The sequence below is a fragment of the Adiantum capillus-veneris genome, chromosome 24 (assembly GCF_014529385.1).
Source record: "Adiantum capillus-veneris isolate H3 chromosome 24, ASM1452938v2, whole genome shotgun sequence".
Lineage (NCBI taxonomy): Eukaryota > Viridiplantae > Streptophyta > Polypodiopsida > Polypodiales > Pteridaceae > Adiantum > Adiantum capillus-veneris.
In genome coordinates, this window is record NC_140954.1 from 62,078,816 (window position 1) to 62,150,904 (window position 72,089).

Consider the following 72,089-nt stretch of genomic DNA (forward strand, 5'->3'; position numbering starts at 1 on the left):
TTCCCAGCTTTGATAGAACTCCAGATTATTAGTTTTGACCACCCAAAAACCTTGGCTAAGGTATAAAAGCCAATTTTTATAAGTTTTAGATAATGAAATACAGAGCGTGAGCTAACAGCGCTCACTCCTCTCCTTCTCACACTTCCTACTCCCTCCTCGGTTGTCACATTGCACTCGCATTTGTTGCATTGCAACCACAGGTAAGAGCTCTACGCATTGACGTAAGCAGTTCACAGTAATTCGTAGCTTTTGGCATCGCCGACCCGCGGCTTAATTTCATCATAACTAGGAATTTACACTTTCAAATAAAAAACTAATCATAGGCGGGGTATTGGGGCATCATTGCTAAGCATTTAGATGCATTCTGGGTCGAAAACGATTAGGTCAAAAATCCACTGCTGTTAATTATCGCGATTTTGGAACTTGACCTAAAGTGGGATTTGAGACCATAAGCATGTGTGCTTAGGTCTTATAAACATGTCCTAGAAGTTTTGTTATGTTTGGATGTCATTTGATGCTATAACGGATGTGATTTGTTTGACGATGAGCGATTGGCTTTTGGTGATTCAATCACTTGAGTGTAGCTTGAGTTAGATGCAAGTTGTTAGTTGTTTCCGAGAGATTGACACCCTCTTGTAGCCTCTATGCACTAGTCGAGCCGGTTCATCCCATGGATTGACAATTTAATCGTGGTTCTCGCTAATACTGCAATAAGATAGGATGGTGAGGTCAGACACGCGTCCCACATTGATCTACTTCCATGACATAGGCTTTTAGTAGATTCAAGAATCGTTAGATTAGTTATTTCACTTTGGTCATCCGTTTGTGGATGATAGGCCAAAAGAGAAATTTAATCTACTTCCTAGATTCTCAAAGAGACCCTTCGAGAAATTATTGGTTATTTAGGATCTATGTCTAACATTATGGATGTTGGAAACTCATGATACTTGAAAATTTGAGATTTGAAGAGGGTTGCCATTTCATGTGCCTTAATAGTCTTTTTGACAGGCATAGAGTGTGTTTTCTTGCTAAGCCTATCGACTAAAACAATCCAAGCTGCTTCCCTCGGTCAAATTTCAACTTTTGGCATACCACGCATTTTGAAACATACTCTTGTATGTTTACTTTTCATGGTAGACCAACAGAAATACATTTCTACTCCTCGAAGAGTAAATTAGGGAATCCCTCTTTCCCCGCATAAGGAGAAGCATGGGATTCATATACAACTTTCTTATTGTATGGTTGAGTAACACATAGCCTATTGCCGTTTAGAAGATAATCATCCTCCAAGGTATATGCATCGACCACTTCATTGTGCTTGCCATCAATGTGAGCAATATGAAATTTAAATCGCAACAGAAAATTTTCCCACCTCATTTGTTTGTTGGAGAGCTTGATTTGCATCATGAAGTTCTTGAGGCTTTGCAATCCATTCGTAGGACGAATAGAGTCGCCAAGAGATAGTGTTTCCACATGTCTAGGGCATATAGAACATCTAGTAGCTCTTTTTCGTATTTGCCCAATACTCGCTTATCGGAGTTGAGTCTTTGACTCTCATATGCTATGTCATGCCCTTCTTGAAGCAAAATAGCTCCAATGCAATCACCACAAGCATCACATTGGACCTCAAATGGCTTTGGGAGATCTAGTAGTGTGAACATAAGTTGAGAAATAAGCTTCTCAAAAGCTTCTTGCACTAAACAATCCATGAATACTTAACGTTCTTTTTCGTTAAGTCGTGCAATGGGCCTGCTATTAGCGAGAATTTTTCTATGAAGCATCTATAAAGCTTTGTACCTCCTATAGATTTCTTCGATTAGGCCATCCTTTTATTACCTCTAACTTTGTTGTATCCATATTGGATCCATATCCATGTGCCCCTTGAGAAAGGGGTGCCCTTTGGGTGAGTGGGAGGTTAAGTCAAAGATTCCCCTAACTTTGGGGCTTTCCCCCTCCTTTGTAGAGTCTCTTTTTGACTCAAGCCCCCCAAGCACCTTACCCCCCCCCCCCCCCCAACGCATGGGAAGCTTCTCAAGAACCTTACTCATCAAGCATGACAAAGACCTCAAGCACCTTAGCGAGCAAGCACGACAAGCACCTCAAGCATCTTAATCATCAAGCATGACAAGCACCTCAAGCACCTTAGTTAGCAAAAAGCACGACAAGTACCTCAAGCTTGGGCTGGGTTCCCACCTCAAGCAGAGCCCTAGCTTGCCTAAGGTCTAAGGACTTTTAACACTAACCTTTGGAGGTCTTTACTGAAGCTAACCCTAAGGTCTTTAAGCTCCACTAGATGCACATTGCTCTTTGATAGACTATCTCCTTTTGGACCCCTATTCAGATGTAACCATCTCTCCTCTTGGTCCCCTGCTGAGATAAGTCAAGAAGTACTTATTGCACATTGCTCTTTGGTTGACCATCTTCTTTTGGACCCCTATTGAGATGCAACCATCTCTTCTTTTGGTCCCCTGTTGAGATAGGTCTAGAAGCACATGTCTCTATTCTAACTCTTGTTCTCGTTTATTCTCCCACATTAAATGATTAGTTTAATCATTTGGGTTAGCTAGCTATTAGATTTTATGACATTGTCTCTCTCTTGAAATCATAGTCATCCTCGACTATGAAGTAGAGAAGATAAAGCCTAGTCACTAGTCCATGTTTCTTAGCAGGTACAGGGTCCCTTTTTACCCTACGACATCATTCCAAAATGGATGACTAATCCATTTGGTGCTCGAAGACCTAGCTACTGCAAGCATGTCTGCTCTTTAGTCCATATCATACTTCCAAAGTAGAGTGACAAGTTCTACTTGGTGTTTGGGAGACGTCGTCACCACAAACATGATCCTAAGCATGCATACTTCCTAAATTTTGTGCACAATAAAGAAAGAATGAGTTCTAAGACAAAAACATTGTTCATTTAAAATGCTTACTCTAAGGCATCATTGTAAGCATTGACAAGGTTCATATTATCCTTAAGCTAAGTTCCTTGCATCCACCTAGCATTTTAAAAGGATAATTCTTAAACTTAATAAGATATCGTCGGATAATCTTACTATTTCTTAATACCTTGTCTTCATAGGATGGATTTAGATTGAAGTACTTTTTCTTGATCTTCAATTTTTGGAGGGTCTGCAACTATTGCTTCTTTTGGTGGCACTCCTTTGTAAGGCTTAATTAGGCTCCCATGGAAAATATTATGCATGAGCCAATGGTTGGGCAACTTTAATTGATAAGCCATCTCATTGATTGGATTCAGAATTTAAAAAGGACCCTAGTATCTTTTTGCTAGTTTAGCATAATACTCTTGGTGGCCCGTAGGATTCTTGTGCGTAGTATGCCTTAAATGAGCCTTGAGAAACTTTAGCAAGACCCAATCATTTTCCTTAAAGGGTACGACTCTTCTGTGCTTATTAGCAGCAGCCCTTTTTGCCTTTGCTCTCAGATGGATATAAACTCTTTAATATTTGGAAAAGATTCTTGTGAGTCTCGACTATATTCATCAGCAGCAAAGATCTTCCCATGTACTTTAAGGGACTTTTGGATCTTCCCTGTTTAACCTTGAAAGGTGCTTTCCCCATAGAAGTATGTAAAATATCATTGTATGCATACTCTATAAGAGGTAGGTACTTCTCTCATTGAGAACTTTGATATACTTCCATGACATAGTCTTTTAATAGATTCAAGAATCGTTAGATTAGTTATTTCACTTTGGTCATCCATTTGTGGATGATAGGCCGAAAGAGAAATTTAATCTACTTCTTAGATTCTCAAAGAGACCCTTCTAGAAATTACTGGTTATTCTAGGATCTATGTCCGACATTATGTATGTTGGCAACCCATGATACTCGAAAATTTGAGAGTTGAAAAGGGTTGCCATTTGATGTGCCTTAATAGTTTTTTTGATAGGCATAGAGTGTGTTTTCTTGCTAAGCCTGTCGACTGAATTACTCCAAGTTGCTTCCCTTGGTCAAATTTCAACTTTTGGCATACCACGCATTTTGAAACATACTCTTGTATGTTTACTTTTCATGGTAGACCAACATAAATAAATTTCTACTCCTCGAAGAGATTTAGCCTTGTCCTTTCGTGAAAGTGCATCGACCACTTGAATGTGCTTGCCAGCAATGTGAGCAATATGAAAGAAATTGTGAAAGAAATTTTGCCCACCTCATTTGTTCGTTGGAGAGCTTGGTTTGCATCATGAAGTTCTTGAGGCTTTGTGATCCATTTGTAGGATGAATGGAGTCCCAAAATGATAGTGTTTCCACATGTCTAGGGAATAATATAGAACAACTAGTAGCTCTTTTTTGTATTTGCCCAATACTCGCTTATTGGAGTTGAGTCTTTGACTCTCATATGCTATGGAATGCCCTTCTTGAAGCAAAATAGCTCCAAGGCAATCACCACAAGCATCAAATTGGACCTCAAATGGCTTTGAGAGATCTAGTAGTGTGAGCACAAGTTGAGAGATAAGCTTCTCAAAACCTTCTTGGACTTTTGCAGTCCATGAATACTTAACGTTCTTTTTTGTTAGGTCATGTAATGGGCCTGCTATTAGCGAGAATTTTTCTATGAAGCATCTATAGTATGCACACATACCTATAAAGCCACGTACCTCCTGTAGATTCCTTGGATTAGGCCATTCTTTTATTACCTCTTAAAGGCTTTTCAAAAAGACCATAAATGCTTTTAAGTGTGGGGAGCAAGGACATGGTTATCGTTCTTGCCCCAAAAGAAAGAAATGTACACAATGACATTCTTATAGCTTCCATGGTTGAAGCTCCAAAAGAGGATACTCCTTGCAAAGGTTCATTCCTCTCCTATGCTTGGGGAAAATTAAGGGAGCATGATGCCCTTATTCTCTTTGATACTGGCTCTACTCACAACTTCATATCAATGGAGTTGGCATTCAAGCTTTTGAGATGGGAGATACTGTAACTACCAATGCAGCTTTCAAGGGACAGCAAGCCTCCGTTACTCCCTTGATTGGGATGTTGAGGCTTCATGTCCAAAGCTATGTCGACAAAGAATACTTTTTTTTATCTATCTTCTCCAACATGAGGATGTTATCCTAGGGGCACCATGGTTCAACCGCATGGCTGCCAACATGAAGTTCCCTGAAAGGAGAATTTATTTCACCTACAGGGAAAAGAGCATGTACATAGATGCTAATGAGTCGGGGAACACCATATCCCTGGTAAATATGCTTGTTTTTTATAAGTCAATGAAAAGCTCTATTTTTTGCGTATATGATTTTTGTTAGAGAATCTGTAAATGATTCTAATGTTTTCACAAGTAGCAATAAAGGGAATCAAGAGGAATTACAGTTGTCTAATTTCCTAAATGGATTCCAAGATGTTTTCATTGATGACATCCCTAGTGAGCTACCTCCAAAACGAGGGGATGATGACCATGCAACATAGCTTCTACTAGGAAGCTCACCGCCTAATAAACCTCCTTATTGAGCTTCACAAGCTCAACAAGAGGAGATCATGAGGAAAGTGCATGGTGGAAAAGGGATGGTGAGGCCTAGCTCCTCTCCATTCTATTCATCAGTACTTTTAGTGCAAAAGAAAGATGGCACATATCACATGTGTGTCGACTATAGAGCACTAAATAGGATCACTATTAAAAAAAAAGATTTCCCGTGCCGCCGCGGTAGAAGGTCTATTTGATAAGTTACAAGTTTTGGCCTAACAAATGCTCTAGCCGCATTCAAACTCACGATGGACAAAAATCTTCAGGCCACTCAAATTCTCTTGAGGAGTACAAGTGACACCTCCAAGTAATCTTCCAAGTTGTGAGAGAGAATTATCTTTTCATTAATCAAAAGAAAAGTGAATTTTTCCTACAAGAGAACCAATATTTAGGTCACGTCATCTCTCAAGATGGTATCCGTATGCATCCATCAAAGTTGGAGGCAATAAAAGCATGGCCTAATCCAAGGAATCTACATGAGCTAAAAAGTTTTATATGGTATGTGTGCATACTATATACGCTTCATAGCATAATTTTCTTAAATAACAGGACAATTACATGACTTAACAAAGAAGAACGTTAATTATTCATGGACGGCTAAGGAGAAAAATTCTTTTGAAAACCTCAAAGAGAAGCTTACCTCTCAACCAGTCCTTATGCTTTTGGATCTCTCAAAGCCATTTGAGGTCCAATGTGATGCTTGTGGTGATTGCCTTAGAGCTATTTTGCTTCAAGAAGGGCATGCCATAGCATATGAGAGTCAAAGACTCAACTCCGATAAGCGAGTATTGGGCAAATACAAAAAAGAGCTACTAGATGTTCTATATGCCATAGACATGTGGAAACACTATCTCTTGGGGACTCCATTCATCCTACGAATGAATGACAAAGCCTCAAGAACTTCATGACGCAAACCAAGTTCTCGACAAACAAATGAGGTGGGCAAATTTTCTTTCGCAATTTAAATTTCATATATGCTCACATTGTTGGCAAGCACAATCAAGTGGTCGATGCACTTTCACAACGGTCAAGGGTAAATGTGGTGTCTATAGCAACTCAGAATTATCTATCTTTTATGATAGATGAGTATGTTACTGACTAAGACTTTAAGTACGTAACTACAGCCTTTGCATTAGAGAAGATAAAAAAACCATTCACCTTTGAAGGATGGTTATCTTCTAAATAGAAATAGGCTATGTGTTAGTCACCCATACAATAAGAAAGTCATGTATGAATCCCATGCTTCTCCTTATGCGGGGCAAAAAGGGATTCCATTATCTACTCTTTGAGGAGTAGAAATGTATTTCTACTGGTCACCATGAAAAGTAAACATACAAGAGTATGTTTCAAAATGCGTGTTATACCAAAAATTGAAATTTGATCGAGGGAAGCAACTTGGATTGTTTCAGTCGACAGGCTTAGCAAGAAAACACACTCTATACCTGTCAAAAAGACTATTAAGGCACATCAAACGACGACCCTCTTTAGATCTCAAATTTTCAAGTATCATGGCTTTCCAACACCCATAAAGTCGGACAAAGATCGTAGAATGACCAGTAATTTTTAGAAGGGTCTCTTTAAGAATCCAGGAAGTAGACTAAATTTCTCTTTCGGCCTAAAATCCACAAACTGATGATCAAAGTTTAAGTTATCTAATGATTCTTGAATCTATTAAAAGTGTATGTCATGGAAGTAGATCAAAGTTCTCAATGAGAGAAGTACCTACCTCTTATAGAGCATGGGTAAAATGACATTGTACATACTTTTATGGGAAAAGCACTTTTTGGGGTTAAAGAGGGAAGATCAAAAAGTCCCTTACTACTTAAAGTACATGGGAAGATCTTCGCTGCTGATGAATATAGCCAAGACTCACAAGAATCTTTTCCAAAGATTAAAGAGGTTATATCCATCTCAAAGCAAATGCAAAAAGGGATGTTGCTAATAAGCACAGAAGGGCTTTAGCCTTTAAGAAAAATGATTGGGTCTTGCTTAAGTTTTTCAAGGCTCGTCTAAGGCATACTACGGGCAAGAATCCTACGGGCCACCAAGAGTATTATGCTAAACTAGCAAAAAGATAGTACGGTCCTTTTAAAATTCTAAAGCCAATATATGAGATGGCTTATCAATTAAAGTTGCCTAACCATTGGCTCATTCACAACGTTAACCATGTGAGCCTACTCAAGCCTTACAAAGAAGAGCCACAAAAAGAACCAATAATTGAGGACCTGTCAGAGATTGAGGATCAAGAAGAGGTGTTGCAACCCAAATCGATTCTTGGACACGAAGACAAGGTACTAAGAAACAGTAAAATTATCCAATGATATCTTGTTAAGTTTAAGAATTATCCTTTTGAAGATGCTAGATGGATCCAAGGAACCTAGCTTAAGGATAATATGAACCTTGTCAATGCTCACAATGCTAAACTAGAGTAAGCAAATGAAAATGCAATTTAAATGAACAATGTTTTTGTCTTATAAGACTCATTCTCTTTCTTTTATTGTGCACAAAATTTAAGAAGTATACATGCTTAGGATCATGTTTGTGGTGATGACGTCTCCCAAACACCAAGTAGAAGTTGTCACTCTACTTTGGAAGTATGATGTGGACTAAAGAGCAGACATGCTTGGCGCAGCTAAGTCTCCCGCGCACCAAATGGATTAGTCATCCATTCTGGAATGATGTCGTAGGGTAAAAAATGTCATAAAAAATATATCTAACTTTACCAAATGATTTTCTCGTATTAAACTGATCATTTAATATGGGAAGATAAAAAGGGAACAAGAGTTAGGATATAGATATGTGCTTCTAGATCTATCTCAACAAGGGACCAAAAGGAGAAATGGTTGCATCTCAATAAGGGTCCAAAATGAGACGATCTACCAAAGAGCAATCTGCAATAAGTTCTTCTAGATTTACCTCAACGAGAAATGGTTACATCTCAATAGGGTCCAAAGGGAGGTAGTCTATCAAAGAGCATTGTCTATCTAATGGAGCTTAAAAGACCTTAGGGTTAGCTTCATTAAAGACCTCCAAAAGTTAGTGTTAAAAAGTCCTTTGACCTAAGGCAAGCTAGGGCTAACCTTGAGGTAGGAATCCTAACCAAGCATGAGATGCTAAGATGCTTAAAGTGGTTGTGGGAACCTTGCCCAAAGCTTGAGGTGATTTTTATGCTTAAATGACTAAAGTTCTTGAAGTGTTCAATTCAAAGATAAACTCTTCAAGAGGCATAAAATGTTTCCATGTTTGATTGACTAAGTGCTTGAAGTATTCAATTCAAACCAAATGACTTAATAAGCATAAAAGACACCCGTTCAAATGATCCTCCACATGTAACCCTCACGATGTGCTTGAATCCTATTGGATAGGTTTTAAAGGGGTCCAATGAGAATTTAGATACATAAAAATAAATAATTAAGTTCTTCCTCTCAAAGAGAAAAAAGAGGACACATGTCCAAATGAAATAATTAAATAATACGAGAGAGAGAGAGATGTGGACCAAGCATGAGAGGGGGGTATACTCTCTCACACACATATACACACACATTCTCTCATTGTGTGGAGTGCAAAGTGCAAGAGCTCCATCTCCTTCTCCAAGCTTGTTGAGAAGTGGAGAGCCTACACCAACACTCTTGGCTATGGAATGCAAATCCAACCAAGAGCCATGTTTCAATGCTTAAGCTTGACATCTTCTTCATCTTCATTACTATGCTATTATGCTATGCTAAGCAAGAAGAGTGCGGATAAGTGAGTAACTATTTCTTTCTCCTATAAATGATTCTTCTTCCTCTTCCCTACCCTCATTCCCCGCTAGCTCTCTCCACCTTCGAAGGTGTTTGAGGCCTTGGGACTGAGGCTTGGGATAGTTTATGCTTTTTGCAAAGTTTATGTTATGCTCGTGATGCATGAAGCTTTCCATCTTCATAGCATCACCAAGGTCACAAGGAACACAAAGATTGTATTGTACCAAGTCTCTCTTGATGGGAGAATCTATAATACAAATGCCTTTTGGAGGGGGGACCGGCTCCAAGTAAATCCGGTCCTCAACTATTGTCATGTTCTCTAATACTCTCTCTTTTACAAAAGTATTGTTCATGCCAAGTTAATTAAGTACTATGTTTATGTTGCTACCATCAATTAAGTTCACCCCTTATGTTCTCAAAGTAATCTCACAAAAATGCTCACTCTACTTCTCTTAATTCTGCTATTCTCAAAGTTCAAAGGCCATTTCCATTACAAAGGGGGTGCCCTTTGGGTGAGTGGGAGGTTAAGTCAAAGATTCTCCTAACTTTGGGGCTTTCCCCCTCCTTTGTAGGGTCTCTTTTTGACTCAAGCCCCCCAAGAACCTTACTCATCAAGCATGGCAAGCACCTCAAGCACCTTAGTGAGCAAGCACGAAAAGCACCTGAAGAACCTTACTCATCAAGCATGACAAACACATCAAGAATCTTAGTCAGCAAGCACGATAAGCACCTCAAGCTTGGGCCAGCGGGTTCCCACCTCAAGCACGGCCCTAGCTTGCCTAAGGTCTAAGGACTTTTAACACTAACCTTTGGAGGTCTTTAATGAACCTAACCCTAAGGTATTTAAGCTCCACTAGATGCACGTTGCTCTTTGATAGACTATCTCCTTTTAGACCCCTATTCATATGTAACAATCTCTTCTCTTGGTCCCCTGTTGAGATAAGTCTAGAACTACTTATTACATATTGCTCTTTGGTAGACCATCTTTTGGACCCATATTGAGATGCAACCATCTCTCCTTTTGGTCCCCTATTGAGATAGGCCTAGAAGCACATGTCTCTATTCTAACTCTTGTTCCCGTTTATTCTCCCACATTAAATGATCAATTTTATATGCGAAAATCATTTGGATTAGCTAGATATTAGATTTTATGACTTGCAATTTCCTCACACTCTTGTGATCTGTTAGTTTGTAAGCATAATAATGCTTTCTTATTTTCATGAGACATGAATGTATATGTTCTCCTTTCATGGAGAGTTTTTGCAAAGCTACACACTCATGCATCGCATACACATAGTTTGTTTACATTTTACTAAGTTTCATGGAAACTTAGAAGAGGCAATGCGTAGATTTGTGTGTCAAAGTACATATGTTTTAATTTGCCCCTTTTTATGTATGCTTGGCATGCTCTTTGTATGCATGGAAACAATGTTTTCTACACATCCCCATCCATATGATGCATTCATACAAAGTTGAAGCAATAAAAGTATCCATGTTGCATCAATCAAGCTTTGTGATGCTAATGGTAAGTACATTTAGTTCATGATGCTAATGGCCTATGAAGGCATTTTTTTAGTACTCATGCATACCACCCAAAATGGTCAAAAGACAGTCACACAGTGTTTATCAAAGTGAAGCCCTTCTAAGGCTTGGCCACTCAAAATGGGAAGATTTTCTAATTGGAGCAAGATTTCCAAGCGGGCATGATTCCTACTATGCATATGTTATGACTCTATGGCCAAGGAGCCAGCTAATAGAACCCATTAAGTCGATCAACATGCGATTGTACATGGTGAAGCAAGGCTTCTACACATATGAGACATCCTGCATTGGCAAACCCCCCACAGGGTGATACAAATTTTGGTGCCAAGGGCAGTAATTCAAGCACATCCTGAAGCCGGTTAAATTTCAAGTTTATAAGTTTGCACTTATTAACTCTTGCAAAAATTTCTACAAGTCAACTTGGCAAGCAAAAGTTGCTTCGGAAAGACTTTTGCAATCTGAGGAAATTTAATAGCTAAGTTTCTAGAGCTATCTCTATTCAATATTGGGTAATCTACAATACTTTTATAATTCTCAATAAGACATATAATTCGACAAGGTCGATTTTCTTTTGCATTGACATATGTATGTCTGCAAGAGTGTTAGTTTTAATGGCCATGTGGCCGACCACCCATCACTAACTGCTACTAACCCTAAGTGTACAACTATACACTTGTGTGAGCCACTAACACTAAGTACAATGTGTATTGTGCCTTAGTGCATAAGATAAAGAAGAAAGAAAGGGGCACACAGTGTGTGTTGGCTCTCCCCCTCCAACCTGTGTGTGGCTATGGTGGTGTGTGTGTGTGAGTGTGTGTGCGCATTCCTCTCCTCTTCCGTTGTGCTCTTGGCTCCTCTCCTTCATCTGGTATCAGAGTGGTTTTATTCTCAAAATCGCTTTCGTGCACGCGCACTTTTAAGAGTGCAAACAGGGTTCCGATTTCAGCATCGGCAAATTCAGCATTCTAAGAGCATTTCTAGCAGGCATCTTAGAGTTTTACCCCCCTTTCGAAGCCATTAGTGCCATCAAAAACCCCACTCGAGCTACGATTCAAGAGCTGCATTTTTCAGCCCTCTTTTGGTAGTTTGTGCTACAGAGCTTTCATAGCCATTACAGGTACCATTATTGCAGTCTCTTCCATCTATGAGAGCGCACGGTTCATTCGAGAGTGTGTAGCCTCTTTTGGAGTGACCTCATACACACACATAGAAGGGAGTTTGATGGCATTGTCTTCTTGGACTACTAGTACAGATACATGTACAGAGATAGGTACATAGAGCGGCTTGGTTAGCTTTCTCTGTGCTTCTCGGACTCGATTTCGGCTTCGGCTATGGTATTGACGACTCACAGGCTACATGTTTCAGTGCCTGTGATATTCTTGTTCCAGTGGGAGCAGTTTTTTATGCGTACATGCATATGTTTGCACTTTTGACAGTGTTTGAGCTCTTTTGAGAGCGATTTGACTCTCCGTAGGAATATTTCTTTGCATACACATGCTTTTGGTGCTTGTTTGAGCCTCATGACAGACTTTTACGTCTTTGTGGATACTACCATTGTACACTTTTGTGGAGCCATCTTTTGGCTAGTACGGCAGTCCCGACCATTTCTGAGACTTGGTCCTGATGATAGCCATTTCTGAGACTTGGCTATATATTTTGTTGCATAACCTACGTTGTTGAGAGTCGATAGTGTGAGGTTTTCATTGAGCTGGGGTATTCTCAAATGTGGAGATACCTTCGGTGATACAGGTAGCTGGAGCATTCCTTACAAGGCCTCGCCATAGGACATGTATAGAGTGGTATAGATGCTTTTGACGCCAAGTTGGTGGTCTATGGTCAATTTGACAGTTTATGCACCTCAGTTGGTCTCTATACAATGTGCTTTTGAAAGCGTTGCCCTCCTTTATGCTTTGTGAGTGACATACTTGGTCATTTTGTCTCGTATTTTGGTTGAAATGGTCCCAAATACAAATCTGCCGAAATTTTCCCAGAATCTTTTGGTAATTTTGCCACCATGTCTACTAGTAAAGACGGTGACATTTACGACATAAAGAAGTTTGATGGCACTAATTTTTAGCTTTGGAAGAACCAAATGCATGATGTGATTGTCCAAAAGAAGCAAAAGTTGCCTATTGCCTATGCGGCTAGAACTGAAGATATGCACATGACTCGGTTTCAGTGGGAGGAGCTCGATGAGCTATGCAGGTCTATGATTAGACTGCACCTTGGTGAGTCGGTGGTACTTTTTAGTGTTAGAATGTGAGACTGTTCATGCTTTATGGCAAAAATTATGCGACACTTATGAAAAGGATACGGCTAGCAATAAAGTTTTCTTGATGCAAAACTTTTCAACCTTTGTATGAAGGAGTCAGCTAGTGTTGCCAGCCATATCAATGATTTTGATTCTCTTTTTGCCCAGATTTGTGCACAGTGCATGACCATTGATGATGAGATGAGAGCAATATTTTTGCTTTGTTCGTTGCCACCCTCTTGGGATATCTTTTGCACAGCTGTTAGTAACTCTGCTCCTAATGGTACACTAAAATACAATGATGTCACTAGTGCACTTTTGTCAAAGGAGATGCGTCCAAAGACCATGACTAGCTCGCATCATTGCAAAGCTCATTATGTGCAAAGGGATGATAAGCAATCGTTCTTTGCAATGTGAGTCCAAGAAAGAGCGCAATAGAGACGCATCAAAGGGTAGAACCAGATCTCGTGGTCGCCGCAATGCTCATTGGAATTATTGTGATAACTTTGGTCACATAAAGAAGGATTGTTAAGCTTGGAAGCGTGACAAAGAGAAGGGCAAAGGTAAAGGCAAAGATCATGATGATAAAGAGGAGAAACTAAAGAGTTCGGTTCAGATTGAAGAGCCGAACATAGTTCAAGATGAGAGTGATGTGCAAGACATTAATATGTTGACTGAAAGTAATGATGTTTTTTATGATGCACATGAAACTCTATCTTTGCAGAGTTCTATGCTAGTTGAACTCCTTGTTAGTGGTGAAGTATCCCATACATGGATTCTTGATTCGGGTGCTTCGTTGCATGTCACACCTCATAGGCATTGGTTTACTACATACGAGAAAACCATTGGCTCTGTTACACTTGGTGATAGTTACTCTTATGACATTGTTGGCGTAGGTGATATTGCCATGGTTATGGAAAATGGGGTGAAGTTTATAATCCATAATGTGCATCATGTTCCAGCCTTGACATGCAATCTGATTTTGGTTGGACGTCTTGATGCCTTGGGTTAAAAAGTCCCTTTTCATCAGCAGTCTTGGCGTGTTGAGAAGGGTCATCTTATTATAGTCCATGGTTCTAAAGTTGGTTCACTTTATCCTCTTTATGTATCTGATAAAAACAGTGTTCTTTTTGTAACCGAGCTGCCAACCGTTGCTTGTGGCATAGTCGGTTAGGACATAGTCAAAGAAGGGAATGGAGACACTCTCTCGTTTGGGCTACTTACCGTCTTTGTCATTTTTTTTATTTTACCTTTTGTGAGCATTGTCAATATGGAAAGCAAACACGGACACATCGTACACATTCTTTTGACAAAGAAAGAAAACCCTTAGAGCTTGTGCACAATGATTTATGTTCTAAATCCCATGGTGGTGCGTCCTATTATGTTACATTCATTGACAATGCAACACAACATGTTTGGGTCTACACCATGAAGTCTAAAGATGAGACCTTTTCTTGCTTCAAGAAGTTCTTATCTAGTGTTAAAACTCAGTATAAACATAAGTTGAAAGCTTTGCACTCAAACAATGGTGGAGAATATGTCTCCAAAGAGTTTACAGACTTCTGTTCAAGTAGGGGAATTAAGCATGAGTCTACAGCTCCTTATATCCATGCACAAAATGGTGTTGCAGAACGAATGAATAGGACCATCTAAGAGCGGATTATGTCTATGCTATCACATGCTAATTTATCGCAAGTGTTTTGGGTTAAAGCATTATACACAGCCATGTACTTGATCAATAAAAAACCACATGCTTCATTGCAGTTTCGTGTACCTTTGGAGTTATGGTCAGGACATTAATTGTCTTATGAGAAACCCGCACATCTGGCTGTAAAGCTTATGCACATGTACCCAAGGAGTTGCGTGCTAAGCTAGATCCTAAGTCCAAAAAATGCATCTTCATTGGCTATGGTGTAGATGGTCAATTTGGTTTTTGTTTATGGGATCTGAAAAGTTGATCAGTGATCTGTAGCAGTGATGTTGTCTTTAATGAGACTAAGATACATAGACAGCCAATGAAAGAGGTTGAATTCTGGAAAGTGACGTTTTCTGATGTATCACCTCCTATCTAGACAACTCTCGAGACAATTACTACACATGCTAGTACGAGTTCTAATCAATCACCGTGGAGATCTCAAAGAGTCTCACATCCGCCAAAACGTTTTGTTTCGGGCGTGGATTTTGTTTTGCTGACAGATAGTGGTGGTGAGCCTTCTTGTTACAAAGAGGCTATGCTAGCCAATGATAAGGTTCAGTGGGAACATGCTATGAAGAGGGAGATGTCCAGTATTGCAAAGAACAAAACATGGAAACTTGTTCCATTGTCAAAAGGTAGGAAAGCATTGCCTTGTAAATTGATTTAAAAGAAGAAGGTTGACAATTACAAAGCTCGTTTAGTGGCCAAAGGTTTCAAGCAAGAATATGATGTCGAGTTTCAGGAAATCTTTTCTCCAGTGGTCAAGATGACCCCACTGAGAATGCTACTTGCTTTGGTTGCCACTGAAGATATGGAGCTTAATCAAATGGATGTCATTACAACTTTCTTACATGGTGATCTCGAGGAAGATATTTATATGCAGCAACCTGAAGGGTTTGTGCTAAAGGGCAAGGAACATTTGGTCTATAAGCTTCTGAAAGTCTCTATGGCTTGAAGCAACCATCCAGACAATGGTATCAAAAGTTTGATGCATTTATACGTTCCCTAAGCTATAAGCGCAGTAATGCGTTTACGTGAAAAGACAACCAAATGGAGAGCTTATTATGCTTATCCTTTATGTAGATGACATGCTTATTGCTGGTCATTCCAAGAAGGACATTGATGACTTGAAAAGCAAACTAAAAAGTCAATTTGACATGAAAGATTTGGGTGAAGCCGATCACATTTTGGGTATGCACATTACTCGTGACCGTAAGAAGAGGTTGTTGTACCTTTCTCAAAAAGAGTATGTGCACAAGGTTCTTGATCGTTTCAACATGCAGAAGGGGAAGGCTTTGAGTACTCCACTGCCTGCATATTTGAAACTTAGCAAGAACGATTATCCCAAATCTGCTGTGGAAAAAGCTGCAATGGCTAAGGTTCCTTATGCTTTATCTTGTGGTAGTCTCATGTATGCCATGGTGGCTACAAGACCTGACATTGCACATGTAGTGGGAGTTGTCAGCAGATTTATGTCTAACCCTGGTAAAAAGCATTGGGATGCTGTCAAGTCGATTCTCAGATATTTGAGTGGCACTGCAGATAGACAATTATGCTACGATCGTGGAGAGTCATCCATTCATGGATTTGTAGACAATGATTATGTAGGCTGTGTTGACAGTCGTAAATCAACAATGGGTTGGATTTACACATTTGCTGGTTCTGCTATTTCTTGTAGATCAGTTCTTCAAGACTGTACATCCATTTCTACCACAAAGGCAAAGTATGTTGCATTGAGTGAGGCATGCAAAGAAGCTATTTGGCTTGCTCGCCTAGTGAAAGACCTTGAATTGGAGCAGTGTACACCAGTTCTTCATTGTGACAGTCAGAGTGCTATTGCCTTGGCTAACAATCCAGTGTTTCATTCCAGGAAAAAACACATTGATGTGCGTTATCACTTCAGTTGTGAATGTATAGCAAACAAGAGCCTTGATTTAGTGAAGATTCCTACGTCAGAGAACACAGCGGATGCACTCACTAAAAGTCTCTCTAGCCATCAGTTTCAGCACTGTCGTGCATTGATGGGCATTGGGTGAAGAGTGGTTCTCTTCCATTCATGTTATCTCCGACATTGGCCATCAAGTGGGAGAATGTTAGGTTTGATGGCCACGTGGCCGACCGCCCATCACTAACTACTACTAACACTAAGTGTAGAGCTATACACTTGTGTGAGCCACTAAGACTAAGTACAATGTGTATTGTGCCTTACTACATAAGACTAGCTTGCACGACCCGCCTACCGGCGGGTCTCGCTCACTCTTACCACTTTGCAGATAACTTTTTGGGTATCCACCATGTTGTCGGTATGTAAGCGAAAGTGGTTTCATCTCTGGGGAATAGGGGAAACCCCATGCATGCCACCCTTGCCTCCATTCCATGGACCTCCCCAAGTTGTGCATATCCCGCAATAGGTGCATTTCAAGAGATGATATCCCGACAAGAAGCTCCTCAAACACTTTGTGTGCTTTATGAAGTGCATTACATTTGGCATACATGTCGACCAAGGAACCCACAAAGCAATAAAAAATCTCCCTCCCTGACCTTGTTGGACATATCCTGCAATCAATGCACTCAATGAGACAATGTTGCATCTAGAGATACACCCTCAATTTTCATCCGCTGAAAATAGCCCAGGTGTGGATGAGAAACCCTCGATTCGCATCCATTGAAAACAACCCAAAGCTCGTTGTCCCCTCGATCCAAGGTTCAATCCCCCATCTTGAGCGTTTGGCAGCTAGTGGCGACTTTGGACTCCCATCTAGTACGACATATGAAGGATTGCTGCCAAGCTGGTGTTTAACGGAATCTCTTTCTCTCTCTCTCTCTCTCTCTCTCCCTCTCTCTCTCTCTCTCTCTCTCTCTCTCTCTCTCTCTCTCTCTCTCTCTCTCTCTCTCTCTCTCTCTCTCTCTCTCTCTCTCTCTCTTTGTCTCTCTCTCTCTGCGTCAGTGTTCGAGAAAAGTGCGTCAACTAAGCCTTGAGCAATTGAATTGAACAATCAAAACAGCCGGTTGAAGAGACGGGGAGAAGGAGAAAGTCCGTTTGGAAAATTCAAGAAAATAGAGTTAAATTATTAAAAAATCTTCTACCTTGAAAAAAATTCTCTTTGAAACTACTCCAAAGCAAACGTCTGATTGAATTTTTTTGGGGAAATTACCAAACCAAAATACCCCTCTAATTTGTGGAAATTCCCAAAATATCCCCCAAATTGCAAAAGTTACCAAAATACCCTTGTATTTATTTTCCTAATCTTTATTCCTTTTTGATTGACAATTAAGATCCGATTTTGAGTGCTTAGCATGTAATTAGTCACAAATTACATCGCAAGAAAGGGAAAATATTATGTCTAAAAATAATGAAGCAATTCATCTAGAGAGCCTACTTAATGGACTCAAATTCTAGTTTTAGCATCTTGTATTGATAGACAATCAAGTCTTCTTATGAAAAGCTAAATTGTCTTTCAAGAAATTTAATCCCACGACCAGGGGTTTTTTGGGAATTTTGGAAAAATCAAAGGGCATTTTGGGAATTGTGACAAAATATTGGGGGTGTTTTGAGAATTAAAATATATGTGCGGGCCATGGAGTCTTCTCAGTTTTGTCTACGCATGCGAGAGAGAGAGAGAGAGAGAGAGAGAGAGAGAGAGAGAGAGAGAGAGAGAGAGAGAGAGAGAGAGAGAGAGAGAGAGAGAGAGGCAGAATGCTGCCCAGCGCTAGTGGAGTCCTCTGCCTGCGCATGAGAGAGAGAGAGAGAGTACTTTCTTGAATTTTCCAAACGGACTTTCTTGAATTTTCCCCCCAAGTTCGTATGTTGGTAGCATATTCCAACCTGTGTGTGGCTATGGTGGTGTGTGTGTGAGTGTATGTGCACATTCCTCTTCCTCTTTCACTGTGCTCTCGGCTCCTCTCCTTCAAAGAGCACCCACTGGCTATGAGCGCACACACTCCATATTATCTTATATTTTTAATGTACTTATGCGAAGCAAGGCTTAAATGTTAGGTATATTGCATAGAAGCTTCCACAGCTTGGAATATGCTACCAACATACGAACTTGGGGGGACTTTGCAACATGTCTGCATGCTTTTTCACTAGCGTCAGTACGAACCAAGCTAAGAGGGTATGCATGGTTCATACGTCAACTCTCAATTTCTTAGTATACATGGGCTATGAGCGAGATTCAAGCACAAGGATGACAAAAGCAGAATGAAATTCAATCTCATGCAAGCATTTAATTTTGATTCAAGGACAACTAACCATAAAGGGGCAACAAGGTTAGACAATTTTGAGTTCTTCGTGTTTTTTTGTGTTTTAATCTTTCATTTGGAAAAGATTTCCTATTGTGCAAAGCAAAGTGCTTTGACAGACTTAACAAGAAGCAAGGCTTCTACTATGTGCCAAAGTACTACCCATTAACTTCAGATCAAGGGGTATGGCACACAGGTTTGGCGAATTGGCAATATGCGGATATAAGCTCACATTTTACGTTTGGCAACATTGAACTATGATGTATCCATGCCTATACAAATTGTGCACGGCACACATGGCATTGGCTCAATTGTTGAGACTATCATTGAAGCCAAGGGCTTATCACTCTATTTTTTTGATATGCATGCATGGCATGCCAATATGGTGTGACTAATTCCATTGAATCATTGTTTATGCTTCCGCTATAGCACTAGCTACTCTGCCCAGGACATCCTTATCCGCCTCATAGTCACGGTGGATTCCACTCACTGTGATGTCCACATGCACTTTTTAAGATGCGGTAAGACCTTATTTGTTTCCAATGACTTTTTTGGATGCTTCTCTTATTCATGTTTTTAGAGGGGTTACCTAGTTGCAATTGATATATTTTCTTGTGATCATTGTATATGACTACAACGGCAGGCACTTTTGGTTCTATGCACATGGTGCAGCCAATATAGATGATGCTTTTTGTGGGTATCAAGTAGGCATGGCCTCACTATGAAGCAACTAATTCATGGGACGGCATGAATAGAATAAGAGATCTTAAAAGCAAGTGCTCTCTTGTTTGAACACCCAAGAAAATCTAGTATGACTACCTTCTTTGGGGTGTTGGGAATATTTCTCTTTTGTTCACAGAGAGATATGACTATTTCAAGATTCAATTGTGAATAAAATTCCACCTTGAGAGAATCTGTTGTTTAGTTTATAACACTGGTTGTGACTATAGAAGTGGTATTTTCAAGGGTATGATCCAACTCATGCTAATCTTTCATTTAGTGTTTTAACAGGTTAAGGACATACTAGGTCTTTCAAGATAGGATTTTTGGTAATTTATCTCTTAGGTTGTACATTTCAACTTGTGTTGAGATAGTGCACTTGACTTTAGGTAAGTGGACGCTATCTTCAACCTCTAGGTAAGCATATGATTCGGTTTCATTTCATTTTTGAATATTCTTTGATTGACTTTTCAAGTAGGATGTATGAGCTAGAATGTTTTCATCCATTTCACTCTAGACACATGACAAGGTCATGTAGGAGCACATAATTTTGGGCTAGTAGTGTACCAGATACATTTTTGCACCTTGCAGTTTTGTTTGGCACATGTTGTTTGTCACAAGGGTGCAACATGATCTAGGAACTCATGGAGTTTAGTTTAGCTAGTGTGGAGCAATGTTTATTATGAGAGTCCCATTTACAGTTACGTCCACACAGAAGTACATCTCGTACTTGAAGGTTGTCATTTTTTGGACATCCTAATATGAGACATGTTCCACATGTGGATAATATGAGTCTTTGGAACTGACACTGGTGCTTGTTATTTCAATTATGTGTCGCAAAAAAGTCCCTAGGTGCTGGTCAAATCCATTTATTGGACCATTTTGAGTACATTGTATCAGGAACAATTTCAATGCCCAAAAATTATCGGATGTACCTAGTAAGACTAAATAGTGTTAAACAACTTCAATGGATGGTTGTTTACACATGTAGCAAATCATGTATTGTTCATGAACATGTTTTAAGGTTGGTACCTAAATGTAATTAATTTTCACATTCTATTATGGTCCAACTATGTTAGCACAACTTTCATGTAATTGTAGGGAAAAGTATTCAGCTCTTTTCCTATGAGCTATGAGCATAACTTTAGCCATAAGCATTGACAAGTATGGTAATGGAAATGCGAATTTAGACCCGTTTTTGTTAAATGCATGCACAATAGGTGTTATGGGCCCTAGTGTTTAGCAAAGGCTGATTTGGAGCAGCATGCAAATTCATGAAATTGATAGCTTCTAAAGCATTTCACACCATATGTGCGATATTTTTATGAGATTACTTGTGGGTCTACCAATCACCATAAGAGGTCATGGCTCAGTGTGGGTGCTTGTAGTAAGTTGACTAAACTTTGTGTAGTTTATTCAATCCATTTTTCCAATCTCTAAAGTTAACCAAGTTGGTTGTTCATAACCTTTTTGATTGCTCAACAATGTTGCAAGGAATAGTGATCCCAGTTTACTACTCATTTTGAAGGACTATCTGTAAAAGGTTAAGAAATACATCTCAGTACTACCAAGTTATCTAGAAATGGATATGTAGATTACAAGTGTTAATCTTGTGCTAAAGGATATGCTAAGCACATATATTAGCACAAATCAATCCAATTAAAAAGGTTCTCTCTCTCTAGTTGGACTTTGCTTACCATGGGTTTGGTCCCTTGATGTTTAGGTTAGGTTCTTAGTCTCAATCACTAGTTATTGTGAGGTTGTTTACGGATGAGAAATGATAACAAGTCAAGGACTTAATTTTTGCCAATGAGTTATGTCAGCATGTTACTTTCATGGAAACTGAGAAGAGGTATTCTTTGACACCTCTTAGTTGTATTAAATAGATTAAAATACTCTAGTGAGTTAGAATTTACACACTATGTTGAATATAAGTCGCTCACACAAATGGTTACAAATGTGGAAAATCAAGATGTTATTCTTGATTTCATTGAAACTCCTATTAAATAGGTAGATTCGTGAAGGATGCCACTGTGAAAATCATTAGTGTTCTTATGAAGATATCACTACTTTTGTTTTCGAGGATGAAAACACTTCTCCAAGGGGGAGTAATGTCAGGACTAAGGTAAGACATGTGATACAGGAGAGCCTATTAGTAGTCCAAGGTCCTATATTAGGCATGGTTGGGTGGAGAGTTGCATGTGCTAGTCCCCAATCTCATATACAACTTAGAAGTGGAAGCAGCATTCAAACATAAATTCATTCCACTATACTTTACCAAGTTTCTCTAGGGTCCTTCCTTACGAAGTATTAAATTTGCATGAACATTCATACAAAAATTTTATTCTAATGTGCATGCCTATTGGATGCATTAAAGACAAAGCTATAATTAGAAATAGAAGCAACATTCAAACTACATGTAAATCCTATACCTTTCATCTATGTTTTGGAAGAACCTTCTTGTATATCTTTAAATTTTGTAAGGCAGTCATCAACAATGGTAAAATTTCTTGTAGTCATAGCATACTTAAGAATATACTCTTTGTATATGCCAATTTCCTTAAATAAAAATCAAAAGTTTAATAACTCCATCTATAGCTAGTCTTTAATTCAAACATATTTTCTTTAAAATATCAATAGTTTGTCTCTTGGCTTATGCTAGCAACTAAACACAAAGAGTCACAAACGTTTCCAATGCTCCATATCAATACATCATTAAAAGAAAAAGATAATAAAGATAAAATATGTTAACCATCGATGAGAAATTCCTTACCTTTAGTGCAAGCTATGAATTAAAAAATGCTCCAATAAGTGCTAGAATGTGTAAATTTTATGTATTGCTATAATGGTTTATAGGCTTGTTTAACAAATTACATCCATCTCAATCAATCAAGATACTTGGAACATAAGATATTTATAATCCCACAACAGAAAATTAGACTTGTTAACAAGTCCAAAATTCATGAATTGGTCTTTACTTGGAAATGAAGGCATATTTTTGTGTTGAACTTGGCACCTAGACTAAGGTTGAAAGGATCCAACTTGACAATATTTGTGGGTGAAGAAAGTTACAAATCCTTACTAAACATAAAAAGGCATTTGATAATGCGCAATTAAGAGTATGTTGGCGGTATGCTAGTATACAAACATAAGCTCAGTGATAATTAACATATTGGACTAGGGTAAGCAAAGGACAAGGGTAAGCAAAGGACAAGGTTTAAAAATTCTACCTTGATTTAAAATATCAAGGCATTACAATATGAACGCATATTGAGGCAGTCAAGGAAAGTTTTGGTAACAATTTAGAGGTAATTTGTGCTTGCATACCTCACTATTTGGTCAAAGGTGGATTGTGCATGACCACCTCTTTCTTATAAGTCCCTTAATTGACTTAATGTAGGTTGAGTGCAGGCGACAACTTAGTATGCCAAAGGTGGATTGTGCATGGCCACCTCTTTCTTATAAGTACCTCAATAGACTTAGTGCAAGCTGAGTGAAGGAGGCAACTTAGTATGTCAACCATCTTGCACATAGTCCATCGTTCGGTTGTGTATGCTCAGATGATGGAGGTATCCTAGTTTGTAATTCATGGAGGAGATTGTCCCTCTATAAATCAAGAAAATATGTTTTAAATATTAGACTGTTATGTTAAAAATTCTCATTTGATTTGTGATTTAGATACAAGACTCGATAAATTAGGAATTTTGATCTTGAAAGGACTTTATCAACAAAGAAATCCAAATAAAATTGTATGGTATGGGATGCACAATTTTGTTTTAAGAAACTTTGCATACACTTTTGTTTTAAGAAACTTTGCATACACTTTTGTTGATCTTCCAGAACAAAGTATAGATATTAAAAAAGGCTTGAGTTGATTTTATTAGGTTTGAAGGACAGTTTAAGAAGTGTAATTAGCGTTGACGACAATATGGTTTTATTTGGCTTGAAGGCAAGTTTAAGAAGTGTAATTAGTGTCGGTAACAATATGGTTTTATTTGAGGACAAATAATTTTTGCAAGGGAGAAAGAGAGTAAAGGAATACCCTTAGAGAGGTAAGAGAAGAATAATTGGTTACTGAGGGATGACATTAGTTATTGTTGTAGAAACATGAGTGTAAAAACTCATGGTTCAAACTTGGCAATCAATAAGAGCTTGCAAACTTATAAGAAAGACACTCATCCTACCTCGTGACATATTTTCAAGCGAGAGACTTATAGAACCTATTCACCTTTTGGTGAGAGGGAAAAAAAATTTTAATTTCTTACTAGAAATGGTACCAAATTTAGGTAGAAAAGTAGTTTATTAGCTTTGAAATAAGGAAGTTAATGGGTAGAAGGCCAAGGAAGCCAAGTTAATAAAAAGTAAACGGTTGAGCAAACATATAATTATCTTTGGAGATATTAAAGTCTTTCAAGATTCCAAAGATATGTGGAACATTGTATTGATCAACCTAAGTAGGCCTCCCCAATCTCAGAAAAATAAAAAATCTTCTAAAAGTATCATATGTTGGTCGTTTAAGGATAGGTAGGCAGAAAGTCAAAAAGTTATAGGGAGAATTTTGAAAGTTGAAAATCACTTTAGAAATATAAATGAAACATCTCTGTAACGCTATGGCTTCATGTGTAGCCGGAATCAGTTTAACGCTCAGTAAGTCTTTCTCTCCATCTCATTTTGTCCTACTCTAGCTTCAAAGGTTGTGTAATCTATGGTTTACTAAGTCCTCAAGCGATAGCTTTTTTCTCGGTACCCTATGGCTTGGCACTATAGCTTCCAAGCCACTTTACTAGTTTGAATGGTGTCAAACATTGGTGTCTTTCTGTTATATCGAAGACTATGTTCTTAGAGTTTGGTTGAGTGTATTGTTTCGCTCTCATCCTATCCATTGGCAAATGAGTAGCATACATCTCTTGCATTATCAAGTGTCATGTAGTCAATTGTTAAAAGAACGACTAAATAAATGCTTCACAATTTCAAAGTGATACGACTAGACATGTAAGTTGTGAGCCTTAAGAAAATACAATAACCCCACAAACGAAACACAAGGCTATAACAAATGCACCATATAAATGTCACTTAAAACCAAAATTATGCCAAATAATCGTCCAATATGTCCCTATAATGTTTTTTTCATTTCTTTAGATAGGAATCTCCAAAGATGCTCCCGATTTTGGCTTTATATATGATAAATCACACAAGTAAAACAAGAGGCTACAGCAAAGCACCCTACAAATGCCAAAATCCTTTACTTTCATTCTCGCCCACTCACACTTGTATGTGTAGATAAATAGCATGTGGTACGTACCAATTTCATGCATGTGTTTTCATTATCAATATCAAATTTATCCTCATTTAATTGAATTGCACGCATTGCTTTCCATCACCAAAAGTGAATAGCTTACTCAACCTTTCCACTCTGCATTGAAATGAGAAGCATAGTAGTCTACTTTAATTTATTGAAGTTTTATGCAATTTCTTTGAGCTATCTTTCAGCTAGGCATTGGAATGAGAAGCATAGTAGTCTACTCTAAATTATTGAAGTTTTATGCAATTTCTTTGAGCTATTGCTAACACAAGAAGTTTTCGACAAATTCTCACAATATTTCCTAGATTGTGACTTACCTCAACATCACGAGCTTCTGTGAGGGAGGCGCCGCATACCTAGCTAGGTATGCGGAGCCTCTCGAGCAGAAGCTCATGATGTTATGCATTGTATGAAAAACACCGAGAAAGACTCTGTTTTCCTACATGAGAAAATTTCTAAATCTTCTTGTGTTATGAGCTATCCTTTCTACTTCGGATTGAATCGAAGGGCACTGCTTCCTTTGCATTATTAAGAATAGTTGTGGCATCTCAAATCCTACTTTAGTGAGAGCCACCCCCACAACCATCCTTCGTGTGCTTTCCACCAAGTGATAACTACCTTGGGTTCTCAAGCCTTGAAAAGCAGAGCTAGAGAATCCTTTGAATTGAAGAGGACAAACAAAATGCTTTGAAAGTAGGTAAAACAAACGGAAAAGCCTGCCCCTTAAGTTATTAGGGCAAGAAGCCAGCCTTCAAGGCTTTGTTTGGGCCGGCCTCGTGGGAAATGGACCTTTGACGTAGGGGTGTTTCTCTCTTTTTCTTCGTTGCACAGACCAAAGCTAGAGAGAAGAGAGAGAATATCCCCTCGCGCGAAGAATGAGGAGGGAGAGCACTTGATTGATCCGCGATAAGCAGAAAGAGAGAGAAGAGAGAGAGAGAGAGGGTACACCATTCATTGTAAATTTGCCCCACCGCACGCTTTAGACGTGCCATTGTGCGGCTGCTTCCTCAGTTTCTCTCTTCAGTTGGGCGTTTTCTCTCTCTATACTTGTGGGCGATCCTTTCCATAGTTCCATCATCCATGGTTCCTCTCTTTTTGGGCTATGGTGTGGCAGGCAGGAAATTCTTTTAAAGGCCAAGTGGCCTGCCCTGCAATTGCGCTGAGAAAGAGAGAGGAGAGAAAAGAAAGAGTTGTGTCGTGCTTCGCTTCTTCCTGCCTCGGCCTCTCTGCGAAGCAATGGTGCGGACAGCTCTCCTCAGAGCCTTGAGAAAAGGAGAGGAGAGAATGCATGTTGTTTCACCTGTGGCTGACAAATCCGAGCCCCCTGGTAGCTTTGATGACAATTAGAGAGAGAGAGAGAGAGAGAGAGAGAGAGAGAGAGAGAGAGATGGCTGTTAGCTTGCCGCAGTAGGAGATGCTTTCAAAGGTGATGATATTCTGAGGTGGGAAAGAAGTACTTGAGAGAGTTCTGCAAAAGTGTAGAGAGAGAGAGAGAGAGAGAGAGAGAGAGAGAGAGAGAGAGAGAGAGAGAGAGAGAGAGAGAGGGCGCTGTACTGATGCATACAAGATGTGGATCCCAGTCAAGTGTTACAGCCATGGTGTGTTGATCACTTCTTGATTTTCTGGTTTTGCAAAGGTCCCTACCAATGGCACAGGGATGACAAATTGGCGAGCTTGCCTCCTCGTGATGTGACCGAGAGCAGTCAACTTGCAGAAGGGATCCCTCTAAAATCAGTGTAACTTGAAGCTTTCAAAGGAATTATGGGTTTACTTCAGCCTCCATGTGGTGATGTTGATGATGCAGCAGATGCTCTTGCATGTGACAGTTCTTTGCAAATGGAAGCGCCCTTACTCTCAAGGGCTTGGCACAATGATAGGGGGGGTTGTATCAGCACTGCGAGTGCGCAGACAAATCTTGGAGCTTACACGCCAATGTTTTCTAGCATGCATACTACTAAAGCACTTGAAACTCATGTCACTCCCTCCCGTGTAGTGCCAATTCCAGTGCATTCTTCACTTTTTGCAATGGATTGCCCAAGCAGCAGCAGTCCTGCCTCCATTGTAGTTGGATTCAACACGGTTCATAAGAGAGATTCTGAGAAAGATGGGAACACATTAGCTTCCTCTCATGGGCATGTGGATCATGGGTTCATGAGAAAAAAGGGATCTTCTCACCTTGCAGACATTCTCACAGGTAGTGATGCAAGTAGTGCTTTTGGAAGCCTCAAAATTGAGTCAGGAATGCAACTTGTAAGCGAACATCTGGTACCAAATGAAGAGCAGAGTAAGGGCCAAAGGTGTAACAATGCACATGATCGAAGTGCAGATGTCTTGTTGGAAGATACAAGTACTGGTTTTTGTGTATATCAATCAGGCAAAAGTGGGAGCTTTACAAAGAGCAGCCCATTGTCTATACCCTCATCAGAGGGCTCCTTTGCAGCCAAGTCACCCTTTGCTAAGCTGCATACAGATGGTCCGTTACTTACAGAGAAGGAAGTGCTTGCATTGCAGCAAGCAAATGCTCAAACTTGCTATAAGCTGCACGATTCTCCTCCTCATGGGCTTGGATTACAAGCTAACAAATGGATCAAGGGGACATCAAATCCAGCTGCTTCCCAACATTTTGTATCAACTGGTCTTTCCTTGTCACCTCTTGGTCCAAATCGTCTTACAAGCAAATTAAGTAATCTTCATAGTCATGAAGATGGCCACTTATTGCCTATAGCTGCCCTATCACCAGTGGATACGTTCACTCCAGTCACAAACATAGTTCAAGAGCATAGAATAACAAAATGTGGAGAGAGGGGTCTGTACGATGAAGATGATCATGATGACTTACAGGTGCGTGCACCCCACAAGCAAGACTTTGGTTGTCGAGCAATGGGATGTGAGCCTTTAGGATGCAAATGCAAGCCCACATTGAGCACAAGAAGATCCTTAGTGGGCTCGTTTGAAGAGTCTCTTCTCTCTGGCCGTTTTGTGGCAGGAAAGCTCTGCCAGGTATTTTTTAAATAGGTTCCTGGATCTTAAATGTGATAGAAGTTTCTGGGGCTTTTCTGCTCTCATCTGATTCTTTTGTTTTCCAGAAGCTTGATGGTTTTCTAGCATTACTGAGTGTAACAGGGGGATCCTGGTCCCCACCAATACGAAAGCTTCCATTTTCTGTTACTTGTGTGGATGGGGAGAGCTCTTTACTATATTATGCATCAATTGATCTTGCTGGGAATGCCTCAAGGAAGAAGTTTGTAAATGAGAGGAGAAGGAAGAGTGCTTCGATAGAGGATGGTTCAGTTAACAAGAACCGTTTTCGTATTCCAGTCAGCGGTCGCGTCCAATTGGTAAGTTATACTCTGATTATATGCATGATGCTGTTTAATAGAAGATCGTTTGGCCAAAGACCAGTTGTCGCTTTATTGTCATGCTAGCTCAATTTGAGACGAGGATGTTCATTAACCCCTTGTTGGAGGTAGTTTGTTATGCCTCCCCATGTGTGTGTGTGATTTCCACCCTAGGCTTTTTGGTAAAAATTGTTAATAGGCTTTTGCCTTGGAATTGCTTTGTTGCTGATGCATTAGAATTGTTAGCAGAAGCTCTTGATGCACGTGCAAGGGTATTCATTTCAAATAGTCTTATATAACAACACCAAACCAACCCCCCCCCCCCATGCGCCCCCTGCGTGGTCGAAACTCTTTTTTCCTCTTCGTTTTTTTTCTGCCCTCTCCCTGGCTGCCGTAGAAATTTTTATGAGCCCTGTGCTTTGTTGTTGTTTTCATCAAACAGGTTCTGAGTAATCCAGAAATGACACCTGTACATACATTCTTATGTAGTTACGACCTGACTGATATGCCCCCAGGAACGAAGGTGACATATTTCAGCAACACTGTGGTCTCGAAAGTCTGGCTGGAGGGTTTTTCTACTGAAATATTTTTGCTTTGTTGTTCTTGCAGACGTTTCTAAGGCATAAAGTATCTTTGTTGTCCCCAGTATCAGCAGCAAAGGTTGGTCAAGTGGTCACAACAGGACAACCAAGTGCAAAGATGTCCTCATGGGATGGTCTTGATTTTTACAGCATCAATGATAGAGACATCGCAGGAGTAGAAGCAAAGAATGAAATATTGAATCCAAAGCTTGGCTTAGACCAATTTCGCGGGAACCTTTTGACAAGCGGCTACAACTCTGAACACAGGAGTCATAACATTAATTCCTTTGGAACAGCTCCCTTGCATGGAACAAACCTCAAAACTGATTTTGTTGTGGGCTTTAATCAGAGGAACAGGCAAGAGGATTCAAGTTGTGACATTGTACATGGCAGTAATTGTTTGGCCAGAACTTTGTACTACAAGAAGTCTCCTGAAGGAGGAAGTAGCGCTCTTCGTTATGCGTTGCACTTGAGATTTGTCTGCCCTCCTCTGAAAACCGCCCAGAAACCTAAGATATCAACCATACCTCCTTGGAATTCTGCTCAAGGACCTCTTACTGCAGCTAAAGATTCTTCGGTGGAAGACAAAAGGCGTTTCTACTTGTACAGTGACTTACGAGTTGTCTTTCCTCAAAGACATGCAGATTCTGATGAAGGAAAGGTTTGTTGGCTTTGCACTCCAGCTATTGCTGTCCCTTTTGTGTTCATAAATATGATGTGCAAACTTATTTTACTTTGTTACACTATGATATAGATTTATGTGTGGGAATTCAAATTCCAAACTTGCTTTGTCGCAAAACAAGAACTTGTAAGGTTATGGATGTAAATTGACCTCATTCTGCAACTGCTTGGCTTGTCTTCATTGCCCATGGTAGCTACACACACATCTGAGACTCACCTCACCCACAACCACACACCTGATGCATACTCAAAAGCCTGCAGAAGAAAACAAAAGGGATAGCGAAGAAGGGGGGGTGGGAGGGGGGAGACACACACACATAAAAGAATCAAAGAAGCAGAAAAACAAAGAACAGGCGGCAAAAGTGTTTGTATTTTTGTGATTTGGCTATGATTGTGCTTTATAATTTGGCAATTGCCTCTTATGTAATAGCACAAAGATTCCAAGCTCATGTTTCTGTTGTGAACAATTATGGCATCTCCAGATTCGTCCAGTCGGTCCCGGTATCTCCCAGGGATGGGTGATAGGGAGTGAGCTCTTTTGTGGTTGTGCCTGGCCAAAGTGAGGTAGTTTTCTCATGTTGGGATTTACTAGCCATGTAGAGCTTTGGGTTTTTGGCTCTTTCCTTGGCCATATCGACCTTGAATATTTTATTTCAGCCTTGCTTATTTTTTCCCCGTTCCCTGGTGGCCTGTGCTCTCCTATTTCCCCATTTCCTCATTTGATCCCCCTTTTTTCTAGGTTGTGTGGATGGGAGTGTGGGGTAGGCAGCCTTGTAGAAATGAGCAAAGACTGTCCTTGTTGCCTTCTTTAAATATGTATTACATATTTTCATTTATATTATTTTTGCTTGTTTTCCCCGAAACCCTTGAAAAGGTGCAAGTGGACATTGCATGGCGAGTGTGAAATGGCTATAGCCAAACAGGTTTCACTTCGAGAATCTAGGTCGGTCAATTGGTGATTGGTCGGTCTGGTTAGTGCTAAATTCTGATGAGTATACAAGTGTGTGTACCTAAATAGAATCTGAGCTGCGTGGCAAGTCACTGACAACTTTATAAGTTGGGAGGGTTTAGGAAACTGAACATAAGACGCATAATGGACGCATGCCAGTAGGAGAGCCACCTATATCACAACTCACCTTTTGCAAGCACATGGCCAACTAGGGAGCGCCCAAAAGTGAGAGAGAGGCTCATTGCCCACTTGTGTGAGTGGATTTTCAAGTTCACAGCTTCAATAGAAAGCTTGCCTTCTCCCTTGTCTCATGTAGCGTGATGATGCCACTCATGCATCTCCCTCCCCCTTGCATCGATAGTAATGTCCCACTAGTTGAGCTCCTCATATGACGATGTACAATTTTGTTGGTTTATGCGCGTTTGCCAAGGCTATGGAAAGTGGATCGGCTAATACTCAGTGAGCTGTCTTGGCACAATTGTTGGAGTCCTCAAGGAAGATAAAGATGCTTTGTTTGGCTCGTGAACGCGAAGCCAAGGCAAAAGCAAAAACTTACAAGAGGACAAAAGCAAAGGCAAACTTGACAGAGATAACGGTGATAAGTATTTGGCAGAGGAGATTGGCATGGCATAGTGGCCATGATGCAAGATTTCTAGGCAGGTGGCCGTTGCCGCCACTCGCTTCAGCCAGAGAGAGGCTTGTGAGCGGCAAAGAGGGCAAAAGAAGCTCCCTACAAATAATTCGGACCCATGTGTTGAAGTTCAAGTTATTGGTGTTTGAACCTACGGGGTCAGAGTTTAAGGCTCACCATCTCGCAAGGAACCAACGCGATGTATACAGAACACTATGGATGTGTGCATCAATCCATTGTTGTTGGCGGGATTATGGACATGATGTGTTTCAAAGTTCATCGTCTAGGAAAGCTTGGACATGATGTGTTCACAATTCACGAATGGGGATTCTTGGACGTAGTGTGGTCTACAGTTCTGTCACAAGATGGGCACCACGTGCCAATAGAAAAGAATAGACTGAATAGACTTTTAGCACTTCAATAACAACTGAACTGAGAGAGAGAGAGATGCACGCGACACGGAGCGGCGGAATTCCACCCCAGAGAGTATTGGCCCCAAACCTTGGCGTCCCTTTCGGTATTTCTTTATATTGCATCAACACAGTACAAGCCGGTACTCCAGACTCTGCACCTTCTCCAAGAAGCATGCCAAAGAATGAGCCCTAGCCTCATATTTAAAGGCCCTTGGCTTAAAAAGCAGTTACAATGAAAAGCCTTCACAACTCAAAAGCTTCTGGTCCAAAAGCAATGCCAAAAAGTTGCCAAGCGTAAATCACGGAAATTCGTACAGTCTTGCCACGTCAGCAGTCAGCGGAATTTTCAAAAATCTGCCACGTCATCATTTTTTTTTCTCTATGTGGGTCCTGCTTTATTTTAATCCTTTATGTCACTTGGGGCCCATCGGACGGAGTCCCCACAGGTCGGTAGGACTTCTTCTTGTGTTACGTGTTCTTCTTAGGGTTTAGGCCCCTCGTCCGACATCTGCAAGTTGGCTTCCTTCTTCAAGACTTTGACACGTCAGCAGTTTGACATTTCAATTTTCTCCAAGGTAAACGATGCTCAAAATGGCATTCTTCTCAGGTAAAAAGTTGGTATTAGTATAACCGAAGTGTATCCAGTGGAAAGGATTCTCTGTTGGGGTGTCCATGGTAGCTTCTTCATTGACTTGATCTTCCTACATATGTCCACTATGTGTTGCAGAGAGGGTGTCAAAAGTTATAGCATCTCAAGTGAATGGCCCAATGTGATCCCAATATTTATGTAACGTGCACATGGCTGTGTGTGCCGCGTGGACATACTTCATCGACTTCTAGAGTGAGTTTTCCATCTTTCCCTAGATAGGAGTGTCTAGAATCCTAGGAGAATTAGATTTTGTAAGCCTGTTCACAAGACCTGCATGTCCGGACAAGTCTATTAGATTAGGTTTTCCAGTTTTGGAACCTTGTTGCATAAATGGTTTGTACACGCGTTTTGATAGATGTTATTACACTACGGTGGGCAATTGGCATGGCATGCATGTAGTTTTAGGTTAGAGGAATCCAAAGAGCCATTTTCCGCGTCGATCGGATTCCCGGGTGGGCATATGTGCGACTCTTTCACTCAGAAACAACCCCGGTCAACTTATTAATAAATCATTTTTATGATTTGTTTGTAGGAATTTGACAAAGGTTTTGCCATACCTACACCTTAAGGAGTTTATAAGCAATAAAATTGTCCTATAAAGGAGAAGTGACCCATCGATATGGCATAAGTGAAGAGGCTAGCGCTAAGAGAGAAAATCAGCCTAGCTGTTTGCAGATTTCAGCGCCAGCATTTTCAGCCAGCGTTTTACATTTCCAGCCTAGCGCGAGCTCCAAAAGCTGTAGATCAGCCAACGTTTTCAGTTTTCAGCCTTCCGTTGCTGGGAGCGTATGAGATCTGCAAGCGCTAGCCGTCTTCGTTGTGGTTCGGTACTTCGACAGCCCATCGGGCCTTTCCTCCGCCATTCCCTCGCCGGCATCGAGTGCTCCCATTGCTGTCCATCATCGGCAGCATCGAGATCTGCGTTTTCAACCTTGCTTATGTGATAGATTTGCTGCGTTTTGTGTGCCGTGTGAGGATTAGTGGTGCTAATCCTAGAATTAAGACTAAAACTTCATACTTAAGATTAAACTGAGACTCGGGAGACGAGAACACTTGTTGAATTGATTTGATTGATTGAATGAATGAAAACTGAGTACAATAGGCTCCTTATATGGAAGATGAAGAGTCACAATTGTAAAGGCACGTCTCATGGTGAAGAGACATGACTTTAGATGTAAAGACACATCCTTTGGACGAACAGTTGCAACCATCGGTTGAAGGGATGTGATTAGTCGTCGAAGGAGTGTGGCTTTTGGCAAAGAGGCATGTCTCTAGAGCGAAGAGTCGTGACCACGTGGACATACTTCATCGACTTCTAGAGTGAGTTTTCCATCTTTCCCTAGATAGGAGTGTCTAGAATCCTAGGAGAATTAGATTTTGTAAGCCTGTTCACAAGACCTGCATGCCCGGACAAGTCTATTAGATTAGGTTTTCCAGTTTTGGAACCTTGTTGCATAAGTGGTTTGTACACGCGTTTTGATAGATGTTATTACACTACGGTGGGCAATTGTCATGCATGTAGTTTTAGGTTAGAGGAATCCAAAGAGCCATTTTCCGCGTCGATCGGATTCCCTGGTGGGCATATGTGCGACTCTTTCACTCAGAAACAACCCCGGTCAACCTATTAATAAATCATTTTTATGATTTGTTTGTAGGAATTTGACAAAGGTTTTACCCTACCTACACCTTAAGGAGTTTATAAGCAATAAAATTGTCCTATAAAGGAGAAGTGACCCATCGATATGGCATAAGTGAAGAGGCTAGCGCTAAGAGAGAAAATCAGCCTAGCTGTTTGCAGATTTCAGCGCCAGCATTTTCAGCCAGCGTTTTGCATTTCCAGCCTAGCACGAGCTCCAGAAGCTGTAGATCAGCCAACGTTTTCAGTTTTCAGCCTTCCGTTGCCGGGAGCGTACGAGATCTGCAAGCGCTAGCCGTCTTCGTTGTGGTCCGGTACTTCGACAGCCCATCGGGCCTTTCCTCGGCCATTCCCTCGCCGGCATCGAGTGCTCCCATTGTTGTCCATCATCGGCAGCATCGAGATCTGCGTTTTCAACCTTGCTTATGTGATAGATTTGCTGCGTTTTGTGTGCCGTGTGAGGATTAGTGGTGCTAATCCTAGAATTAAGACTAAAACTTTATACTTAAGATTAAACTGAGACTCGGGAGACGAGAACACTTGTTGAATTGATTTGATTGATTGAATGAATGAAAACTGAGTACAATAGGCTCCTTATATGGAAGATGAAGAGTCACAATTGTAAAGACACGTCTCATGGTGAAGAGACATGACTTTAGATGTAAAGACACATCCTTTGGACGAACAGTTGCAACCATCGGTTGAAGGGATGTGATTAGTCGTCGAAGGAGTGTGGCTTTTGGCAAAGAGGCATGTCTCTAGAGCGAAGAGTCGTGACCATCCAAGTGCAGAGGTCCTCTCTGGCATGTCACTTCTTGTATCTGCTAATGTAATAATGTAACATAGCCACAATTGCGACTTTCCCTCCCATTTAAAATGAGAGCCTCGTTAAAGAAATGACTTCTGATGTTGATAGAACTCTAGAAAAGAATTGAATCTCGGAAATTCTTTAGTCTTTGAGTTATCTGGAACCTTTGTTTTAAACTTTTGCTTCTTACGAAACCTTTTTGGTTTGACTGCTAAATCCCATGTCATTGCATTGTTCAAAGACTTTTTAGAGGAATGTGGCTTAATCAGGTTGACTGCTGTTAGATTTACACGACTTTGCTGCTTCACAAGTCTAGGGCATACATGTATGGCTAGTGTGCCTCCTGGCTGGCCACCCTTGCATATGCATTTAGATTGCATTGTCAAGCCGCCCACTCCGGATCGAAGGCCCACCCTTGTCCGGGCGTCCACCTCATATTTCATTTATTTCTTGTTGGGTCATGGGGAATTTTTCCAAGCTTTGCCCGTACCTCCCCTTGGGCACGTATTTATGGGGCCAGGGGGGTACGTACTTCCATACATCTGGTTATTGTGTACTGAGGGTCTTCTGCTCATGGTAGTCATGGGGGGTTGATCGCCCCCTCTTCACCATCTCTAGCATTTGTGCTCTCTCTCTCTCTCTCTCTCTCTCTCTCTCTCTCTCTCTCTCTCGTTTCCGCACATGCGCACTCTCACATGGTATCAACAGCTTCAGGCTTTGCCGTGTTCCAAGGCGCATCTCCGCATTAGGTACTCGTGCTGGCTGCTAGCGCCAACCATTTCTGGACGTTTTTGTCGAGAAAAACCCCTCCAGATCACTTGCGTTTTTGCAGCCCATCTTTTGGGTGCATTAGCGTTTTTTTGCAGCAGAGTGGGCAACGCTCAGTTTTACCCACCTAGATCTTGCCTACGACACACGGCCTTGCATCCTGTGCATTGCTGGTCAAATTCCTCTTCAGATCTTCAGATTTCAGCCATTAACCCTTGCTGTTTCTCTGTTTTCAGCCCATCTGTGGTAGTGAGAGTGATTCACCACCCTTCCCACACCCTCTGCATTGCTCCGAACCCTGTCGGGAGCGTACGAGCACGCTGAAAATCGCTGGACAGCAGCGTTTTCATCACCTTGCAGTTAAGTTTTTGGGTGGACAGCAGCCACATGGCTTGTGTTTTTCATGGCAGATGAAGTTACCTTCTGCCTGGACGCCACCCGGTGGTGGTCCGTGCGGTCTCTCAGTGACACTTGCAGTACACGATAGTTTCGATATCGGCTTGATCATCTATGGGCGTACGATCCTTGGGAGATCCATTCATTCCAAACATCATTTGGTGGTTGCGCACTCCAAATGGGGCGTTGACTTGTGGTTTGCTATGGACACACCTATGCACTCATCGGAGGAGTTCACACGAGATATAGCCATGTTCATGGCATATGGGATCACGACATTCCTAGAGAGGACACCACCATCTTGGGTGGACAGGCACTTATCACTTGACCTCGACACGTCATATCACTTGCTTACACAAGAGCATCTACATGGACTTAGGGAGAGGATCTCTTCTTGAACAGTGTCACGATTGTGACTTTGTTAACAACAATACATTTACTCCTAGTTGCAGATACACGAAGTGCCATGCCAAGGACCCCTGCGCTTGGATGGTCACACCCCTTCCAAGAGACGTGCTTCTTCGCCAAAAGCCACACTCCTTCGACAGTGACTGGTCACACCCCTTCGCTCTACGGGTGCAACTCTTCGCCCAATGGTTGCAGCTCTTCGCCGAAAGGATGTCTCTTACGTCTAAAGTCATGTCTCTTCACCAGGAGACGTGTCTTTTCATTTATGTCTCTTCGTCTCCTATATAAGGAGCCCTTGTATCACACATTCAATCAATCAAACATAGAGTCCTCTGAGTCTTGTTTCAGAGTTCAGTTTAAGTTTCTTAAGTCTTAATCATGAGTTTAAGTACTTAATTGAGGATTAGTATCTAGAATCCTTGCAGTGGTATCAGAGCAAATTTTTTCCCGGGACCCGAAGGTTGTGAGCCTCTCACCCTCGCCGCTACACTCTACCCATTTCCCGGTGTTGTATGGAAGCAGAAGAAAGGTGGTACACACATCGGCATGAGGTAATCTAAACTTACTCCTGTTCTAATACTAAAAATACAACAAGAGACAAGGAACAGCCGCATGGCCGTGTGTGGGCGTATCAGTCATGCTTGTGTTCTACATGGGGCTATTCGAAGGGATGTGCCTTTTCGAGCTCAAGTTTGTACACTTTCACCTGAGTACCTCTTTATAAGCTTGTACCCCTTCGTCTGAAACGCCACCACTCCTTGCGGGATCGCATTTCCGAGGCTGCCCCTTTTGCGCACCCTTTGCTGCCCTTGCGCACCCTAACCTCTCGGGTAGACAAAGAACGCTGGACTGCTTGTGCAGAGAATTGAAACGCTGGCTGGAAATCTCAAGCATTGGGCTGATATTTCTGAAATGATGGGCTGAAAACTCCACGTTGGGCTGAAACGTTGCTGGCAGACACTTTTTCGCTGGCTGAATTCTTACGTTGCGTTTTTTTTTCTACGCTGGCTGCACTTACTTAAGTGTCAAACATTAAAAAAATGTTTTAGCTTGTTTGCCCACCCAAACTTGGGAGACCGGCCAAAGAACCCAATTTTTTAAAACCCTTGTGAATGCACTCAATTGATTAATTAAAACCCCCAAATAACATAATTTAACCACAAAAAAAAAACCAACCAGATCAAAATGAACTCCAACATTCGTTTACAGCAGGTGTCACCCTCTCTTCCGCTCTCCCGCGCTTGCCTTGTGTGCACTTGCACGCGCAAGCCTTTTTTGCCATCATAGCCGGCGACGAATTCTGAACACTGTTCTCTTGTCTGAGTCTTAAAAAAAGAAAAAAAAAAAACACTTTGCACCCGAAGTGGTAGTTCATTCTAGATTATTACCCGGATACTCCAGAGTCGGAACTCCCGGAGTACCCGTCCAAGCATCTGCTCCTACACCTGTTCATTATTCCCTTTGAGGCGTAACCATGCCGAATTCTCAGGACGGAAGTGGTCAATCTGACGATGTCCTTACTCTTATCAAGGAGCAGATGGCCACTGTAACAAACTTGGACACTCCAAGTCAAGAATCAACCGCGACATCACCAAATAACCACTTCAAAACAATTCACAGATCACAATAGATTTGCACTGGCCCGGCGGAGTGCAAATCTATTGTGATCTGTGAATTGTTTTGAAGTGGTTTTTTGGTGCTGTCGCGGTTGATTCTTGACTTGGAGTGTCCAAGTCTGTTACAGCCACACTTTCCATAAGCCTCGCATCACTTCACACTCGCTTGGATGAGATGCAAACGCAAAACACTTCTCGAAGTCGTCTTGTTGTTTCTCGAACTACTAATGCAGCATCTTCAACACCTTCTTCCGAAGCTTCAGTGGACGAATCAAACGAACCAGATCCAATTGAAGAGGTAGACAATCGCGAACTTCAATTACTTTACAAAATTTTGAATGTTGCACAGAAGAAGAAGCTTGATGTTAAACTGCCGGAACCATACATTGGTCGCCGCGACAAGCGCGTGCTAGACCAATGGCTATTCAAAATGGAGGTCTACTTGTCCAACACGGACTTGGTCGAGAGCAAAAAAGTTGCATTGGCTAGTTCTTTGCTCAAAGACAGCATTTCTTTGGTGGCAACGACGGGTTGCTGATGGTAAACACACCTTCTTGGGATAAATATCGGTGTGCTATTCGCAAGGCATTTGAACTTGCCAATGCGGATTTTTATGCCCGGTCCTCTCTTCGCCGCTTGAGCCAGACAAGTTCCTTGGCCGCGTACATCACAGAGTTCCAAAGGCTAACTCTGGAGATAGAGACCCTTAGTCCCTTTGATAAACTTCACAGCTTTATCGACGGACTCGAACCCAACCTGAAGGACGATGTGCACAAATTTAACCCTACCACCTTGGATGTTAGGTGCAGCGGAATGATTGTTTGCGCTTTGCTCAAGATGAGTGCTCCGAACTGTGCTCAAGGTTCCTTTTAGTTCTTATGGAAGGGAGGGCCTTCCGTTCTAAATGGAAAGTGCTATGATCACAACAAAATGAATGGACACTGTGCGTGCAAGTGAATGAGACTGAGAGATAGAGAGAGAAGAGAGATACGACACCAGAGGCGTTGTAAAACCCTCTTCCGAAGACCCCACTCTCGTCGGCGAGAGTGGTCTACTTTTGATTGCACAAAGTGGTACAACGACGATGCAATGGACTGATGCAATCTGGGACTTGCTGATGACGACGACGGTGATGACGACGAGGACTTTAGGGCTGAAATTTGTGGTCTTCTATCTGCTGAATTTCGGGACTTTTTCGGTGGCTGAAAATGACTGTTTTGGCTGCGTTTTCGAGGGCTGAAAATGGGGGTCTTTTGCAATGCTTCTAGGGCTGAATCTGCTACCGATCTGAAGGCTGAAAGCGCTGCTGCATTTGCTTCAAAACAGGCTGAAAATGAAAACGTTGGACTGGTTTGCTACTGATTGGCTGGAAACACAAAATGCTGGGCTGCCTCTGCTGCGGATTGGCTGAAAACCAAAAACGCTGATTGCCTCTGCTAGCGTTAGTGAAATGCTGATGGTTCTAGTGTGCTGGCGATGATGCACAGGTGAAAACGCTAGGGCTCTGTGTTGGTGGCGACACATGCAATGCTGATATGCCGGATCTTGGAGAGGTACTACTGGGAAACCAAAAACGCTAGCTTCAGGGGGAGGTAGCGCCAAGGTTGGGGGTGGCTGCGGGTTCTGTTGAGAAGGTGTCTGTTGAGCATGTGCTCCTGCTGCCTCTTCTGCCAGAAAGTGCTAACTTGGGTTTGCTTATATATTAACTTAACAAAATTGTCCTACCTACTTTTGTTGGGAAGTCACTTAAAAATAATAAGTGAAAATACCAAAAATAGGGAAAATAGGCTAAATGCACTGGAAAATTCCCCTGCCTGAATTTGATGGATTCTGAAGGGAATACTGATGATCATGCTGTGTGCAACCAGAGGATATACATCTATGCTAAGTGACTGGGCATGCACGGTCTACGAATAGACTCACAAAAGTGCCAGATCACTTCTAATCTAGACTGATTGGACTGACTGAACCCTGATCATGCTGTAGCTTGTCCACGGACACATAGGGTTGGATGTGTCACGTGACATCCCCTCCTTTTCAAAGTGAGGTACTGGTACCGAACTGTATGGCGTCGAGGGAGATCGCCAATAGCATCCGGAATCTTGGAAGGGACTCTTCGTCGGCCCACTCTGATGTGTGGGTCGTGCGGCACTTGAACTTCATAAAGATCTGCAACGCTTGCTTCTTTGGGCCGCGCCGAAAGTGACACAAAGTCTTCTGTGGCTCCTTCGATGCTTCAACTTCGTCTAGAGTCGTGCTTCTTCTATCTTCAAGAATCTCCATGGCTGAAAATTCCTGAAACCACTTCCAACACAAAACCATGAACATACCTATTCCATGTAAAGTGAGTGGAAAAAATCTTATCGTCTCTAAAGACTGTGTATGCAACGTAGATGAACATAAAGATGCAGTGACAACCTGTTCATCAAACACATGGAAACAATGAGATCGAATCTTTCTCTTATGATCTAGAGCAATCAACTGTGGCAATTCACAATGGAAATGCCCATGCTTGGTGCTCATACTTTCATGTGCTCGTTCGGAAACTGTGTCATGCCAAGGAAGAGACATAGACTGTGACTTCCTTATATACATACTTTTCAGCTTTTCATGAACTATCCGAATACATTCGTGCTCATTCATGAGTGAAACGGGCTCATCATACAATATGTCATGCCTAGGAAAAGGGAGGATCACATAAAGATGCTGACTAAAATACAGGAAACGATCACGAATGAAACATTCGAACAATGCGTGTTTATCAATCATGCGAACACATAATATTTCTTGTGAGTGTTCTTCGAACCTAGGCTCGAGAGCCAAGATCACTTCTTCTTGAATGATCGAATCGTCCTGTGGGGGTTGTTTGGACCTCGACTCGAAAGCCAAGATCAGTTCTTCGTGATTGATCGAATCTACAACGAGGTTAGCTTCGCTAGAAAAAGAATCCTCTAACACATCATCCGTGTGAACAATCACATCTTCTTCATGCAACTCATCATGCTCGTAAGAAATCACATCTTGATCATGCAAATCATCATGCTTGTCATTGGCATCCAAATCATCATGCTTAGCAATATCATTGAAATCATCATGCTTATCTTTGTCATCCAAATCATCATGCTTGTCATTCAAATCATCATCATGCTTCACACAATCATGCAAATCCTGTGTGTCATGCTTTGGAGAAGAAGAGACGTCGAGAGTCTCCTTTTCCTTATCCTGTTGAATCTGTACTTGCATTTGAGAAAAGAGTCGCAACATCTCTTGCATTCTTGCTTTGGTCTCGCGGTCATATTCTGCTTGTCTTGCTTTGGCTTCCAAGCGGGCTTGCTCGCTCGCACGCGCTATGGCTGCCATTCGTTCTTGGTACTGGTGCTCTATGGCTGTTATTCTTTCTTTGTGTTCACGCTCTATTTCTGCTTTTCGTTCTGCATCTCTTGCTTTGTCTTCTAACTTCTTGTCCATCATCCTCTTGTCGAAAGCCTCCATAGGAGTTAGTGCAAACCTTGTCGTAGATGGGGAAGAGGGAGGGTCGGAAAAACGTCCTGGTGGGGAAAATTCTTCTTCGCCTCTCTCATGCTCATCACCTCCAAGCGAAGTATCCATTCCGCTTCGAGTGATGACCATTCTAAAGTCGTGGGTTCTTGTGGTCTTGGGTTCTTAAGTCCACGAGGAACTTGGGTTCTTGGGGGTCTTGGTTCTTGGGTTCTTAAGGGTCTTAAGGTTCTTGATGTTCTTGAGGTTCTTGAGGTTTTCTTTCGCTTGCAAATCGCGTTTGAGAAGGATCTTCTCTTCACCCGAGTTCTACTCCTTTCTGTGGTGAGAAGGTGCTTATTGAGCATGTGCTCCTGCTGCCTCTTCTGCCAGAAAGTGCTAACTTGGGTTTGCTTATATATTAACTTAACAAAATTGCCCTACCTACTTTTGTTGGGAAGTCACTTAAAAATAATAAGTGAAAAATACCAAAAATAGGGAAAATAGGCTAAATGCACTGGAAAACTCTCTTGCTTGAATCTGATGGATTCTGAAGGGAATACTTATGATCATGCTCTGTGCAACCAGAGAATATGCATCTATGCTAAGTGACTGGGCATGCACGGTCTACGAATAGACTCACAAAAGTGCGAGATCACTCTTGATCATGCTGTAGCTTGTCCATGGACACATAGGACTCGATGTGTCACGTGACATTGGATGCTGCAATTGCCTATGTGGAGCGTCTTGGCGATAATCGGTGTCCTACGCAGAATTTTCTCCCTGGTGACAGATCTTCAAACAGTGCTCGCTTTTCACAGCGCGATCGCAGAGACAATTATAGCCAAAGTCAACAACATCAGTCTCAACTCAGAGAGCAAGCAACGCAACCTTATTCAGCTTCAAGGTTCTATTCTCAAGATCGACAATCTTAAAGCAAATCTTCTTCACATGTTCCTCCACTTGACTGTGGTAAAGGACGTGTTTTTCTCAAGATCGGCATTCCAATACTCAGCAAGACTCTTCGTCAAATGGATCTTTGACTTCAAAGAAGGAAGGATTATGTACAATTTGCGGTGGTGACCATAGATGGTATCAATGTCCAAAGAAACCAAATCCGTCTAATTCGAAAAGAAATTCCAACGCGGAAACATCATCGAATTTTGAATAACCAGACTCTGCCAAGGATAAAGAAAAATCTGTGGTCAATACAATTCGTGTCTCAAAGGATACGACTATTCTTATGAAGCATGCTCAATGCAATTCTTCAGTTATGGAGCCTCTCTCAAAGCAAGTTTTGAGCCTTCTTGGAACACTCAATGGCCGCTCCATTAATGTTTTGGTGAACAACGGATGTTCTAATAATTTTGTTAGCACTTAGATAGTTCAACAGCTTGGCTTACCAACTCAGAAGACATCTCACTTATATGATGTGGAATTAGCAGATGGATCAATTTTGACTTGTGATCAGAGAGTTCGACAGTTGCAGTTCGGGATTTAAACTTATGCAGATCAACTGGATTTTGAAGTCATGCCTTTATCTCATTACGACATGATTCTTGGTCAGCATTGGTTATTCCAATATGATCCAACAATTAGCTTTCGAGGACATACTATCAATTTGTTCAAAGATAGACGTGAATTGACTTTACATGGGCTTTCTCATGCGGAAAGAGTTATTCAAGTCTCACGTGTACTAGTCAAGCGACATGATACAATGGATTATGAAGAGAACATGATTTCCGATGCAGATGCAGATATTATTATTGATGAATTTTTGAATTCATTAACTTCTCCTAAATCAATTGCTGAAGACAGATGATTTCAAGCAAGAAGTTTTTCCAAGTGATATTTCTTTACCAGACAAAGATAAGGACATAGTTGCAGATTCTGAGTCTGAAGACGACTACGTTTTCTTTGATTCTTTGCTGGATGATGATATGCCAATTGCAAGTCATGAAGTAACAATTCTTGAAGATGATTCTGAAGAACTTTGGAATGGAAGATGATTACAGTCTCAATCCAAAATCCTCTCCAATGATTACTAAAGTTGAAGTTACCCCATTTGAAGAGTACCTTGAGAAGATTATCTCTTCCCCAAATATTTCGTAGTTACTCGAAGATTTTGAACCAGAAATCTTACATCGCATGAAGAATTTTGAAGATCAACCTCTTGTTGCAATCAACCTGATTAAGCCAGATTCCTCTAAAAAGTCTTTGAATAATGCTATGACATGGGATTTAGCAGTCAAAGCAAAAAGGTTTGGCAAGAAGCAAAGGTTTAAGACAAAGGTTTCCAATAACTCAAAGATGAAGATTTTCGAAGATTCAATGCTTTTCTAGGGTTCTATCAACATCAAAAGTCATTTCTTTAACACGGGCTCTCATTTTAAATGGGAGGGAATGTCATGATTGTGACTATGTTAACAACAATACATCTACTTCTAGTTGCAGATACGCGAAGTGCCATGTCAAGAAGGATCCCTGCGCTTGGATGGTCACACCCCTTCGCCCAAGAGACGTGCCTCCTCACCAAAAGCCACACTCCTTCGACGTCACATCCCTTCGCTCTACGGGTGCGACTCTTCGCCCAATGGTTGCAACTCTTCGTCGAAAGGATGTGTCTTTACGTATTTTAAATGGGAGGGAATGTCACGATTGTGACTATGTTAACAACAATACATCTACTCCTAGTTGCAGATACGCGAAGTGCCATGCTAGAAGGACCCCTGCGCTTGGATGGTCACACCCCTTCGCCCAAGAGACGTGCCTCCTCGCCAAAAGCCACACTCCTTCGACGACTGGTCACATCCCGTCGCTCTACGGGTGCGACGCTTCGCCCAATGGTTGCAACTCTTCGTCGAAAGGATGTGTCTTTACGTCAAAAGTTATGTCTCTTCACCAGGAGACGTGTCTTTTCATTTATGTCTCTTCGTCTCCTATATAAGGAGCCCTTGTATCACACATTCAATCAATCAAACACAGAGTCTTCCGAGTCTTGTTTCAAAGTTCAGTTTAAGTTTCTTAAGTCTTAATCATGAGTTTAAGTACTTAATTAAGGATTAGTATCTAGAATCCTTACAAACAAGTTCATTGCTTGGATCTACAGACTGGTGTCTCGAGGACGTGCAATTGCTAACCTTAGTTGTTGGTTTCTTTCCAACGATTTTTGTTTAATTTTTGAGACCCTCTTTTTGAAGTTGCAAATGGTCGGACATTGTATGGCCAATGTGAACGGTAGTTTCACTCGCAGACGGGAAGTTGGTCGGCATTGGAACTCGTAAAGTAAAAGGATGTCTAGGCTCAGTTCAAGATCATGTAGGTCCCCTCGTCGCACTTAGCAAGTTGGTGGATGCTAAGAAGTGAACTCAATAAAGGTACAATGTCAAGGTGGGGTCACCAAAGGAAAGTATCTGACAGCTCGATTGCATTGCATTTTTGGATGCGGTCCCAGTGGGCATTGATGGTGGATGACCAATGGGAGTCCAACGGAAGCATCCCCTAAACTTTAGGGAAGTGCGATTTTGGGCCATGAAATCTGTTCGCGTCATTAGCTTCGAATGACAAGGGGAACATTTTATTACTCTGTTGTAAAGTCAACTGATGCACCAGTTAAGAGATTTTTAAGCGGGAAGCCCAATGCGGGGAAATTGCATGCATGAGTGCAAAGTGGCACTTTTTGGCCAATTTACCAAGTTTGAGAGAACAGAACTCGTAACTTTGAGAGAACAGAACTCGTAACTGACTTTTTGGAGCAATTTTGGAGGTTGATAACTCTGGTTTTCATTCTCTCCATTTTTGAGCTTCCCATGACTTTACCTAGGAGCAAGGAGCTCATTTTCAGCATTGGAAGGCATCAGATGCGTGTTTACAGGGCTGTTTTGCTGCGTTTTCAGCGATACGCAGGTTTTGGGAGTCATGGAAATCTTCCCCTTTTGCATCTATTTGTTCACAGATGCATTACAGGTCAAGGGCAGAAGAGGGGACGCTCGATTTATGCTGGGGGGATGCTTCATTGAGAACCTGTCACACACAGGTTAAGAGCTATGGAGTGCTTTCTTTCCCTCTCATGTACATTGTGGTGCTAGGAGTGATGCCCTGTACACTACACACTGCTCTCTCTCTCTCTCTCTCTCCCCTACGTGCAGTTATGTGATGTCCCACAAGAGGGCTCTTCATTTGACTGATGTACAACTGTGTGGGTTCATGCTTTTGTGCTGAGGCAAGAGTCTCCTTGAGCAAGAACAGGGGTAGCTAATTGCTACTCCAAAGCAGGCACTAGTGAGGGTCATAACCTCACCGTACAGGTGCGTTTTCAGCGCTGTGTATGCGCTGTAAATTGATTGTTTTTCAGCCATACGGACACCAGAACTATTGGGAATAGTGCCCCACTGGCAGCGGACAGTTAGGGGGCTGCTTGGGGCTGAAAACAGGGCAAAAACCAGTAAATACAGCGTGCTGAATTTACTGTTTTTGGGTAGGAATCAGAGGGTTTATGCCAATGGAAGTGAGTTCCAGCAAGGGAATTGGTTTCACGCAAGTTTTGGGGTTGTTATGTTGCCGAAATTTGGCCAAAACAGTTGGTATCTAGCTGGATACAGGTCAAGAATTCCCAGGACTCTACTTTGTAATTTACCCTCTCAAAGTATAAAGAAATACCGAAAGGGGCGCCAATTTCTGGGGCCTATAAGTTGTCGGCGTCTACTCGGAGCATTCTAGCTTTCGAGCCGTGTGTGTTTTAAGTGTTAATTCCCGTCACATGTTTCCTTTGCACGTTCTCTCTGTGTGTCTAAAGTAAAGAATTTCGGGTGAAAGCCAAAGCCTACTGTCCCACGGGCCGGTTTCAATTGGAGTGAAACTTCAGTTCTTTGGACTCTCTTGGAAAGTTTACCTGCAAGATGTTGAGATCAAGCATCTCGCGACTATATCCGGAGTCATTGGGAGCTTGGCTTGGATGGTAGTGCAGTTGCTGTTCTACACTCCTGATCATTTGGTTTGCTACCTTCAGAGTTGCTTACACTCATCCTCGGTAACCTTACAACAGACTTATCCCCCGACTTGGGCAATAGGCCACTCTCAGCCCATTCACATTGAGAGCCACATCGAGATGCGGTTTGGTGGCGTTGTCGATGCAAATTCTGTTTGGTTTGACACCGGAGGATTGGAGGCAGGAGATACAGGTAAGATTGTGCATACAGATTGGTATGGCTTTTCCTCTTTTTAGAGGATCTTCATAGCGCAGACTTCTCAGTCTGGCTTTCCTACTTCATACAGGACGAGTACGGTGTAGACAACTTGGTTTGACCACATCTCTTCTCAGAGGCCCTTCACAACGCAGACTGTTGAGTTTGGCTTTCCCCTCATCTTGGATTACCCTACCTATTGATAGGACACCATCCGATGGTGGTCCGGGCGGTCTATCGGTGATCGCTGCAGCTTATGGTAGCTTCTACAATGCAGACTGCTAAGTTTGGCTTTCCTTGTTTCGGAGGACGTTTACAACACAGATTGCTATATCTGGCCTTCGTGGAGTTTTCACGGCTTAGCCACTTGGCCACAGTGGGTTACAGGTTCATGCATTGACAGGCTTCCGGTCATTCTCATGATGGTTCTTGGGCTTCTCCATTTTCTCTAGATTGGTTTGATTAGAGACACCACAGATCCTATTAGGTAGGACACTTGCAGGTCTATTGGCACTTCTTTTACGACAAGGAGTTGTTTTTCACACTCAATGCGGGACCTTCATGCAGCATCTTCACCCTGTATCGGCAGAGTAAAGCAGTTTGCTACACTGCTCGTGACGGCACTTACCATGGAGATCTCTCGGAGGTTCGGACACCCCCGATTGCTGCTACGCTCATGGGGTATCCTTCAGTGGACATCACAACAGACATCTTCATCATTTTCCTCACATCTTCGACGAGAGGGGGTGTTAGATTTACACCACTCTGCTGCTTCACAGGTCTAGGGCATTCATGTACGGCTAGTGTGCCTCCGAGCTGGCCACCCTTGCATATGTATTTAGACTGCATTGTTCGGCCGCCCACTCCGAGCCGAGCGCCCACCCTTGTCCGAACGCCCACCTCATATTTCATTTATTTCTTGTTGGGTCGTGGGGGATTTTTCCAGGCTTTGCCCAACCTCTCCTTGGGCACCTATTTATGGGGCCAGGGGGATACCCGCTTCCACACATCTGGTTATTGTGTACTGAGGGTCTTCTGCTCATGGTAGTCATGGGGGGCTGATCACCCCCTCTTCACCATCTCTAGCATTTGTGTTCTCTCTCTCTCTCTCTCTCTCTCTCTCTCTCTCTCTCTCTCTCTCTCTCTCTCTCTCTCACGCTTCCGCACACGCGCACTCTCAGAACTGCAACAAGAGAGTGATCGTCAAAATCCTTCCTGTAATGTAAGAATTTTGGTTCAAAAACTTGTAATTATTGCGAAACATTTGACGAAGAGGAAATCTTCTCAAGGCGTTCTTCGGAGGGGGTAACTTCACAACTTTACTAATCATTGGAGAGGATTTTTGATTGAGACTGTAATCATCTTTCAATAATGAAACCCAAAATTGATCAAAATCATCTTCAGAAACTGTTACTTCATGACTTGCAATTGACATATCATCATCCAACAAAGAATTAAAGAAAGCATAATTGTCTTGTGACTCGGAATGTGCAGCTATGTCTTTATCTTTATATGGTAACAAAATATCACTCGGAAAAACTTCTTGCTTGAAATAATCTTTGTCGTCATCAATTTATTCAGGAGAAGTCATCAATTTATTCAGGAGAAGTTAATGAATTAAAAAATTTATCAATAATAATTTCTGCATCCGCATCAAAAATCTTATTCGATTCATAATCCACTCTATCATGTTGTTTGACTTGTACACGTGAGGCTTGTTGAGTCACTTGTTCCACGTGATAAAGCAGGTGTAAAATCAATTCATGTCCATCTTTGAACAAATTGAAAGTATGTTCTTGAAAGCTAATTGCAGGATCATGTTGGAACAACCAATGCTGACTACGAATCATGTCGTAGTAATATAGAGACATGACCTCGAAATTCAGTTGATCTGCTTAATTTTGAATATCGAATTGCAACTGTCGAATTGTCTCATCACAAGTTAAGAATGATCCATGTGCCAACTCCACGAGATACAATTGAGATGTTAGCAACAGTAGAAGAAGAAGTTTTATAGACTTACAAAGTCTTGACGAGTGGCCTATCTTTAAAGAAGAGTTCCCACCAGCTTACGGGACCTCGTCCGACGGGGTCCAAGTGACATAAAGGCATTAAAAATAAAGCAGAACACACTCAAAAGACTTTGCACAACAAAATATGATGATGTGGCACATGTACGGACGTTCTGCAATTCGCGGCGGATTTTTAGGAAAATCCCAAACTTTTGGGAAAGTGTTTATTTGGGTCAGCTTTTCGTATTTGATGCTTTTAGGCTTTGGGCCTTTAAATATGAGCCTTGGGGACCCTCTCTGGCACTCTTCAGTGTGTAGATTGTAGAGGAGGTGCTCCTCGGCTGTTGTACTTTGCGAATCAACAATAATAAAGAAATACGGAAAGGGACGCCAATGTTTGGGCCAGTGCTCTCTTGGGGTGGAACTTCGCCACTCCTTGTCTCGTATCGTGCTCTCTCTCTCTCTCTCTCTCTCTCTCTCTCTCTCTCTCTTTCAGTTCGCTTGTTATTGAAGTGCTAAAAGTTTGTTCAGTCTATTCTTTTCTATTGGCACGTGGTGCCCGTCTTGTGACAACAATGCTCCTATGCCCGATTGGTCGTTGAGCGAGGGCTTCAGGTGGATCCCCCCATGGACTTCTGTACGATATCTGGACTGTCAGGTAGCCCTAGATTTGTCTCAGAGAAGCAGACCGCTCCCCTCCTCCTATCCATTAGGAGAAAGCTGTAACATTGGTGCTGCGTAATAGACTTGGATACTCCAAGTCAAGAATCTACCGCGACAACACCAAATAACCACTTCAAAAGAGTTCACAGTTCACAATTTATTCAACACTGGCCCGACGAACTTTCGTGCCTAGAGATATTGGCCCCAAAGACTGGCGCCCCTTTCGGTATTTCTTTTTGTGTTAATCTGTGTTCAAAGTACAAGAGTGTGGGCAGGCGCTCACACTCAGACTTTGCGTCCAGATGCTCTGCAGATTGGGAGCCCAAATCACTTATTTATTTGTTTTACAAGGGATGCCAAAAGGAGAGCCCCAAAAGCTTAAAATAAAGCAAAGGTTCTTTTCTCTCTTTCCTGGGCTTTTCTCATAATCAAGCAATCTCACTTCTAATAAACTAAAAGCAAGCCCAGCGTAGCCAAAAGCTGCCGCAAGGAGATCTCCACGCTAAAAGCAAAAGCTGCTGCCGTAGAACAGTCGCCGCAATTTTTGGCGCGATTTTCGGGATCTGCCCCTACTGCCTTTAGGGTTAGGGTTAGGATTTAGGGTTAGGTTAGGGCAGAATTAGGGTTTGGCAGAAATTAGGGTTAGGGTTTTTGGTAGCATTTAGGGTTTTTGCAGATTAGGATTTTTGGCCATTAGGATTAGGGTTTCGGCAATACAGCCATGTCATCTGAGCCCTAATAATCGGGCAGCCACGTCATCACTTTGTGACATACCCCCCTCTTCAAAGCATTGTAATCGCCCTCGATTACGCTTGCAAAACAGACAGAGGCCATAAACCGTCTTAGCACACTGGCTGTTAGTACCTACGCACTAGGAACACACATCTAGCACATGTACCAATCGACAGGCACATCACACGACATCACAGGACATCACCCGACATTACATGACATCACATGACATTCAACATTCATCCGGATCTTAGACCATGATTTATCGGCAGTGTAGCTAGCAATCACATCTAGATCCAGTCGGGACCTCATCGATGTCCGATTGATTAACCCGTATTGCAACCATGTCTATTCGAGATCAAGTAGACCAAAATGCTGCAGTCATTTCGTCTATCAGTTCCTGCACTTAAAAAGAAGTCAAGAACAAATCAGTATCATATTCAGGAATTCCATTTCATAAAGTCATACAACAGAATACTGTCAGCTCTCAGTATCCCTGAAGCTCAAAGAGACATCAGTGACTCTAGTATTAAAATTGAGGCATCTGTTGACATAGGAGCGGAGCGACTCCCCTCTTGTGCATCCCATTGCACCAGATCTCCGGCCAAGCTGAATTCTGGGCTCCATTTGGAGTAGACTATGCTAAACCAAAAGCCTCGAGGTAAAGTTTCACAATGTGAGGAGTATCTGCTAGGTCCTCCTCCTCCATCCACTTCGCATCCAATGTAGGATAGTTCTTGAACTTAACCAAGAACCGCCTTCGGACTTTACCTTTATTCTTCGTATCCTTATGTGCCAAAATCTGTTCAGGAACAAGGATCTCTTCGTTTTTTTCCACTTCGGGTTGTTCATCAGGCTCCCCATCATCAAGCACATCACCTTTAAAAGGTTTCAAGAGACTCACATGAAATGCATTGTGAATCCTCGAAGTGTCAGGCAGTTTCAGTTGAAAGGAGACATCATTTATCTTTTCACAGATCTGGAAAGGTCCGTAGTATCGCATACTAAGCTTTGGAAAAAGCCTCTCCTTTCCTTTTTTCTTTCTCAGGCGTGCCTCCTCAAAACGTAAGAGCACCCAATCATCCTCCTTCAATTTCAAGTCGCGACGATGGCGATCCGTTGCCTTTTTCTGTCGTTCTTGAGATTTCTTCAAAGCCTCACGAACCTTGGCAAAAGCCGTATCTAAGTCTCGTGTATATTCATCTGCTTCAAAAATCTTATCTTTCGTGCTTAGGAAGGGTGGAACCTTCGTAGCACCTTCAACAATCTCAAATGGCGCCTTCCCTGTTGAAGAGTGTATCGTGTTATTATAGGCAAATTCCACCAAAGGTAGGTACTTGTCCCATTGAGTCTTCTGATTCGAGATATAAGACTTCAATAAATCTAGAACCACTGAATTGGCAATCTCAGATTGCCCGTCAGTTTGCGGGTGGAACGATGACGAGAATTGCAACCGTGTGCCAATGTTCTCCCAAATTGCCTTCCAAAACAAACTCGTAAATTTGGGGTCCCTGTCGGAGACAATCGTCTCAGGCATGCGATGTAATGTGAAGATGTGGGCCACAAACAGTCTCGCTAAGTGATCCGGCTTGACTATTTTCTTTACTGGAATGAAATGAGCCTGCTTGCTAAATGTGTCAATAACAGTCCAGATACCATAGTGACCACTTTGTGTTCTCGGGAGATCAAAAATGAAATCCATTGCAATACTTTTCCAGGGCGGGTGGGTATGGTAAAAAGGCTGTAACAATCCTTGTGCTTTTTGCCTGTCAAACTTGACCTTCTCGCATACCAAGCAATTGTGCACAAACTCGTCCACATTCTTCTTGAGTCTCGGCCAAAGACGTATCTCCCTACCCCTTTCAAGGTGGTAGCAATGCCGGGGTGACCCATAAAAGGCGGACAATGGCATTCGGTTAGAACCTTTTCCCTCAATGGTTGTGTAACGCACAACATGGTTTTCCTCATCTAGTAGCCATCTGGAATGGAATAGTTCGCTACTATCTACCCTTTGTGTATTCAAGTGAATACATCTGCAAAATCTGTAACAGACTTGGACACTCCAAGTCAAGAATCTACTGCGACAGCACCAAATGACCACTTCAAAACAGTTCACAGTTCACAATTTATTCGACTCTAGCCCGCGGGCGGAGTTTCGTGCCTAGAGATATTGGCCCCAAAGACTGGCGCCCCTTTCTGTATTTCTTTTTGTATTAATCTGTGTTCAAAGTACAAGAGTGCGGGCAGGCGCTCACACTCAGACTCTGCGTCCAAATGCTCTGCAGAGTAGGAGCCCAAATCACGTATTTATTTGTTTACAAGGGATGCCAAAAGCAGAGCCCCAAAAGCTTAAAATAAAGCAAAGGTTCTTTTCTCTCTCTTTCTTGGGCTTTTCTCATAATCAAGCAATCTCTCACTTTTAATAAAATAAAAGCAAGCCCAACGTAGCCAAAAGCTGCCACAAGGAGATCTCCACGCAAAAAGCAAAAGCTGCTGCCATAGAACAGCCTCTGCAATTTCCGGCGTGATTTTCGGGATCTGCCCTTGCTGCCTTTAGGGTTAGGTAGGGCAGAATTAGGGTTTGGCAGAAATTAGGGTTAGGGTTTTTGGCAGCATTTAGGGTTTTTGCAGATTAGGGTTTCTGGCCATTAGGGTTAGTGTTTTAGCAGTACAGCCATGTCATCCAAGCCCTAATAATCGGGCAGCCACGTCATCACTTTGTGAGACTCTGCACGACTCTCTTTGGCTAGTTTCCGTATTCTCTTGAACGTCAAGATAGAATTCGAGCTCGGTGGAGCGGGTTCCTTCTTCGATTATTCTTTCTTCGAAGATGCTTGTTCTTGCCGTTGCTTCCGAACAGGGCAGTCGGTCTTCATGTGTCCTTTCTCACCACAGTAGAAACACCTTCCTTGCTCTTTGAAGGTCTGTACTTGGTTGGGCGTGAGATACTTGAGTTGTTTTCCGGTATCCTCTGGCTTCTTAGGCTGATCCGTGTCCTTAGGGGGACGCTTTTTGCCTTGTTTGCCATGGTCATCGTAGAGTGCTCTTTGCCTTGCATGATACGTGTTGTGTTCCATTTGTCTGGGGGTACCAGTGAAATGTAGATCCTCGGAAATGATTGTCGACTCCTTCATCCGCTGGTGGGGATCATGGGGATACATCTGTCAAAGTCGACGATGCGGAAGCGCAGAGACCAAGGAGAGTGAGCACGGACGAGAGAGAGAGAGAGAGAGAGAGAGAGAGAGAGAGAGAGAGAGAGAGAGAGAGAGAGAGAGAGAGAGAGAGAGAGAGAGAGAGAGAGAGAGAGAGAGAGAGAGAGAGAAACTGTTGACGTGTCAAGTTACCGAAGAAAGGATTCAACCTTCAGATCCCGATCGAGGGGCCTAAACCCCAAGTAAAGAAGCAGAAGCACCAGAAGAAGTTTTACCAACTTGCAAAGTCTTGCCAAGTGGCCTATTTTTAAAGAAGAGTTCCCACCAACTTATGGGACCTCGTCTAAGTGACCTAAATCCCTTTAAATAAAGCGGGAACACACACACACACACACACACACACACACACACACACACACACACACACACACACACACACTTAATTGCTTCGCGAAAAAGGTGACGAGGTCCACCTTTTTCTCTCTCTGTACAGATGTCCACAATTTACGTTGATGACATGGCAAGCTGTACGGACTTCCGCGTTTTACGTTGGACAGTTGGCGTGGTAGTTGTACGGAATTCCCGGTTTTGCGTTGGTAGCTTTTTGGCGCTAGAGCTTTTGGACCAGTTGCTTTTGAGTTTGATGCTTTTCATTGGCCAAGGGCCTTTAAATATGTACAGAGGACTCAGTCCCTGGTACTTTTCCGGGTGAAGGTGCAGAGCGTGAGTATCGGCATTGTATTGAGTTCAAGCAATATAAAGAAATACCGAAAGGGGCGCCAAGGTTTGGGGCCTGTGCTCTCTCTGGGTGGGACTCTGCCACTCCTTGTCGCGTGTGTCGCGCACTCTCTATCTCTTTGAGTTCAGTTGTTATTTGAAGTGCTTAAAGTTGTTCAGTCTGTTCTTTCTCCGTTGGCACGTGGTGCCTATCCCCTTATTACAATGGTATCAGAGCTTCAAGCGCGTGCTTTTTTAAAAGCATACCGCTCCTACCAAAGAGCAGTCAGAGCAAGATGGCGCTTCCAAAGTTCACTGGAGGAATTTTCTTATAAAAGAATCTTGCCCCGAGTCACTTCCACCCTTCATAGCGCATCGGGTGCACGCCTGTCTTCATCGCTCTGTCTTACAGGGCATAAGCCATAAAGATCACTTGCAAGAGAAGGATCAAGGATTTTTCAAGCCGTCGTTTTTTATTTGAGAGGCAGTGCCATGCAGTGGTGGATATCTATAGCTACCAAACCGTACACTCCAAGGACTTCGCAAGCTTTCAAGAAAAGTTTTGCCCAAAGTTACATGCTTTCTGACATCTTTCTTCGGAGTGCAGCTTCTTGCAGAGTGGGGTATCATGAAATGCTTGCACACGAAACCCTAGCAGATTACAACTTTAAATGTTTCGACATCTCTCAGTAGGTGTCTCTTCTCGAGCTGATAACCTTGAAGGCCTAATGTGATTGGTATATCTTGGGACTACCGTCACCGCCACAGGAACACTGTCTGTTAAGGCCTGTTTCGACTCTTCGAGAGCTTATGGACCATGCTACGGTCGGCTACAATCTTATGGAAGAAATCTAACCCTAATTTTGGTGTAGGTTTCAGGGTGGAAAACTAGTTGTTTTTTTTCGAGCTCGACTAATGTCGAGATTGCTTTCAAAGTTTGAGTTCTGTTTGATAACTTGTTTGGTGATCCTGTTTGGAATTTGTTTGAAATGGATGGTATCTGTTTTGAACCTGTCTTGGTGGCGGTTTGAATTGTTTGACTCTAGTTTAATACTGGTTTCAATGATTGGTGATTTTACTCTCGGGAGGAGTAGTGAGAAATGATGTTTGAAACTGCTTGCTCATACTCATGGCCCGGACCCTAGTGGTTATTTGCAGGGGCCGTGGCTGCCACCACGTGTGCCATGCGGATCTCATCTGTTAATTCTTTATCCTTGTTATCTCTATCAAGCTTGCCTTTGCCTTTGTCCTCTTGTGAGCTCTTGCATTTGCCTTTGGCTTCACATTCTCGAGACAAACAAAGCGTCTTCTCGCATTTATAACTACGGCTCTCGGGCCTCACGGGTACCGAGGCAGCTAATTGAGCGGCGTCCTTGTCAAGCTTGCCTTTGTGTTTGCCCTTGCTCAACGCTCAAACCTTCTCCTTGAAGACGGAGAATGCTTCCACCTCCACGAAAGAGCTCAGAGCTTCACAATCTAGCCTTTCCTTCATGATTTGAAAGCATGATGGCCTGGGCAACATCTAGTACTCCTTGGGAAAATCCAAAGCAAGTAATTGAGAACCTGGAAATGCACTATTCATAGCAAAATGTTGATTTTGATTCATCTTTGCCATCTTTTGTAGACACGATGGGAACAACCGCTTCGCCACAATCTTGGCTCATTTCGTGTGTCTACAAGGTCCTATGCCATTACAGCATATATCGTGGGCTTCACCTTACCGGGATGGCGTCTGAAAGTTGCCCACCGAAATGCCTTAACTGGAAACAGCATCTGAAAACACTTTCAAAACAGGCAACAACGGCGTTGCAAGCCCTCACGTAGCTGCCTCTCGAAACACAGTTCAGCAATTGCACCCTTTGGTGGCTTCTTTGAACCTGTGTTTCAGAACGCTGATGGAGCATACAGCAGACAGCGCTTCAAAACGCTATATAGCGATGAGCTTCCCAACCTGTAGCCTTTCAAGGCGCTGCTCTGCAACGAGCTCCCCCACCCTCTGCGGTTTAAAACACCAGTGAGACGAGCCTTCCTTGCGCTGCAGGTGGAACCACTTCCTGCCACTGCGTTTAAAAGCACCAAGCAACGAGAGGGACTCACCTCTAGAGCCCGGGTAATAGGTTTCAAAACGCCGACCTGGAGGCTCAAAAACGCTGCCAATCGACAGCTGCTTCTTCGTTTCCTCTTTTCTGAATGCACTTCTCCTCCCTAGATCAACGAGCCTTGGGCTCTGATACCATGTCAAAGTTGACGATGCGGAAGCGTAGAGCAATATGAGAGAGAGAGAGAGAGAGAGAGAGAGAGAGAGAGAGAGAGAGAGAGAGAGAGAGAGAGAGAGAGAGAGATGAAATGAAATGAAATGAAATGAATTGTTATATTAACATCTTCAAAAGGCCATAGTGACCTATGAGACCAGAAAGTTACAAGGTGGTGGATCTGATACAAAGTCAGAGTAACAAAATAACAACAGTACAAAACAAAGATATATACTATGGGATCCTAGACTGGTCGATGTGAACTAAGCAAAAATGGGCGGCTTGCTGGGATAGCTGAATCAAAGGAGATCTAGCATGGGTCGTTGGCGGATCTCATCAATCTCCTCCATGGTTAGTGGTCTGACCGGGTGTCGTTTATGCCTGGCTAGAGTGCTCCGAATCTTCTGACGTAGCCTCCGTCGATGCTGTGTAGTCCTCCGCAGTCGTGTGCGCCTGGATTTCCCTAGTTCAGTCGCTCGGTCGATCAGCGTGCCTTTGGTGTGAGACGAGGGGGAGCTTTGCTGTGGGGGTGGCTCTTGCGGCTGTCCCGTGTCTGCTCTGAAGAAGTCAGTGATCCGTCTTTGAGACTGGCTAGCCTTGCCACTCATCAGGCTATCTCTGTGTCTTCGCAGCTCGAGCAAGAACAAACCTAGGCATCTTTGATCCTCGTATCCCATGACTCTTGAGAGTGGTCCAAAACCCTCTCTGAACAAGCAATGGAGGCGGCCTCGTATCTCGTAGTAGGCGGGGCAGCGGCATGTATAATGCAACTCTGTCTCAGGCTCCATGTCACACAAGGGGCATATCCTGGCCTCTGCTGGCATTCTGCTGTATCTCCCAGTCTCAATCCGCAGCTGGTGAGAAGATGTGCGTAACTGGCCAATAGCACGTCGTATCCCATGAGACAAGTGGGTGTCCATGTATCTGGGTCTCGTCACAAAACCATCCTCCGTAAGCTGGAGAAGGTGGTCTCTGTAGAAAGCCATCTTCGTGCCCAGTTCCTGTGCTGGCTGTATCCATGTCCTCCTGGTGTCTAGCTGGGTTAGGTCTTGGCGGATGAGCTTGGTGATCTTTGACTGTGTAAGAGTGAGAGGTGGTGCATCCAATGAGTACTGGAATGGTGGCAGCCTGTCTATGCTGACCCCATGCGCCTGAAACCATGATGCATCTCTCCATACCAGCACGTTGTATCTCCTTGCATGGCTAACTGTCGAGAGGACTCAAGTGCAATGCGAGCATATTTGTCTCTAGGAAGTTCCTATGTGCGGTTTATGAAGGAGACTGATCTGGTGAGCGCCTCCACCACTAGTGGGGGGGGCCGCTAGCTCTGCTCGGATAATGGCCCGTGGTACTGATGCCTTGGCTCTAATGAGCCACGAGATCATAGAGACGAGAGGTTTCTCCATGTTCCCCCATCCATCTATGCAACCCGGCCTCCTGTGGTGATCCAATGAAGGTCCCCATATCTCAGCTCCATAGAGCAATGCTGAAGCCACCAAAGTGTCAAAGAGCCAGAGCTTCGTCCGGGGCTCCTGAAACTGAACCTGCGAACACATCTTCTCCAATCTACCCAATGCTGCGTGGGCTCTAGTCAGTCTGGTCTCTGCTGCTCTTCTGAGTGAGAATGCAGGTCCGCTAAAAACCACTCCAAGGTAAGTGTAAGCATCTGTGTACTCCACAGTCTCCTGGCCGTATGTGAATGTAGGTGCTGACCGCCTGATCCACTGTGGGGTGGTATTGAACACCATAACCTTGGTTTTACCAAGGTTGACAGACAAACCACTTTCGTGTATGCAAAGCATCCAATTGACGTTGCATTCCCTCTGGAGATTCGGAGATCAACACTATATCATCAGCATATAACAAAAGTGGAATCCATGTCCGTGCTAACTGTGCACCTCTATCACCGTCGCTCTCAATGTAGTCAGAAACCTCATCCACATACATACCGAAAAGAGTAGGAGAGAGCGGGCAGCCCTGCTTCACCCCAATAGTGGAGTGAACCGGTGTAGAAAGTCCCTCAGGGGTGCGTACATGCCCTACTACTGATCTGTACAATGCCATGATCCCCCAAATGAGCTCTGTGGGTACTCCCATTTCCTGTAATCTGCGCATCAATCTAGCTTTGGGTACTGTGTCAAAAGCTTTGCGGAAGTCCACAAAGCTACAATAGATCCGTCTCCCATGAGATCTGCCCTCCTCCATGATGGCTCTGAGTGTCAAGATATGGTCAAGAGTAGAGAAGCCTCTCCTGAACCTTGCCTAGAGAGAGAGAGAGAGAGAGAGAGAGAGAGAGAGAGAGAGAGAGAGAGTGTGCTGGACCAACCAACTGGGCAATGAATTAGTGATTATAGAATGGGGGACTAGGTGTTCCTTATATACTAGCTTTTGGCCCTTAAGTGCCCCCCTTCAGCCGCAAGTTCAGCGAATTGCCCTACCCAGAACTTTGACAACGAAGTAAAATAAATATTGGGATCACATTGGGCCCGCTACTCTGAATCAAGTCGCGGGGGTTGCCAGAAGGTATCTTTTTCTTGTTTCCAATGCCGTTCCTTCTGTTCTCAGAGCTGTACTTGTGAGGAAGATAGTCTTTTGATGACAATGAAGGTGTGAAAATAGCTTTCAATCGCATTGATCTCACTGTGTTTCCTTGTTTCATTTTGACAGCTACAAGTCGAGTACGACTATCCGACAGATCCAAAGTACTTCGACTACTGCAACTAAATCCCAATCCCAAGCATAAGGGGTGGCCCTGCTGACATACTTCATTCATACAATTGTACAGTTCCTTTCCTTCAATGGAGCCATTGCCGCTACATTGATTCGTATCTTCTTTTTATGTAAATACTCCTTTCTTTTTATTTATATACTATCCAATCATGGCAATTCTTTGAGAAGTGTCAAGGTCACGGAAGTGGCTAATACGGTTGTTGTGGATGTGCTGCAATTGAATCACTGTTTGAGTACTACATTCTGTGAATGGTTGGCATTGCTTTGATTTCAGTATTTGTCAGTCATTGGCCGGCATTCAATGCTTGGGACTGGAAGCTATGGTCAATGCATGTATCTGTGCTTTTGCATGTGCGGCTGTTGCTAGTGCCCTTCAAATAAGCGAAGAACTGAGGAAATCATGCATGCTTGTGCGTGCACAGGCGTGGCGTTATTCAAATTTGATATTCAAGGGCTCTAAATCTAAACAAGAGAGAGCACCTAAGATAAGGGAGAGAACAAGGGATGCAACCTTGATGCAAATGAGCTTGTCAAGGAAACAGCTTAAATTTAGGCTATTGTCTGGAGGGGATAATTGAGATCAAAGTTTAAAGCCCTGTCGCATGTAGTAGGGAGGGGCTTGGAAAAGTAGAGTGGTGGTTCATCTATCTTCAATTGTCAAGAAATTGCTGTAAAGGTGAGGCAGCTCATGATCACTGGATGCATCGTCGTGAATTCATTTTTTTTTCCATGGTCATTTTGAGAGAGGAGGTGACACATTAAGCTTTTAATCTTAGGGTTTTTTTTACTATGAGGAGGTAATGGAGACATGAGAAGATGGGTTTTGAGGCCAAGGCGGGTGCTTACAGTTTTCTCTTTGCAAATCAGTTATCTACTTGTGATTATTCATGACAGCGGTCATGGCCTTAGAGAAAAGTCTAGACAATGTTAAACATGCTAAGGGAACACTATCAAGGTCGGCTTTAATTGACCCATTCACTGAAGCTAACACCTCAAGAGAGCCCTTAATAATTAAGGCAAAAGAAGAGTCGAACTTTGGGATGGAGATCTATAAAGGTACACTCCGAGTTGTGGATTCGATGTGAGGTGATGAAAAGTTGAATGTCTTAGTTCAACTAAAAGCATGAAGAACTGAGCTATAAGCCCATGGGGTCATGCAGATTGCAAATGGGGGAAGTCACTAATTCTATTGAACACATCTATGTAAACAAACTTCATAATGGGGTAAGGGTGAAAATTGGGACTACGAAAAGGGAGTAAACCTAATCAGTTTCATACGAACTCCAAAGTGCGGTGATAAAGGGAACTATATTGGCCATCATAATCCATTTACTCATATAGTACCTTATGCTCGTAGTATGTTTCATCAGTGTTCACGACGATGCATCCAGTGCAAATGGCAACTTGGGAGATCATGCATCATTGCTAATATGCATAGAGGCAGTTGACCTATTTTCAGGTGATAAAACTACTTAGTCCCCCCCATCCACAATAAAGTTTCTATGAAATTATCTAAAGTAAAGCTCGTATATTAAATATGATTCTTCTTAATATAATCTATTCAACAATTAAAGAATCAAAGAATCTTTGTTTCCCCTCTCCAACTAAAGAATCTTCCTTTAGCACAGAAGAACTAAGCCCATCACCTCTAACCCCTCTCTTGGTCAACATACTTAATTAACAAGGATTTGAATCTTTATCTCTGTTGAATTTTCTCCAAACACTTGCTAACCATGTTGGACACCCTCCTCTCTCTCTCTCTCTCTCTCTCTCTCTCTCACACACACACACACACACACACACACACACACACGCACGCACGCACGCACGCACACACACACGTGTATATATATGTATATGTAGATATATATGAATGCAAATATTGCCGAGTCCAAACTTTGTACTTTCTTTTATTAATTTGGAAATATATAGTTGGTAATTGGGACCATGAGCTTCTAGATTGGAAGTGTCTATTACCTAGATGTGATTTCCAGTCCCATTTTACTCCCAAGTCTAAATCAAATCCTCATTTTCAAACCTTGGTTAAGGTATAACATCCAATTTTTCTAAAAACTCTTTAAATTTTGGATAATGAATGGTACATCATTGTCTCTGAACACTGTGTACTCTCTCTCTCTCTCTCTCTCTCTCTCTCTCTCTCTCGTTTGATTCTCGTCTCTCGTGGAATGCTTGTTTGGAGTGCCATTTTCTTATGGTGAAAGCTCTACGCAACAATTTAAGTCTCTCGTGACGGTTTTGTGATTTTTTTGCCTCAAGATTTTAACATAAAAAGTGCATTTGAGTCATAGGGGTATTGGGGCATCAAGGCTAATCTTCTAGGTGCATTCTAAACCGAAACTAACAAGGTCAAACCTACCTTGTAGATAATAATCGTTTAAAAAAAAACAAGTGATCGAAAAGTGGATTTGAGACCCTAAGCATGTGCATTTAGACTCTGTTTTATATATACGACACGTTTAGTGTAGTTTGGAGCTTGGTAGCTCAATGAAGTGTCATAATTTGCTTGTCGACGTCTAGCTTTCATTGTCTGACATACAACTAAGTGTTGTATTTGAGTAAATAGGGATTGAGTGTGTTTTCCAAATGACAGCCTTTTGTAGTCTCCATGCACTATTCAGACTCTGTTTTATATATACGACAAGTTTGGTGCAATTTGGAGCTTGGTAGCTCAGTGAAGTGTCATAATTTGCTTGTCAACGTCTAGCTTAAATTGTCTGACATACAACTAAGTGTTGTATTTGAGTAAATAGGAATTGAGTGTGTTTTCCAAATGATAGCCTTTCGTAGTCTCCATGCACTAGTCCTGTCAGCTACACCTCACAGATTGACAATTATGTACATGGTTCTCGCTATGTTTGCAATAAGATAGAGTGAGGCTAGACAATCCACCAAACCTTTGGTGCTGTTGTCCGGGATAAAGTGACTTAAACTAAGAAGAACCTCAATGCTTGGATATCATTTTTTGTCACTTTCTTTAGGTTTACTTGGAGAAAAACATCATTTTTTAGAAACCACATAGTTGAGGAGTGTTATCTTCAGTTGTGTAGAGGTGTCTTGGGCGTAGTTGTACTTATCGATGATCTTTTAAGCATATATTAAGTTGTTTTTTTGAGTGGTTGATGAGCTAAACTATGCGAGAGTTTGAAAGTTGATAATTCATAAAAAACAAGAAAAAAACAGTGTTTATGGACACTTTTTACTATCTGTGTTGTGTAGTAGATTAAGTAGTCATCGTGGATTTCCAATCCATCTCCCTCTTTAAGGGATTATCTATGAGTCTTCTCTAGATATTTAGAGTTTCACTGAACTTCTAGGTAAGTTCAAAGGACCACTAAACATTGTTAAAAACTGATTTTAAAGGAGCTGTAAGAGCACTATGGTAAGCTAAAATTAGCATTGGATTTCAAAGGTTTGCAAAATAAAAATAAAAATTTATAATCTTCTATATAACGTATGCATGCAAATCTCAAATTTCTTTTGAACAAAAGTACTTGAAATATATTGGTAAAAACTTGATTGGCTTCAAATTTTCAAAAAAGTGCAATTTAATATCACTAGATAATAAATTTTGTTTTTTGTTATCTAAAGCTAAAATTGAGATTTGGGTCAACGATCGTCTTGACAAGGTGAAGTATAAGAAGTTTCGTGAAGGCTCAAAATGTTTTGAGTTTATTTGATTCGAAGATTGATGCCAAATCCACGTCCATTTCTGATCAATTGATAAGTGGAGGTAAGTACAAAAAATTTGATCCAAATTTGTTGAAACTTGTTGACAGGCCTTAAAATACTTTGTACTAATTGTGGGAATCATCAAAAGTTGAAAATCTTGCAAATATGGATACATAGATAATAATCACACTTATTATCTCTAACTACAAAATTGTAAAATTTTCATTAATTGAGTATACTATATGTTAGGCCATAGTGTATTGAGCTTATGTTTCAAATTTGATGTTATTTGGAGCTACCGAGCGTCAATTGTACAAAAACTAGAGCAGGGTGTCAACTATAGAAAGTGTCAACCAAGGAGGACCCCCTATACACTATCGTAGATACTTACTCTAACTCGACCTGAGACACGTCTTCCTTTTCCACTCATTCGGGTGCTAGAACTTTGTTGTGATTTTAAGCATATCTTAACCTTCTATGAAACCAATACTCATTGGGCTGAAATTTATCTAGATCCTAATGAGGAGTACTTGGTTTGAGTTGATGAACATAGTGTTGAGTTTGAAGAGGAGGTTAGAGCCAAAAAGCAAGATATTTTCTACATGGATTAAAATGGAATGCAATACTTGAAGATTGTGAATCTTGACACTATGAATAAATGGGGGCTGGAAGTTGATAAATTGATCCCATATATGACCACCAAGAAGGGACCGCCGATACTTGAGTTGGATGATTATGACCAGGTAGACACTAAGCCTTTAAAGTGTATCCCTACAATTAGGAGTCTATTGTTGGGAGGAAAAAAATTCTAGAGACTTGTTGTGGACAGCTCATGCCAAGCCATAACACTAACACCTGTCAAGATCATGTATATACTCAAGATTAGGGAGAAAAGATCAACAAATCTTCCTGTATACCTCTTTCAAACCATACCTCTAAGATTGATTACGAACTTGATAACATTGGCTAGGAGATCTCTTAGTGCTTGTTCAAAAATGGGAATCAAACATAGCATGGTAGCACAAATATATAGCTTTAAATAAAAACAAGGAGAATCTGTGAGAAATTGTGTGAGTAGAATGAGACAATACATTGATAGATTCCTAGAGTTAGAAATTCCAGCCAAGAAGAGACTCGTCTTACTATTTCTTGAAGGTCTACTCAATAAAGAGTTGCATGCTATGATTTATAACAAAAAACACTAAAACTTCAAAGCATGCATTCTTTATGCAATAGACTTAGGAGACAACTGTGAAATCTTCAACGAAGAAAGCACTGTGAGAGACACTCAAAGTGAGAGGACTACATCTACTATGCCAACACAAGTAGAACCGACTATGGAACCTCCTCTAAATTTTGCAGAGAACATACTCAAGCGGATGAATGGCATGATGAGCAACATGCAAAGAATGCCAATGAGAGGGCCACGACAATGTCCACCGCAAGAAAAATTCATGGGACCATCCAGGCCACCTAAATGGTGTGCTATCAAGGACAAATGGACAAACCATGAGACAAACAAGTGTTACTAATAACCAAAGTATGACTATAATGTTCCATTTGTACCAATGCAACTGCAGAGACACAATATGTATATATTCACTTAACATAACAAAACAACCCATGGGTATGAAAATACTCCAACTTGTACTAGGTTAGCAACCTCCACTACCAAGAAGCAATGCAATATAGTTAAGTTTATGCATCCTAAGGGACAAGTGGATGAGCAAGCTACACCATTACAATGAAGCTAGTTCATCTACCGTGGTAGTGGAGGAAGATTGGTACAATCAACCACAACCTTTCATGGCGAGTTTATCAAGCACCTCCAAAAGCAACACCTAGGTACTTCATTGAAAACCAAGGGGCTAGGCCACCCATGATGAAACCTATCCCTAAATTGAGAATGGAAAATTGTCATATTGTGGATTAGATGATCATTTTCTCTGAATACTTGATAAAAGACACCAAGACAATTGAGGCTTATTATATGCCATGCGACAAGAAAGCGAGTCATTATCTTGAGGATTGTTCCAAGAAACCATCAAATAAAGGAAAAACGATAATAAATATAACATCTTGCCAGTTAACTCTTATGATAGCGAATCAACAATTCTGATCAAAGTAGTTACAAGGACACAAGCCAAAAGCATAAACATAACAGTGTAAAGTCAAAACCATAGTACTAGACATTGGGGCTAGCACTGCTATAACCACCAAAGCTGGATGGGAAGCTTGGGGTAGACCAACAATAAAGCAATCAAGAACGAAACTACAACTGATAGATGGCCACATTGACCAACCAATCGAATCATTGGAAAATGTGATAGTAAAAAATTGCAAGATCGACTACCGACATACTTTTGCCATTGTAGATTTGGAAAGAAACTAAACTTTGAAATCATTTTCGGATGACCTTTGATGAATCCAAGATTAAAAAATGACTACTTGTATTTGAAACAAGTAGGATCAGGTAGAAGGCTAAACCTGAAAGATCATTCTTACAAGTATGTCTTAAAAACATCAATTTAAGAATTTGATTTTGAAACCTCAACTGAAACTAAATTGCCATCATGGACAAACAAAGACACTCATATTTGGATGTGTAGAGATTTAGAGAATGGGAGTTTAAAGCGAGAAGTGTGTATCTGATATTGAGATATATATGCTGCAGACTACGTACCATAACCTTCCCTTGACATCATTTTGAGCCATTTGAATGGACTCAAAATAATAGCGCCATGGACATTTGTGTTAATGAGTCCACACAAACATATTTTGCGATGACGAGGGATATAAAACTATTCCTATCCAAATGGTAACCATTGTGCAACTCGATGATCATCAAGTTTTCTCTAACCATTGCTATGATACTATGGATGCGCTAGAAGAGGAAACTCAATGATCATCAAGTTTTCTCTGACCATTACTATGATACTATGGATGAGCTAGAAGAGGAAAGTATTATAACAAAAGAATCCTTCAAGAAAGAGCACATAAGAGCCAAGTTTTTGCTACAAGGAGGAGCAGAAAGATACTTTGATTTTTTCAATCAACATTGTAGATGAAAAGATAGATATAGAAAGAGACAAGAAACTAAAATGTTGAGAAACAAGTCTATGCCAAAGTTTAAAGGAAAAACATAGTTTCTGATGGTGGTTAATGTTGATGATGTATTAAGGATAGTAATGATAGGTAGATACCTCATCTTAGAGAGAGAGAGAGAGAGAGAGAGAGAGAGAGAGAGAGAGAGAGAGAGAGAGAGAGAGAGAGAGAGAGAAACTTGAGCTGACAATATAAAACAAGACAAAAAACACAAAAGGAAAACAATCAAAGAAAAGATAATCGACCATGACAAAAGTGGATAGGAGAATTGAATATCAAGAGTAAGACGGATCATGAAAGAGGGATGGATCACCAAAATAGAGTAAAAAAGTGACAAGGTAGTGAGGATATGAGTGTTCCATCCCACTATAAGAAGTGCACCCTGCATGATAGATGGATCATTGTGGAGCAACCCATGCAATAGCCTAATGAATTGATTTTTTTTTTAATGAAGGATTGAAGAATGCAAAGAAGATTGACCTAGCAAAATCACAGCAAGAGCCAAAACCTGCTTATATTGTAAGTGATTTCTCACATGAAGAAGAGATTCTTGTCAAAACTTTAAAGAAATATAGGGATGTCTTTGCATTTTCATACAAAGATCTCAAGGGGATGAATTTTGTCATTTGGTAACATACAATACTAATGAAAGATGACGCCAAGCCAAGTAGACAAACACCCTACACTTACAATGAGACCTTTGTTTAAGAATATCGAAGAGTAGATCGAAAAGCTCAAGGAAGGTGAGTTCATCTTTGAAATTAAATACACAGATTGGGTATTCCCAATTGAGGTAGTACTTAAGAAAAATGAGAAACTAAGGGTGTGTATTAACCTCAAAAAGATGAATGCAGGAACCATAAGAGACAACTATCCTCTTCCTAGCATCGATCATGTTCTAGAAAGAGTGACTCGAAAAGAAGCCTACAACTTTCTAGATGGATTCTCAAGCTATAACCAACTGGCCACCATTGATCTAAAAGACCAACATAAAAGGGAGTTTGCTATGGAGTGGGACATATTTGCATACAGAGTCATGAATTTTGGGTTGGCACATGCTCCATCAACAGTCCAAAGAGTGGGACACATCTGCATACACAGTCATGCCTTTTGGCACATGCTCCAATAACATTCCAAAGACTCACAAGTCATGCTTTCAAGGAGTATGTACTTGACTTATTAGAAGTTTACATGGATGACTTGTGCATACACTCAGGCAAATGAATAGACCACTTTGAGCATACCAAGAAAGTCTTTGAGAATTTCCACCTATATGCGCAAAATTCTTGGAGATATAGTCTCCAAATATGGGTTTGCGACATATATGGATATAGCGGAGGTCATTATGGAAATGCTTAAACCAACCAATGTCAAGAAAGTTCAAGCTTTCATGGGATATTGTGAATATTATCGGAGATTCATCTTCATGCCGTTGTGATTTTTATACCCATGTATGGCTTGATAAAAAAATATGTTTGGGTTGAAGAATACGAAGAGTTTTTAAATTTTTTAAAAACAAGTTTTATCTTGACCCTCAATCTTGAAAACTCTTGATTGAAATAAAGTTTTTCCTATGCATGTTGATGCTTCTAATTTTGCTATTAATAGCACAAGCATGAGATGGAACCATGGATTTTTCTCTCTCTTATGCTAGTAGGTAATTAAATACAACTAAAAAAAATTACACCACAACAAAAAGACAAGGCCTAAAAATGTCAAAAAGCTTAGACATTACTTATTGGCAAATAAGTTTGTGTTCTTTGTGGATCACCAGACATTACTCTATCTAAATAAACCACGTAATATTGACATAATAGTAAGACGGTTCATCATCTTATTGGGATTTGATGTTATAGTGGTTGTCAAGAAGGGTACGACACACCAAAGGGCTGACCAGTTATCAAGGATCACCTTAGGGGAACCTTCCAATGGAGTTGATAATGATTTTTCTGATGCTTTTTTGTTCTCCATAGAGATAATACCAATATGGTTGGAGGACCTGGTTACTTTTATAAAGATAACATAAGTAGATTTCTGCCACTTACTACTAACCCATCTACTAACTTAACCATATATACACTTATTCTTTAATACAAACAGAATAAGAAGCTACAACAGGATAAAATTGTTGTGCGCTCCACCCAACAACAAGTCTCTCTCTCTCTCTCTCTCTCTCTCTCTCTCTCTCTCTCTCTCTCTCTCTCTCTCTCTCTCTCTCTCTTGCACCTGCACACGCTTCCCGTGGCACCTTCAACTGGTATCAGAGCAAGGTTTGTGCTTGCCGTTTTTGCGTCCGCGTGCGCCTGCAATTTCAAAAGTGCAAACAGGTTTTTCGATTTCGGAATTCGGCAAATTCAACGTTACGAGAGCGTTTCCAGTAAGTGTCCTGAAGTGTTACCCCCCTTTCGGAGCTGTTCGTGCAGTCGAAAGCTTCATTCGAGCTACACTTCGGGAGTTGTATTTTTCAACTCCACTTTTGCTACAGCTACAGGTACAGGTATAGGACACATGTGCAGGTTGTTCAGAGACTATTTTGGGATTGTATATAGCCATTTTATGGCTATTATGTGCTATTGAGATGGTGTTTATGGGCTGATTAGGAGCACATTTTGGCATCGACATTGACTCGGGTTTTTCAGGTATCCATCTCCTCACAGGTTCTTGCATACATATAGGAAATCCAGATTTCTTACAGGTTGTAGTGTCTTGCATCACAGATTTTAGTGGGAGTACTGGATGCACATATGTATTGTTTTGGCACTTTTGATAGTGCTTAAGCTCTTTTGAGAGCGTTTTTACTCCCTGCAGGGATTTGTTTACTGCTTGCACATTTTGTTTGGTGCCTGTTTGAGCACGTATACTGCACCTTGCAGTATTGTTGACAATGGATGTATGTTGAGTTGTGGAAACTGCCATATGTACCTTTTGTGGAGCCAATTTGGCTTGTTTCTGGCAGTCTTGACCGTTTTTGAGACTCGGTTCGGAGGCCCTTTCTGAGATTGGGCTGGTTTCTTGTCTGCATAACCTTTTGTGAGGGTCGATAGCGTGAGGTTTTCTTGAGCTGGGGGATTCTTGAATGTTGAGATCCTTTCGCTGAGACAAGTTTCTGGAGTACCCCTTTTTTGTGGCCTCACCATAGGACATGTATAGAGAGAGCTAGGTGCATTTGACACCATGTTGGCATTCTTGGGTCAGCTTTTGACTTTTTATACACAGTTAGTGCTTGATTCACATGTCTTATGCTCTGAGAGCATTATTTTTGATGCGTTACCAATCTCGTGAGAAAGATTTGGATTGAGATTCTGTCAGTTTTTTTGGGGAAACACTGTCGAGTTTTTCCCAGAATTACCAGTGTTTATCGCCATATTGTCTTTAGCTTGCAACCAGTCATCTAGCGGTGAAAGGATATTTACAATATCCAAAAATTTGATGGGACAAATTTTGCTATCTAGAAAGAGCAGATTCAAGATGTTCTCATACAAAAAGGCCAGCTGGATCCTGTCATGGAGCGCCCAAAGGGCAAGTATACAGATGTTGAGTGGGAGAGACTTGATGCTAAGGCCAAATCTACCCTCCATTTGCATTTGGACGAATCTGTGTACTTTACTATAATTGGAGAAAGGACTGCTAGAGATGTATGGGATAAGTTGCGTTCCAGTTATGAGAACAAAAGTGCCACTAATAAGGTTTCCTTGGTGAAGAAGCTATTTGACCTTCGTATGAAGGAAGAGGGCACTATTTCTACTCACATTAATGAGCTCAATATCATTTTTATTTAGTTGACCACTCAAGGTTTGGTCTTCGATGAGGAAATCAAATGTATCTTCTTGCTATGCAGTTTACCCTCGTCTTGGGATACGTTCTGTACTGCAATTAGAACCTCAACACTTGGTACTGGTCTTGTGTACAATGACGTCCTTGGGAGTCTGTTTACCAAGGAGATTCGTAGGAAATCTCTCGAAGGCAAGAAGGATGGTGATGCGTATGTTGCTAGTGATAGACAGAGGGGTCGCACTCAAAGTCGTGCCAAAAGCAAGGAACGTGGGGGCTCACGCAGTAAGTCTTAGGGTTCTATGCGTATTGTTGAGTGCTATCACTGCCATAAAAAAGGGCATGTGAAGAAGGATTGCAGGAAATGACAGCAAAGCAAGAAGGATAAGCAATCCGGTGACACTTCTAAGTCTGATGATTCAAACAAGGGCAAATCAAAGTTACAGGAGATCAATGTGCTAGAGTCTTCAAATGCTTTTATTGTAGAGACTCTTCCAGCGATTGTTATGCCACTTACCTCTGACGTATTGGTCTTCATAGCATATCTACATGTCGAGGCTCTTGTTACAGAAGATGCGCAGTATGCACATAATTGGATAGTAGATTCTTTCCATGTGACACCACATAGACAATGGTTCTCTACTTATTCTCACTCTTGTGACAAAGTGAGACTTGGTGATGCTTATGAACTAGACATTGAGGGTGTCAGAAACATCAAATTGCATCTAAGGAATGGCATGCACTTTACTTTATGTAATGTCAAACATGTGTCCAAGTTGACTAAAAGCTTGTTTTTTGTTGGTCAGCTTGATGGTTTGGGCTATAACACCACATTTGGAAATTGTTCGTGGATAGTACACAAAGGTAATCTTGTTGTACTCAGAGGTCAGAAGCATGGTACCTTGTATTCCATGCACTGTTAGATGTTGGTCATGATTACATATCTATAGTCGAGTTGCCATCTACTGAGTTGTGGCATTGCCGGCTAGGTCATATTAGCCAAAAAGGAATGAGAACTCTGACTCGTTTTGGCTACTTACATGTCTTGTCTTATGTTGACTTTCCTATTTGTGAACACTGTATCTATGGAAAACAGACTAGGTCTGTCCACTTACCATTGGGTCAAAAGTGAGCTGAGCCTCTAGATTTAGTACATAGTGATGTTTGTGGTCCTATGTCAACCAAATCTCTAGGGGGGGGGGGGGGCAGCTATTTTGTGACATTCATAGATGACTCTACTCAAAAGGTGTGGGAATATCCTTTGAAACATAAGGATCAAGTTCTTCCCGTGTTCCAAAAATTCTTGGCACTCGTTGAGAATCAGTCTGGCAAGAAACTCAAAAGGTTGCGAAATGACAACAGTGGAGAGTATGTCTCCAAGGAGTTTTACAATTTCTGTGCTAAAAAGGGGATTAAAAGGCAGTTTACTCTACCATACACACCAGCTCAAAATGGAGTTGCTAAGCGCATGAATCGTACGATTCAGGAAAGAGTCACAGCCATGATTTCTATGGCAAATCTCACACAAGGCTTTTGGGGAGAAGCCGTCTTGACTGTAGTGCACATTATAAATTGTTCGCCTAGTACGCCATTGAATTATGAGATTCCAAAAGAGCTATGGTCTAAACGTAAGCCCCACTATGACCATTTATGTGTTTTTGGTTGTGAAGCTTATGCTCACGTGCCTAAGCAATTTTGACAGAAGTTAGAGCCAAAGTCACACAAATGTATTTTCATTGGATATGGTGCAGATGGAGAGATGGGATATCGTCTCTGGCACCAGAAATCTCGTCAAGTCATCCATAGGTTAGATGTGATCTTCAATGAGTCAAAGATGCATAAACAACCTATCAAGGAAATAGAGGTTCGGAGAGTCACTTTTAAGGATGTTGCCTCAGAGATAGTGAAATCAACTCAACAGGCTAGTGATGTACCTTCCACTAGCAATGCTCCAGAGGGAGCGGATATAGCAATGGTCAAGGAGTGAGACGGTCTACTAGAGTCTCTCGTCCACATGTGCATTTCGAGCTAGGTCTTGATTACATCATGTTGATCGATTGCGGTGAGCCAAGCTGCTACCAAGAAGCCATGATGACGGATGATGTGGTGAAGTGGGAGTAGGCTATGGAATTTGAGTATAACTCGATTCTGGCTAATGATACTTGGGACTTGGTAGAAATACCAAACAATGCAAAAGCTTTACCTTGCAAATGGGTTTACAAGAAGAAATTTACCTCAAGTTATCCAAATCCAAAGTACAAGGCTAGACTTGTAGCCAAAGGGTTCAAACAACAAAAGGGAGTCGATTTTGATGAAATCTTCTCACCTATGGTCAAGATGACAACACTTAGAACCATACTTGGTATTGTAGCAATTGAGGACATGGAACTTGTCCAAATAGATGTGAAGACAACATTTCTTCACGGGGATCTTGATGAGGATGTTTACATGCAGCAAAGCCTGAAGGGTTTGTTCAGGAGTGAGGAGCTAGTATGTAAGCTCAAAAAGGCACTTTATGGCTTAAAGCAGGGTTCAAGGCAGTGGTATCATAAATTTGATGCATGTATGAGGTCTCAAGGGTATAAAAGGAGCGAAGAGGATCACTGCTTGTACACAAGAAGTCTAGATGATGGCTCGATGATCATTCGAGTTCTATATGTTGATGACATGCTTATAGCTGGGAAATCCATTGCGGAGATTGCCAACTTAAAGAAAATACTTAGCAACAATTTTGCAATGAAAGATTTGGGGAATGCTACA

At 41.7% G+C, this 72,089-nt stretch overlaps 1 protein-coding gene across 2 annotated transcripts; it reads left to right on the plus strand.

Annotated features, from left to right (window-relative positions):
• Positions 1-25,906: 25,906 nt before the first annotated feature.
• On the plus strand, positions 25,907-58,930 carry LOC147426466 (uncharacterized). 2 transcript variants are annotated; one of them, XM_086498596.1, is made up of 5 exons: positions 25,911-27,971; positions 28,058-28,309; positions 28,752-28,832; positions 28,919-29,551; positions 58,701-58,930. In XM_086498596.1, the coding sequence occupies exons 1-5, from the start codon at positions 26,733-26,735 to the stop codon at positions 58,755-58,757; spliced, it is 2,262 nt and encodes a 753-aa protein (XP_086354722.1). In that variant the 5' UTR covers positions 25,911-26,732; the 3' UTR covers positions 58,758-58,930. The 2 variants fall into 2 exon arrangements, with proteins under 2 accessions (XP_086354723.1, XP_086354722.1); XM_086498597.1 differs by lacking the exon at positions 28,752-28,832 and having other exon boundaries at positions 25,907-27,971.
• The last annotated feature ends 13,159 nt before the right edge of the window (positions 58,931-72,089 follow it).

Coding starts and splice junctions, on each gene's coding strand:
- LOC147426466 (XM_086498596.1), top strand. CDS start 26,733: ATGGGTTTACTTCAGCCTCCATGTGGTGATGTTGATGATGCAGCAGAT. Junction 28,310..28,751: donor TCAGCGGTCGCGTCCAATTG/GTAAGTTATACT, acceptor TTCATCAAACAG/GTTCTGAGTAATCCAGAAAT. Junction 29,552..58,700: donor CAGATTCTGATGAAGGAAAG/GTTTGTTGGCTT, acceptor TCATTTTGACAG/CTACAAGTCGAGTACGACTA.